Source organism: Carya illinoinensis, chromosome 6, assembly GCF_018687715.1.
Source record: "Carya illinoinensis cultivar Pawnee chromosome 6, C.illinoinensisPawnee_v1, whole genome shotgun sequence".
Lineage (NCBI taxonomy): Eukaryota > Viridiplantae > Streptophyta > Magnoliopsida > Fagales > Juglandaceae > Carya > Carya illinoinensis.
In genome coordinates, this window is record NC_056757.1 from 10,849,305 (window position 1) to 10,921,393 (window position 72,089).

The 72,089-nt window shown below is 36.3% G+C and overlaps 2 protein-coding genes across 5 annotated transcripts; one reads left to right on the top strand and one right to left on the bottom strand.

The window, feature by feature from the left end:
• Window positions 1-16,992: 16,992 nt before the first annotated feature.
• LOC122313295 (ankyrin repeat-containing protein At2g01680) lies at window positions 16,993-22,196 on the top strand. Its single transcript, XM_043128163.1, has 3 exons — window positions 16,993-17,647; window positions 18,217-18,626; window positions 21,101-22,196. The coding sequence occupies exons 1-3, from the start codon at window positions 17,338-17,340 to the stop codon at window positions 21,974-21,976; spliced, it is 1,596 nt and encodes a 531-aa protein (XP_042984097.1). The 5' UTR covers window positions 16,993-17,337; the 3' UTR covers window positions 21,977-22,196.
• A 6,492-nt stretch (window positions 22,197-28,688) lies between these two features.
• LOC122314505 (protein VAC14 homolog) lies at window positions 28,689-55,264 on the bottom strand. 4 transcript variants are annotated; one of them, XM_043130137.1, is made up of 20 exons: window positions 54,805-55,262; window positions 54,549-54,662; window positions 54,332-54,397; window positions 50,734-50,823; window positions 50,521-50,640; window positions 50,352-50,380; window positions 50,081-50,223; window positions 49,890-49,984; window positions 49,491-49,577; window positions 49,180-49,287; window positions 48,936-49,027; window positions 48,650-48,731; window positions 47,024-47,089; window positions 41,293-41,408; window positions 41,056-41,170; window positions 40,491-40,652; window positions 40,177-40,305; window positions 30,719-30,787; window positions 29,920-30,210; window positions 28,689-29,143 (listed from the first exon to the last, which is right to left on the bottom strand). In XM_043130137.1, the coding sequence occupies exons 1-20, from the start codon at window positions 54,892-54,894 to the stop codon at window positions 29,051-29,053; spliced, it is 2,157 nt and encodes a 718-aa protein (XP_042986071.1). In that variant the 5' UTR covers window positions 54,895-55,262; the 3' UTR covers window positions 28,689-29,050. The 4 variants fall into 4 exon arrangements, with proteins under 4 accessions (XP_042986071.1, XP_042986072.1, XP_042986070.1 ...); XM_043130138.1 differs by having other exon boundaries at window positions 41,050-41,170; window positions 50,521-50,583; window positions 54,805-55,261; XM_043130136.1 differs by having other exon boundaries at window positions 41,050-41,170; window positions 54,805-55,260.
• Between the last annotated feature and the right edge of the window lie 16,825 nt (window positions 55,265-72,089).

Consider the following 72,089-nt stretch of genomic DNA (forward strand, 5'->3'; position numbering starts at 1 on the left):
AACCGACTCATATATACTGCCTTAAGCCTTCTCAATGCATCCACCATGTTGTAACTGACTCATATATGTATGACTGCCTTAAGCCATCAAAATCGACTTAAGCCATAAACCGACTTGGTCCCCTATATATATGGGCATCATTCAATTTTATGTGTATCAAGTTTTCAATATTTGAATAACTTCTTAAAGATTTTCTCTTGTAACATCATTTACCGTTTAGTTTTATAATACATTATCAGCACGAGGTTTTGCCGATTTTGAAGCTAATAGTCTTTTACTTAAAGTAAGTTTTTCAATATATTATTTGTAATGCCTAAAATGAATATGAAGTATTACTTGATAAAACTTTGTATTTATTCTCATAATTTTATGAATTTATTTCTTATTTGCAAGATACACATACTTATTTCTATGATTAATAAATGTAAAAAATGTCAAATCTTACCAAATTAGATTTCATTGCTCTTGAAATTTCTGGTAAGAATTATTTATCTTGGATCCTTGATGCTGAGATTCATTTGAATGTAATGAATCGGGAGATACAATAAAAGAAGGAAATCACGCCTCCCTGCAGGACCATTTTAAGGTAATGATTTCCTTCACCACCATCTTCACGAAGAATTAAAAACTAAGTATCTTACGATAACAGATCCCCTTACTTTGTGGAATGATTTAAATGAGAGATATGAGTATCAGAAAACTATAATCCTTCCAAAAACTTATCATGATTGGTTGCACTTAAGGTTGCGAGATTTTAAGAGTGCTAGTGAGTATAACTCTGTATTCCTTAAAATCAGCTCAATATTAAAATTATGCTATGAGAAAGTCATTGATAATGACATGTTAGAAAAGACATATACTAATTTTCATGCCTCGAATCTGCTCCTGCATTAGCAGTATCGAGAGCAAAAGTTCAAAAATATTCTGAACTTATATCTTATCTTTTGATGGTTGAGTAAAATAATGAGTTTTTGTTAAAAAATCATCAATCACATCCTACTGGTTCAGGAATGGTATTTGATTTATATCATTCCTAGAAACGAATGATGCATCTTTTCAAAGAAACCAATAATATATACGTGGTAGGAAAAACTATAGAAATGGGAGTTCCAGAATCAACCACCCTAAAAGGGATAATAATATAAATACATTGTATCACCAGAAGTAGTCCAACTCAGAGAAGGGTAAAGGTTATCAGAAAAAATCGTCAAAGAAAGATGAAAATGGATGCCATAGATGTGGTACAACTGGACATTGGGCTTATACACGTTATACGACTAAACACTTGGTTGACTTATACCAAACTTCTATAAAAGGAAAAATAAAAAAGTTTGAAACAAATTTTACTTAATCATCAGATACTTTAGTTTCTATAGATGGAGAAGATATTACCCACCTTAATATTTCTGATTTCTTTGAGGATCCTAGTGGTAGAGTTAATCATTTGATTGGTGATGGAAGTGTTCCTTTCAATTAATGTATTTTTTTTATCTTATAGTAAAACTTTTTAATATTTTGCGATGTTTTGTAGTAGTGAAAGTTTTATATATTTTATAAAATTATGGGTCATACTGATAAACTTTTTATCTCTGAGATGAATAATAGAGATGTATGTCTGGCTGGCAGTGTTACAACTCGCACAATTCTTAAGGATAAAAAATATTTTTAAAATCTAACACTTAGTAAACCTATGTCCATACCATATTAGGTTCATTGAATCTAATTGAAAGCTCTGGAAGCGTTTATATTATGTTACCTAATGGCATCAAATTTTGTATTGATGATATTTTATTTTCTTTACAATCTAGAAGAAATTTATTAAGTCTTAAAAATATACGTCGTAATGGTTGTTATATTAAAATCACCAACGAAGGCAGTAAAAAGCATCTTCTCATTACCAAAATGATTGCGAGCCAGAAACCCATATTAGAAAAACTGTTTGCTCTCTATTCTAGATTGTATTATACAAAAATAAGAATAATTGAATCATATATAATAATGCACCAGAAGTGCATTAACTCTAAAGTATTTATGATTTGGCATATTCGTGCTCTACTTGTTTTCAAAGTAAATTGATTATCAAACCATCTTCCTCAAAGATTGTTGTTGAATCTCTATCATTTTTACAGAGGATTGATGGGGATATATGTGCGCCTATTCAACTATCAAGTGAACCATTTAGATACTTTATAATTTTAATTGATGCATCAAGTCGATGGTCACATGTTTGTCTACTTTCCGCTAAAAATATTGTATTTGCTAGACTTTTTACCAAATAATTAGATTACGAATACAATTTTCTGACTATCCAATTAAAACTATTCAATTGAATAATGCAGGTGAATTTACATCACAAGCTTTTGATAACTATTACATGTCAATAGGAATAGATGTTCAATATCATGTTGCCTATATACACACTCAAAATGGTTTAGCTGAATCATTAATTAAAAGATTTCAGCTAATCGCTAGACGTTTACTTATGAAATCAAAACTACATGTTTCTGTTTAGGGACATGCTATACTCCATGCAACATCCTTGATTTGAGTTAGACCATCAGCATATCACAAATATTCTCCATTACAGTTTGCATTTGGCCAACAACCAAATATTTCTCATCTTCATATTTTTAGATATACTATATATGTTCTAATTGCACCTCCTCAATGTACAAATATGGGTTCTCAACGTAGATTTAGGATATATGTTAGGTTTGATTCTCCATCTAATATTAGATACCTTGAGTTTTTTATAGGATATATATTTAAGGTATATTTTGAGAATTATCATTTTGATAAATCCATTTTTTTAACATTAGGTAACGAGAAGTTGGTTCTTGAAGCACGACAAGTTATTAATTGGAAAAATGAAGTTCTTTCCCAATTTGATCATCGTACAAATGAGCATAAACTAGATGATTAGAAGATTATCCATTTACAAAGTGTTGCAAATCAATTACCGGATGTATTTATTGACACTAAGGTGTGGTAAAATTACATATTCCTACTGTTAATGTTCAAGCAATGATTGAAGTCCCTAAGAACAAGTGGCCAAAACAGCATTAGGTGATTTTAAGATACGCCTAAAGCGTGGACGACCTATTAATACAAATGACAAAATTCTTAAGAAGAGAAAAATACAAAATGAATTTGGTGTTCCTAAAAAGCCCATATCCACAACACAGGTCACAAGAGCAAATGATGCTCTTGAAGAGACTAAATCTCCTGAAAAAGAACCTCCTGAAGAGATATTTCATGAAATATCTTCTCTTGTCGACAATATATTTTCATATAAGATGATCATTGATATTACCAGAAGTAATCAAAATAGTGAGCCAAGAACCATCGAATAATGTCGACGTAGAAGTGATTGGCCAAAATAGAAAGCAGCTATTGAAGCTGAGTTAAACTCGTTAGCAAAGTGAGAGGCCTTTGGACCTGTTGTACAAACACCAAAATGTGTAATGTCTATTGGATATAAGTGAGTGTTTATACGAAAACATAATGAGAGAAATGAAATTGTGTTGTACAAATCAGGATTGGTCGCACAAGGTTTCCTGCAGAAACCTGAGATTGATTACAAAAAAACATATTCTCTCGTTATGGATGCAATCACATTCAAATTTTTGATTAATTTGGTAGTTATAAAAAGGATTAGATATTCAGTTGATGGATGTGGTTACTGCATATTTATATGGATCATTGGATCATGACATACATATATATATATAAATCCCTAAAAGATATAAAATGTCTGAAGTATCAAATCTAAATATATCTAGAAATATGTACTCTATCAAGATTCAAAGATCTTTATATGGGTTAAAGCAATCTGGACACGTGTGGTATAATTGTCTCAGCGAATATCTATTGAAAAAATCATTTGAGAATAATCCAATATGCCCATGTGTTTTTACTATGAAATCAAAATTCAGATTTTCCATTATTGCAGTTTATGTCAATTATTTATATCTTGTTGGAACTCCTAAAGGGATTACAATAACTGCTACACATTTAAAGAATGAACGCAATTTTGTCTCGGCCTGCAGTTCGAGTATTTGCAAAATGAAATTCTTATTCATCAGTCAACAGTTACAAAGAAAGTCTTGAAGTACTTTTATATGGACAAAGCTTATCCCATATGTACTCCAATGGTTGTTCGATTACTTGATATGTAGAAAGATCTATTTCATCCTTGTGAAGACAATGAAAAAACTTTTGGTCTTGAAGTACCTTATCTCAGTATAATTAGACTTTTGATATATCTTGCAAATTTTACTCGGTCTTATATTGCATTTTCAGTTTAATTACTTACAAGATATAGCTCCACATCAACTCGAAGGCATTGGAATGGTATTAAACATGTCATTCTTACCTTCGAGGTATGATTGATAAAAGGTTATTTTATCAATATGGATCAAGTCTACAATTGGTTAGATATGTGGATGCATGTTATCTTTCATATCCACATAGAATTAGATCTCAAATTGAATATGTGTTTACATATGAAAATTTTGCTATATCTTGGAGATCTGTCAAAAAAATACTATTTGCCACTTCTTTAAATCACTCAGAGATTATTGCAATTTATGAGGCAAGTCGAAAATGTATTTAGTTGAAATCAGTGATTCAACATATTCAAGAAAAGTGTGATTTTTCGGTGATCAATGATAGCCCAACAATTTTATACGAAGATAATGTTGCTTGTATCACTCAAATCAGATGAGGATATATCAAATGTGACAGAACTAAACATATTTTACCTAAATTCTTTAATACCTATGAACTTTAGGAGAAATGTGAAATTGATGTCAAACAGATACGGTCAAGTGATAATTTGGCAGATTTATTCACTAAGGTATTACCGATTGCAATATTTAAGAAGATTGTGCAGAACATTGGAATGCGAAGATTTAAAAACCTATTATCATGCACTTTTCAAAGGGAGTAAATGTTTTGAAAACTTATGCTGATTGTACTCTTTTTCCTTCGCTAAAGTTTTGTCCCATTGGATTTTCCTTTACAAGGTTTTAACGAGATAATCATAAAGCACTTAGCAGTACACATGAATATTGTACTTTTTTCCTTTGCCATTAATTTTTTTCCACTGAATTTTTCATTGGTAAGGTTTTAATGAGACATATTCTTTATATATGGTCATCTAATGAGAAGTATTGTGACTAACTTATATATGTATGACCTCTTTAAGCCATCAAAACTGACTTAAGCCATAAATCGACTTAGTCCCCTATATATATGTGTGCATCATTCAATTGTATGTATATCAAGTTTTCAATGTTTGAATAATGTCTTAAATATTTTTTCTTATAATATCATTTTCCTTTTAATTTTATAACACACTACAGTTTTTATGTAAAACTTTCCTACAGAATGCCTCGTGGGCGATCACTTAAACTAACATAAAGTAACGCAAGTAAATTAAAGAAGTTCATTACAAGCTACTGAGGCCTAAGCCCATTGCACAAATTCAATTGTATTAAGTTACATTCCAGTCCAACTACCTTGCATGGAAGCCCAAGCATGTAGTCCATTTGTCCAAAGCAATGGAAACTATTACAAAGATCTATTATCGTTTACCCATCTCTAACTACTACTGACCCTGCCATTAGAGTTGCCTCCTCTGATCTATCGATCCATGTAACCATTTTATAATTTCCTTTAAAGAGTGTGGCTCATGTGTCTCTTTATGGGCATAGGTAAGCCCCACATACTGCCCATCATTTGTGAGTTCCAATTAGGGCTGTAAGTAATTTGATTCGGACAGGCAAAATTGACCAGATCGGATCAAATTATGAACTGGTTGGTCTCGATCCCAAAATATGTGGACCGATGATATTCAGTTCGATCTCGAAGGATACAAATTTTTGACCGAACCCTTATATATATTTTAAAAATATTTTTAATAATTTAATATATTATTTTTATATAATAATTATATAATTTAATAATGTAATTTTTATCTAATTTATTATCATTGACTATATAAAATAATATATGCTATATAATAATAAGTCTTAAATAATGTGATACTTTATGCAGTCATTATATGTAAATAGTTAATACATCATATATTTATATATACTCTACTATGTACACTTAATTAAAATAATTAGTTAATTTTTTTTTTTAAATATCTAAGTTACAAGCAAGCATGAATAATCTATATACAATGAAATTATTTGATATTCATTAATATTGGCTCGATTTGGGTATCGAGTGTGAGCGAACACTAGAGTTTGTGACTTGCTTGAGCCTACTGTCGCGCGAGACTTGAACGACATGGGTTGGATTTTGCTGGAGCTCACTATTGATTGCACCTTGAACGAACTCATGGTTTGAGCTTCACTCGAGCACTAGGTAGAGCGAACTCACGGTTTCTCGATTTTTTTGCTCCAAAACCAGTCTCCACCCTCAACAATTAATAATTACATATACTAAAGAGTAATATCTAAGTTAGTAAATAATAATTATCAACATCATAAATATAATTATAATAAAATAATTTTTTTAATAAATTAGTTACATAATCCACATTAAAAATTCACTAAATTTTAATTTAATAATTTAAATAATTTTTTTATTAATTTATTTAAAAAATGATGAAAAAAATAATAAAATAATTAGACAGGACCAAACAGACCAGTAGCTGGTCCGTATGGATGCTCGATCTGGTCCGCTAAAAATGATGGACCGTTCACTGGACCAGACCGGATCGATTTACACCTATATGTCACGGACTTAGAATTTCTTCACTCGACCCGTGCGGCCTTAGGAGGCTTTCTCTCCCACAAAGCTCCTAAGTAAGCCTTCTAAAGGACTCAAGACAATAGAGAACAAACTAGAGAGAGAAGATAGAAAGAGATGCTCTAGAGAACTTGTTTCTCTTATTGCTTGGTGATTTACACAAATGAGAGCCCCTCTATTTATAGGGAACTCTTGGTACAAAGAATGGTTAGGATTGTGACACTTGTCATCAATCCAAGGGTAAAGAACTTTCTAGATTCCTACTCTAGAATTGTCTATAACGCCCTTTCTAGAACACTACTCTAAATTGTCTATAACGCCCCTTCTAGATGACTCTACACAATTCCACAAGATTACAAAAGACTTGGAGGCTTCTAGAAGGTTAGGAAATTCTCTAAAAAACCCTAGGTGGTGACATTCTCCCCCACCAAGCTTCGCGACGTCCTCGACGCGGTGTCCTCATGGAACCTTCGGATGTGATCTTCAAATTGCCACAACGACTCCTTTGGTTCCCAAGTTGTCTCACTTTCGGGCAATCCCTTCCACTTGATCAAGTATTCTTGGCGTGGCATATGACTCTTTCGCCTGATGACACGGTCCGCCAAGACTTCTTCTACTTCTTTATCAAAAGTGGTAGTTATGCCCAAGGGTGCACGCTTAGACTCTCCTCGTGTTGGCTCTTCTTCATCACCATGGTAAGGCTTCAAGCAGCTGACATGGAAGACTGGATGAAGCTTGAACTTGGAGGGTAAGTCTAGCTTGTAGGAGACCTTCCCTACTTTCTTGATGATTGGGAATGGTCCCTCGTAACGTCGTACAAGTCCCTTGTGTAGCTTTCTTGTGAACTTGTGTTGGGTCGACAAGATCTTTACTAACACCAAGTCGCCTATACGATACTCTGCGTGCCTTCTCTTCTGATCAGCCCACTTCTTCATCTTCTTGGTTGCTTTGTCTAAGTAGGAACGGGTCACATCCAATTGTTCGTTCCAAGACTTAGCAACCTTGAAGGCTGTTAGACAATTCCCCGCGTAGCTTGTCTCCAATGACTGGGGAGTAAGTGGTTGCTGTCCCATTACAATCTCAAATGAGCTTTTGTTTGTGGATTCACTCCTTTGTAAATTGTAGGAGAATTGAGCGACATCCAATAACTTGGCCCAATCAGATTGGTTGGCACTTATAAAGTGCCTCAAGTATAACTCCAACAATGCATTCACCCTTTCAGTTTGTCCATCTGTCTGAGGGTGAAAGCTGGTAGAGAAATGTAGGGCAGACCCCATAAGCTTGAATAGTCCTGACCAGAACTTTCCTGTGAAGCGAGGGTCTCGATCACTGATGATGCTCCGTGGTAAGCCCCAATACTTCACCACATGCTTGAAGAATAATTTTGCAGTTTCTTCAGCTGAGCAATCTTTAGGAGCTGCGATGAAGGTGGCATACTTGAAGAATCGATCTACTACCACAATGAGGGTACCGCAACCCTCGGATTTAGGTAGAGCCACTATGAAATCCATGCTCACACTCTCCCATGGATGTGAAGGAATGGGTAATGGTTCTAGCAATCCTGCAGGACTCTGATTCTCCACCTTATCTTGTTGACACACAAGACAAGTTTTCACGAAGAGTTCCACCTCGTCTCTCAGTTGAGGCCAATAGTATGAAGCTTCCAGCAAAGCTCGAGTAAGTCGTTGGCCCGGGTGTCCAGCCCACAAGGAATCATGGCATTCCTTGATAAGGTTCCTCCGTAGGTTTCCACACTTTGGAACATAGATTCGCCGCCTGATGGTGTAGAGAAGACCGTCTTCTACCCAGAATCTCTTGGTTTTCCCTTCCTTAGCCATGTTCACCAAGTTCTTGGCTAAGGGATCATGCTCCATGCCTTCACGGATCACATCGAGTAGCTCCCCTTGAGCTTGAGTGATAGCAGCAAGTTCACCCTTCCTACTCAATGCATCAGCAACAAGGTTGGCCTTGCCCGGTTTGTACTCCAAGACAAAGTCAAATTCTGCCAAGAAGTCTTGCCACCTAGCTTGTTTTGGGCTTAATTTCTTCTGACTCTGGAAGTAACTAGTGGCAATGTTATCTGTCTTGACTACAAAATGAGAGCCAAGTAGATAGTGTCGCCACACTCTGAGGCAATGGATGATGGCCGTCATCTCCTTCTCTTGCACGGTGTATCGCCTCTCAATCTCATTGAGTTTGCGACTCTCATATGCAATAGGATGTCCTTCTTGCATGAGAACTCCCCCTATGGCAAAATCCGATGCATCTGATTGTACCTCAAAAGGCTTGGTACAATCTGGTAAGGCCATGACTGGTTTCTCTGTGATGGTTGTCTTCAGATCGTCGAAGGCTTCCTGACACCTTGATGACCACTCCCAGGCCCTGTTCTTCTTGAGCAAGTCGGTGAGGGGGGATGCTCTTGTGGAGTATCCCTTTATAAATCTCCTGTAATAGTTGACAAGCCCAAGGAAGGATCGGAGCTCGGTAACCTTAGTGGGAGGCTCCCACTTCTTGATTGCCTCAACCTTCCCCTCTTCCATGCTGAGTTTTCCACCTTGGATTTTGTGGCCAAGGAAATGGACTTCGTTTAGTGCAAATGAGCACTTCTCCTTCTTAATATAGAGTTGGTTTTCCCTTAAGACACGGAAAACAACCCTTAGATGTTCCACATGTTCCTCAAGGGTAGAACTATAGATGACAATATCATCTAGATAGACTACCACAAACCGATCAAGATAGGGATGGAAGATTTTGTTCATGAGCGTGCAGAAGGTAGCTGGAGCATTTGTGAGGCCAAAGGGCATCACTAGGAACTCGTATGCCCCATAGCGAGTTACACAAGTTGTTTTGGCTTCGTCCCCTTCCGCAATCCTTACTTGATAATATCCCGATCTTAGATCAAGCTTGGAGAAGTACTTTGCATGGCCTAGTTGATCAAATAAATCAGCAATCAAAGGAATAGGGTACTTGTTTTTTATGGTTACCTTGTTTAGAGCTCGGTAGTCGATGCACAGCCGCAACGACCCATCATGTTTCCTTTGGAACAACACAGGTGCCCCGTATGGTGCCTTTGAGGGTTGGATGAATCCGGCATCGAGTAGCTCCTTAAGTTGCCTCCTTAGTTCTTCAAGCTCTGGAGGTGACATGCGATAAGGGGCTTTGGCGGGTGGTTTGGCGCCGGGTTCCATCTCGATCTGATGATCCACCTCTCTCCTAGGTGGTAGTTGCTTGGGCAACTTTGGCGGCATGACATCCTCATAGTCTCTGAGGACCTTTTGGATCTCTTTGGGTGGAGGGGAGGAAATCTTCACTTCACCTTCCTCCATCGAAGCCAAATAAGACACCTCGCCCTTCTTCCATCCTTTCTTGAATTGCATGGCAGATAGAAGCTGGGTGGTGTTTGGCTTGGACACGGTGGGTATCATGCATGGACCCCCTTCCAAGATGCACACCGAGTTATAGTGGGGAAGAGACACCACATTGAACTGTCTCAAGAATTCCATCCCCAACACGATGTTGAAGTCATCCATAGGAGCGACCGAGAAATCCACCATACCTTTCCACGTGCCAAGTTGTAGCTCCACCCCGTGAGCTACGCCATCAAGGGGTTTGGCTTCAGAATTCACAGTCTTCAGCCATCCTTGACCCTTCTTAAGAGGAATCCCTAGCCGTGTGGTCTCTTCCTTCTTAATGAAGTTATGAGAAGCTCCTGAGTCGACCATGGCGTGACTCTTCTTCCCATTAACGAGCACCTCTACAAACATCAAAGATCCATCCTTGGTGGTTGGCTTCGTGCTTGCCTTGAGGGAGTTGAGAAGTTGTAGACACCCCAGGTGCGACTTCTCTTGAACTTCCTTTTCCTCCAACATAGCGTTGAGGGCCTTCCTCTTGGGACAATCTCTAGCCCAATGTGGGCCGTTACAAAGGAAACAAGCATCCTTTGGCTTCTTGTCCTTAGAGTAGTCCTTCTTACCCTCCTTTGATGTTGAAGGCTTGTCACCTCGGTCTTTATACTGTGGAGGCTTGAACCCCTTCGCTCCCCCACCCTTAGTGTGATTATCCTTTGAAGACTTGGATTTTGAAGAGTTGTCACTCTTATTATACTCAAATTCTTCTAAGGTTTCTGCCACGGTCAGGGCGGTGGAGATGTCGTTGACTCCACGACGCTTGAGTTCTTGAGCCACCCAAGATTTGAGACCGTCGATGAAGTTAAAGAGGAGATCTTCTTCACTCATGTTTGTAATTTGAAGCATGAGGGCAGAAAATTCCTCAACATAGTTGCGGATAGAAGAAGTGTGCTTCAACTCCTTCATTTTCTTCCGCGCATGGATAGCCACATTCTCGGGATAGAATTGCCTCTTGAGTTCACGCTTGAACTCTTCCCAAGAATCAATGGAGCAAGTACCCTTCTCTATCTCACTATGCTTACGACGCCACCAAGTACCAGCAAGATTAGTAAGATAGAGGGAAGCAGTACGTACCTTGACACACTCGTCTTGCATGTTCAAAGCTTCAAAGTAGCGCTCCATGTGCCACATGTAGTTGTCAAGTTCTTTGGCATCCCGCTTGCCATCGAACTCTTTTGGTTTGGGGGTATCCACCCTTGGTGTCGCCATCATCCCAGCTCCGACGACGCCCCCATTGGCCACTGCACGCTTGCATATAGCCCAATCCGCCTTGGTCTCCTCCAGACCGACGCGGTATTCCTCCATTTGCCCTTGGAGTTTTGTTAGCTCTCCCAAGACCCGGTCTTGGAAAGCAACGTTCTCAACACGTTGTGCTTCGATGGTAGGGTGGATGGTGCTTAGAATGGACTCCTTGAGCGATTCGGATTGTCCCTCCAATCCTAGCTCCTCCAAACCTTGCTCCATGATGTCAAGTCGGTCCCTGACATCCGCTACCGCCACCTCCATCCTGGTCACCGTGTTGTCGAGGCTGCTCACCTCCCTGTGAGACTGATCCCATTCCTCGATCTTGGCCAATATCTTGGCCATGGCCCTCTCGATCCCATCGAGACGAGACTCCATAGATGAGCTTGAGTCCTTCGACCTCTTGCTCTTTCTTGTCTCCTGGACCTCCATGGTGATCTCACTTGGATCTGCCATCCCAACCTGGATAGCTCTGATACCAACTGTCACGGACTTAGAATTTCTTCACTCGACCCGTGCGGCCTTAGGAGGCTTTCTCTCCCACAAAGCTCCTAAGTAAGCCTTCTAAAGGATTCAAGACAATAGAGAACAAACTAGAGAGAGAAGATAGAGAGAGATGCTCTAGAGAACTTGTTTCTCTTATTACTTGGTGATTTACACAAATGAGAGCCCCTCTATTTATAGGGAACTCTTGGTACAAAGAATGGTTAGGATTGTGACACTTGTCATCAATTCAAAGGTAAAGAACTTTCTAGATTCCTACTCTAGAATTGTCTATAACGCCCTTTCTAGAACACTACTCTAAATTGTTTATAACGCCCCTTCTAGATGACTCTACACAATTCCACAAGATTACAAAAGACTTGGAGGCTTCTAGAAAGTTAGGAAATTCTCTAAAAAACCCTAGGTGGTGACATATAGCTAGTTCTAACAACTCTTCAACCTTTGGAAAGGTTTAGCCCTCCCTAATCTTTGATTTGTTATTTATATGTTACTTTTCAATGTTTTTTTTTTTAACCTTATTTTTCAATGTTTCCATGGCGAGATCCTATTTTGACCAACGTACGTGGGGTGTGTGCGGCCGAGCTCCTCCGCCAAACTCCACATTACTTAGCGTTGTTCATGGCAATCCGATAATAGATCGTGGTAAAAAGTCAAACGATGATAATTACCGGACCATATGTCAAGAAATATGGGATTAGTGTTTTTTTAACCATTTCCCGATTTATTTTTCTTTATTTCTTTCCCTATATTAATCTATTTGGGTTATATCTCAGGATTTATCTCTCCTATTATTTGTCCTATCCATTCGTTTAATTTACTTATTTGTCCTTTCCAATACATACTATTGCTATTGGTTTTTCGCTCGTAGTAAGCAACAGCGATTGATGTGTCCCAACAACATCAATTCTACAAAAAGACGTAAAGGTAAATATGTGTTGATTCCATGCCCATCTACCCCAAGCGCAGCTAGCCACCCGGTGAACTTAGATGTCCCATTGTCAAGGATAGCTGCAGAAGCTTGGTCAAGAGTTGCAGCTTCGACCGCACATTCTCTATCAGAGCTAGCTGTTGGTCACACTTAGGGCTGTAAGTCGAACGGTCCGGACCGGAAAAACCGACCGGACCGGTCATTTTTGGACCGGACCGGACCGGACCGAATGAGTCCGATCCGGTCCCGGTCCAATTTTTAAGGGACCGAAGGTATTCGGTCCGGTCCCAGTCCGGGGGTTTTTCACCCCGGACCGGACCGAATAGATTAAAAAAAAAAATTATTATTTATATAATAGTTGTATATAATTAATTATATAATTATATATGGTATAAAAAAATATTAATAGTCTAATATAGATTGTAGTTATACTTATACTAATATAGTTATATAAATCACTATAGCTAATACTTCAAGGCTTCAACAATAGTTATAGTGACCTATACTAATAGTTTACTATTAATACTAATATACTATCATATGATTTATATAGTTATACTAATCATTATAATTAATACTATGTATAGCTATAGAGTATATTTATCGCTATAATTAATATAATTTAATTATTAATATACTTATATTTAATTAATATAATTATCACTATATTATAATTTATATAGTTATACTAATCATTATAGTTAATACTTATATAGTTATGCTAAAGCACTGATTCACCACAACTAATATCACTAATATATAGCTATATTAATGGTCTAATACTATTATAATTTATATAGTTATACTAATCATAATAAGTTAATAACTAAATCACTAGAAATATAACTATATATATTTAGTATGAATGTATTATTATATTCTTTAATATATAACTATAATATATAGTAGTAGTATATATTAATATATTATAAGAGTTATAGTATAAATATAATATATAAATTATAATATACTAAATCACTATAACAGTATAACTAATACTAATATATAGTTATACTAATAGTCTACTATTATATAGTTATACTAATAGTCTAATATTATATAGTTATACTAATCACTATAATTAAAACTAATATATAGCTATACAGTATACTTATATAGTTGTACTAATACTATTAGTATATTATATAGTCTAAGACTCAATTTTAATATAGTCTATATAGTTATAACTAATACTAATATTTATATTAATACTAATAATATAGAATACAGTTATACTAACTAACTGATTCAAGTTCAACATAACTAATATTACTAATATAATATAGTCAAATTGAATTACTAATAGTCTAATACTAATACAATTATATAGTTATACTAATTATAAATTCATAATAACTAAATCAATGTAAGTCTATAACTATATTATATATATTTAGTATCAATGTATTACTATATTCTTTAATATATAACTATTAACTATAATACATAGTACTAGTACAACCGATCAAAAAAAATATATAGTACTAGTATATATATTAATGTATTAACATATTATAAAAGTTATAGTATCAATTATAATATATCATATATTTGTAAATTTATAATAGTATTAGTATAGTTAACTTAATATGTAATATGTTAGCATTAAATCACTATAACTACATAGAATATTAGTAATAAGAGTATTACTATTATTTAATATAATATTACATATATTATCACTATCATTACATATATTTATTAGTTATAGTATTAGTACTAGTATAGTTATTAGTACTAATAGACTAATAGTATTAGTCATTAATATTGCATATAGTTACATATATTACTATTATTACTATTATTATTACATGATATAGTTACATATATAGTTATCACTATTACTAATAGTAGTAGTGTATTATTAATATATATAATAGTATACTATATGTATATATATTAAATATGTCACAATATAATTACATAAGTATTAAACAAAATGTCATTGAAAAAAAAAAAAAAAAAAACTCATAGGGTGGACCGAACGGACCGACCGGACCGGACCGGACCGAATGGGACCGGACCGGACCGGACCGTATGAAGTTCGGTCCGGTCCAGGGTTGGAAAACCCTGGACCGAATAGGTCCGGTCCGGTCCGTAAAACCTCTTCGGACCGGACCGGACTGGACCGAATTCACCCCTAGTCACACTTGTTGCTGGAGCCCTCCATTTTTGAGAATTGTGGTTGGTTGTTCCATGAAGTTTCTCCTATAAAAGAAGATTTGCATTATAATAGTGTGAAAAAATACAATAAAAGGATCATTTGAGATATAGAGAGGTAGTTTGTGAGTGTTTATAATTTTATATAAATATAATATAATTATTTATTTCTACTTTAATAGATATAAATAAATTGTCTAATCACTTAAATAATATCTCTATTTCGTGTGTGAGTGTGTTTGTGGGCGCACAACAATATTTACATAGTTGAAACTCAGTTTTGGGTTTTTACTTGACTCACTGCAAGTGATTATTGCCTATTTTCGACGTGAAATGATAGATCACCAAAAGATCGCAAACTAAATAAATAAATAAATATAAAATATAAAAATAAAAATAAAAAATTTTGCTGGCAAGAAATGCATCACAGGAGAACCATTGCCACTAACAGGTAAATTCCAGCAAATTATTCTGCGACGATAACAAAATCGCTGCAAAAAACTATATTCCCGTCCATTTATACTCCACTCTATCGCAAAATAATAGCCGAAATAGTGATAAAATAAACTTTTTACAGCGATTTTTGTGTTCATAAATAATATAGCTTCAGTCAAACAAAAGATATGAAAAAATGTAGTTGAGGTATTTACATTTTCCGATTGGTTTGATTAAGTTTGTTTTGTAACAATAATTATATATATATATATTTTTTATAAATAGAAATTTATTTAGTTTGGGCATACTTAATATAACTCATTGGTTAAAGATTCTTAAGGTTTGACTCAGCTTTCAACCTACATAAATGTTATTAATTGTAATAACTGGTTGTTTTATGATTTTACTATTCAGTCAAAGGATATTTTACTTTGTTGAGAATAGAGTAACCGTTAACAATATAGTTTGTTTGTATATATTTGAATTGTTATATGGTTAAATCATTAGTTAAAATTAGTTAATTTGGCCTTTAGACTTCACTTCTCCTCAAATAGAAAAACAAGTGGATTCAATTGGAGAAATTCACTTCTCCTCCTTTCTTCATTTTCTCGTTCAAGAAAAGCAATGACATGGTAAGGTAGATATAGAAACGGAAAAAATCTATCATCTAATTATCGGCAGAATCTAAAGAACTATCAAAAACTGTATGGGGTTGTGAGGGCCATGCACGCTCCTTGTGGCATATAAGACACACGGCTTGGGTTAAAAAAATGAGAGTCACGTTCTTGTCTCACGACTGTGCTTCTTATCTCATCTTATATATCGAATTAACTCTATATACGATAGTTCAAATTACGTAAACACCATTTAATCGTTTTAAAAATGAGTGATGTTTATTGTTAAAAAATTAATTTTTTTTTTCTATAAGTCTTATATTTTATTTATTTTTTTCAAAAGAATTACGTGACAATTACACAGTTTACGATTGTAAATATTTTTTCTATTCATCATTTTTGCATATTATACACTACATTTATTTTATTTTATTTTTAATTTAATTTAATTTCTTCTTTTAAATTGATGAAATTGTACTACTTATTATTCATATACTACATATTTAATAAGAGAAAAAAATAAAAAATAAAAAATTATATGTAATATGTAAGAATGATGAGTAGAATTTTTTATAAGATAATAAGGCATATGTATTTTTTGAGAGTGATACTCATTATCTATATACTACACATTATACTTAATTTTTAATTTTTTTTATTTAATTTTTATTAAACTAAAGAAAATTTTCTACTTATTATCTATTATCATCTACATCACATATTTGATCAAGAAAAAAATAAAAAAATAAATTATATATAATGTGGGATACAAATAAAATTTTTGTTTCTTTTGATTGCCGAATGACAGTTTATGTTGTAGTTGAGAAAAAGGTAGAACGAAAAATATGGTAAAAAAAAAAACCTACGTGGACTGGTGGACAAGAGCTGGCAGCTCCACGCTCCTCTTGAAGGAATTGAAGGTTTTTTCGGTGTTCTAGAAAGGAGGAAAAAGGTGTTTAGAGAGAGAGAGAGAGAGAGAGGGGGGGCTAACTTGTCCCCGCTGCTGCCCTTCGTCTTCAAAGGATTGAGGGATTTTTTTGGGTTTCTGAGAAGGGGAAAAAGGTGTTTAGAGAGAGAGAGAGAGAGAGAAACCGCATAAACTAAACTCATTTACCAGCGCCTGTGTCTCTCTTTCTCTGTCCGAAGACATTAAACAAAATTTACCAGTCTCTTCCCGTTGAATGATAAGCCACATATAATCCATTTTCATCTGTTTCTTTTCTATTCTTCCTTCCTTCAATGGAAAGTTAGAAGCTTTATCTAGTGTTTACTCTCTCACACGATGGACTCCAATTCTCTGCGCTTCATCACCCACCAGTCCTTCTTCTCTGCCGTACGTTCCGGTGACCTCGACTCCCTCAAACAGCTCTTGGATAAGCTGACCGGAGCCGAGCCCTCTGATGGGTCCACCGTCTCCGATCTAATGTCTTTGCAGAACGACGCAGGCGAGACCGCCCTGTACGTGGCCGCAGAGAATAATCTTCAGGAGCTGTTCATCTACTTGCTCAGATTCTCCGATCTCCAGACTCTAAAGATCAGGTCCAAGTCTGATATGGACGCCTTTCACGTCGCTGCTAAGCGGGGCCACTTGGGTATTGTTCTCAAACTGTGGCTATGCTTTAGCTTTCAATTCTTTTTCTTCTTGGTTTGTCTGTCATTATCGGATTTTGATTGGGTTTTGGGGGATTAGCTAAAGTTTTCCTTTTCTGTTCGGTGGTATGTGATATATAGATTATTGGGAAAATAAGCTGCTTTGGCTGCATGGATGGTAAGAGGAAGTGATTTAAGGTAGTTTGTTTGGTTGTTACTATTTCGTCGCTGACCGGAAGTACCAGCTTTCAAGGCTAGAATCAGTATAATTTTTTGCTTCACGAAGCAAGCAAAAGTGTTTTGAGCATCCTAACAAAGAGATGCCTAATTTTTGCTCGCTTCTGAGGCATATATTGTTGCTTATCGGTGCCATTAAGTTGTTAATTTCATGTAATCAGAATTTGGGAGATTAAAATCTGACATATCTGGGATCCGAAGCCTCTCTCTATTGGGTACTAGGTTTTACCCTTACTGTGCATTTGACATTTATTATAGTTTTGGAAGAATTTCCTTTACCCAACGAAGAAAGGACAACATTTTCTAGTATGATATTGGCCATCTTGTTCTTTAGGTATTGTGAAGGAACTTTTGGGCATTTGGCCTGAACTTTGTAACTCTTGCGACTCCACAAACACCAGCCCCCTTTATTCAGCTGCTGTTCAGGACCATTTGGATGTAGTGAATGCCATCATGGGCGCTGATTCCGGCTCAGTTAGGATAGTAAGGAAAAATGGGAAGACTGCATTGCACACGGCTGGCCGGTATGGCCTCCTTCGTATTGTGAAAGCACTTATAGAGCACGATCCTGGAATAATCAGAATCAAAGATAAGAAGGGCCAAACAGCCCTCCATATGGCCGTAAAAGGTCAGTGTCCTTCAGTTGTCGAAGAGATATTGCTTGCAGATTGCACTATACTGAATGAACATGACAAGAAGGGTAATACAGCTGTGCATATAGCCACAAGGAAAGGCCGTTCACAGGTATTCTTCTACTAGTCTTAAGTTAAATATGTTATCAAATTTGTTTTCTCATTTAATTCTGTGTGGAATAGTTGTTGCTGGGAACATAAGTTGGAATGGAACAGTTATTACTATTCATTAGTTTGGCTGTAAGCCTAGAACAGAACCCTGAATATGTCTTCCACTGTTTGGAACAATGGCAACACACTGGTGAATAGAATCTTGTTGCAATCTATTCCCTAAAACACCATCATAGTATAATTCTAGCTTACATTTTTTAAGGACTGTTAAATTTATACTTCAAACCCGCCAGCTAAGCTCCACATAACTACACTGCCACATTAGATACAAGTCAGATTCATAAAAAAACAACCAAAAAAAAAACAAAAAAACAAAACAAAACAAAAGGCAATCAAGAAAACTAAAACCAAAAATAATAAGAAACTAACAATTTAAATTACAAAAAACTCAAACAAAAACCAAACAAGAAAAATTGAAAAACAAAACTGGGCAAAAAAAAAAAAAAAAAACAGACAAAAAGTATCACTTTTAACCTATCAGGATGTCTTGATCACCTCTTTATGTGATGGTACATGGCCTTGTTAGTAATTTAAGATGAGGAAGGGGTTTTGGAAAAGCATAAAGTAATTGCTTCCTTAATGTTTGTGGCATTGCATGATGGCAGGCAAGGTATGAAAAACTGACGAGGCTTCAAGTCATAAGTGAAAAAATTACCTCTTACATTTGTTAGCATTTATCATTAACCATGAAAGTCGAATTAAACAATTAGATGTATCATTTGAAGACTTATTGGGTGGTTTTTACCATCTTTCTTATTAAATTTTGTTTTATTGGTAGACAAGATTTTATTGATCATAAGAGAAGGCAAGAGCCCAAGTATACGGGACATATATACATCATCTTTCTCATTAACTGTTTGCCTTTTGGCTATTGAAAACCTTATCAGGGGCTTCAGCCTTGACTATTGGGAACACTATATTTTATGGGTTAATTGGATTGATGAAATTAAAGAGTACAATAGCGGAGGGTGAGAATACCCAACAAACACTTCAAAAAAAAAAAAAAGCATTACAGTGCAAAAAATTAAAATAAATTGGGAAATGTCAGTTCAGAGTTTGGTGTCCCCCCTTAGGCTTTGGGTGGGGCTCGGCCTCCGAACTGTACATGAGATGAGTTTCTGTCTCATGCAGTTCGGGCTGATGACCGGGGAAAGTTTAGGAGATATGGGGAGACCCAAAAGCTGCCGCTCAAGGCGAGGATAAGCTTTCTGGAATCTAGCGATTTTGATCCAATAACTTCGCAACTCATGATCAAGAAAAAGCCATCATGAAGATGATTTCGTCGGCTGAAGGAAAATTCATCAGCACTAGGGTGTGCACTGCAACTGCTGTAGTTGGGACGATCATTGACGACCTTTTCTCACATTGTTGGTGGAGCATAAGAACGCAGCTCCCGAAAAAAGAACCATGAAGCTTCTGGCTAAAAGGAACATCAGGATCTGCTACACCCGGGTGCACACTGCCAGCAGTGTGCGTGGCCCATGAGCTGGTCAAAAGTCAGAAATTCTCAGTGGGGAGGTGGATCCGGACACGGGAGACTCTAGAGGGTGCATGTATGGTGGTAGCTAGCGGTTGGGCGTAGATCTAAGGCTAAAAGTCCCTGAAAAAAAAAGACAAGAATTAAATTTGAAAGAAATATAAAAACAACATAATTTGTCTGGAAAGACATATTGGCAGCCAGCTAGAAGCGATTGTTGTATAAAAGAGGCTGAAATCCTAGTAGGTCTGGCGGCCATGCAGTGGACGGAGGGAACAGCCAGTGATCATGGGCTGATGAAGAATGGGCGGTGCTTCCAATGATGGTGGTAGTGTGATGAGTTGGATTGAAGAGAAGGGAAAGAAACTAATGAAAATGGAGAAGAAAAACGAAGGAAGATGGAGGGATGAAAGAGAGGAGAGGACTGTTAGAGGGAGAGGAAGGGTGGAGGAAGGGAGAAGCCTTCCTTCAGTTGAGATTGTGGGTGGGGGGGCTTGGTAGTGGTAAGGATTTGAGGGGAGGGGGTTGGGGGAGAGCACAAGAACGGGACAAGCATTCGAACTATTGGGAACACAACTTTCTTGTTCTATGAATGATATAAATTGAAAAAATAGCAATTTAAAGGGTTTCATCCTTTAGATTTGCAAACTGGTAAGTATAATTAAACGTATACCAAATTGCTTGTCTTAATATGCTCTGATTTTTCACTTATAAAAAAAATATGCCCTAATTTCTTTATAACTAAATAATCTAAATATAATTCCACCACCATGTTTTACACTATAGTAAACTAGAAACTTGGACATAATATCCTCAAAGTTTTTTCTTGATCACATTTCATAAACTAAGCTTATGTTTAAAATCTGACGGCTTTACATTTCATTTTTGTTGTCTCTATGTTGGCTGTGGTACTGAATATTGTTTGCATTCTTTCTCAGATACTAAGCCTTTTGCTGAGCTTTACATCTGTTGATGTCAATGCTATTAACAATCAGCATGAGACTGCAATGGATTTGGCAGATAAACTGCAATATGGGGAATCAGCATTGGAAATTAAGGAATTCCTAGCTGAAGCCGGCGCCAAGCATGCCAGGCATGTTGGCCAAGTGGATGAAGCAATTGAACTCAAAAGGACTGTGAGTGATATAAAGCATGAGGTGCACTCACAACTCAAAGAAAATGAACAAACCAGGCGTCGGGTTTCTGGGATTGCCAAAGAATTAAAGAAACTTCACAGAGAAGCTGTTCAAAACACTACGAATTCGATCACAGTTGTTGCTGTTCTTTTTGCCTCAATAGCATTCTTGGCTATATTCAACTTGCCTGGTCAATATTTTAAGGACGGACCGGATGCAGGCAAGGCTAACATCGCTGGAACTGCTGCTTTCAGAGTGTTCTGCCTTTTGAATGCTACATCTCTCTTCATTTCTCTAGCCGTTGTTGTGGTTCAGATCACTTTGGTGGCCTGGGACACTAGGGCTCAGAAGCAGGTTGTGTCAGTAGTTAACAAGCTAATGTGGGCTGCCTGCGCCTGTACTTGTGGGGCTTTTCTGTCAATAGCATTTGTAGTTGTTGGAAAAGGAAGTTCATGGATGGCTATTACTATCACTCTTACGGGAGGACCAATTCTTGTGGGGACTCTTGCTAGTATGTGCTACTTTGTATTCCGACAACGCTTTGGTTTCTTCCGCAGCGACTCCCAGAGACGCATCAGAAGGGCAAGTGGGAGTAAGTCTTTCTCGTGGTCTCACTCTGCAAATATATCAGATCCTGATGACTATAACTCTGATATGGAGAAAATATATGCTCTGTAGACAATATATGCTCTGTAGACAGTCATAAGAACCCGAGTTAGCTCTGATGATGAATGGCTATCTGAATGTAAGTAGTTACTCTTGCATGTTAGCTATGCATGTAATTTGTAGTTTTGAAGGTTGTGCGAGGGAGAAAGTTGGTGCATAATGTATATTTACGAACATTTAAGTGTATCGTGCAAGTTGCAATCTATATGGGAGGTTAATTGTTTGCAACCAATTAATTGCTTGCCGATTGTTATAGGAACTATGAATCTAATGCTGTCATGGGTAAAATTGTGATGGTTTGGCTTGGTGGGTTGACAGTAGGGTAGTAAATCAGGAATGCTTCCACTTCAACTCAATCCTCATCTTCTCAGGCAACTAGTTTGTACAATGGTTTAGGTGGCTATGTTTAATATATCCTCAAACCAGCTTGAATTTTTCAATTTTCTAAGCACCTGGGAACTGGTTCAATTAAAACTGCCAGATCTCAGCAAACTAATGCCAAACCAGTGGAAAAGTGAAGTTAAATCAACATATAATGAGAAATAATATACATATTTATCCGGGGGTTGGACTAGTTCTATGTACAGATACGAAGTTGAAGAGAGTGGTTATAGAAAAAGGCTTACAAAAATTGGAATGACAAGGACTGATTCATCTAATAGGCCGATTCAAGCTGTTGAATTGCGTCTGTCGGTATTTGTAAAAAATCTAAATAAAACATGTACAATGCAATATGACTTCCTCCTAATTGCTTTATTGGAATTCAAGTTCTCATAACTGTTCTGTACACTCACAAATGAAATGTTCAATTTTATCATTTATCCTACCATAAAAATGATGGTATGAAGGAATATTCTCCTACCATAAAAAATAAAAAATAGAAAAAATGAAGGAATGAATATTCAGTTGGAAGACAATGCAAACGGTTGATGCGCATTTGCTCTGAAAATTCGTTGAATAACATCAATAAGAATACGATGAATCCAAACACAACGCAATTTATGTACGTGAGTTCAAACCGTCAAATGTACTTCATTTTTTACAAAGGGAGGTGTGGCTTTTTTCATAATAAATAAAAAGCTCATCAGAGTCAACTCATCTTAACATATCTCAAATCAATTATTAATGACTCACTATTTTTAACTTTTTATAAAAAAATTAAACATATCTCAACATATTTCGTATATTCAAACGCATCTCAATGGAACTTATAAAACACTACTATCATAGATCAAGTCAAATTATGTGAGATCACCTGAGTACCCAAACACGGTTAAATGCCTTAATGTGGCAATTCAATAAAAAGCATTTTTTTATAGGTAACGGTTAAATTATATTAATACAAATAGGCATAGCCCAAAGTATACACGGGATATACAACAGATAACAAGTATTTAGGAGGAAAAAATAGAAACAATAAAATCATGAAAATCGAGGTCATTGAAATCTACAACTTGGGCCCAAAGAAACAGAGTTCTAACAAACAGTAATCTGATCTCCTCCAATGAACGCTCCATGCCTTCAAACATCTGGTCATTTCATTCCTTCCTAATGCACCATAGAATACAAATAAAAATCATCTTCCACACACCTAAGATTTGTAGAATATCGTCGAGGTTCAACCAACATGCTAGAAACTCGACCACTGTAGTAGGCATAATCCGGGCTAGCTCTACCTGTTTGAATATGTCAATCCATAGCACTCTAACAATCTCGCAATATTGTAGAAGATGGTCCATAGTATCACCACTTTGTTTACACATATAACACCATTCCACCACTATCACCTCGTGTTTTTATAGGTTATCCATTGTCAAAATCTTTCCCAATGACACTGTCTATGCAAAAAACGCCACCCTAGGAGGGGCCTCATTTTTTCAAATTTTTTTCCATTGAAAGTGATTGTTCTGTAGTTGTGTGAGAGCCTTATAGAAAGAATGTACTGAAAAAATATACATTTTTAGGTAGGTATTCACCACAAAGTATTAACTGCTTGGTGCTTGGTCTCACAGACCATAAGAGTTGGAAAAAATCTACAAAGTTGCTGACTTCCCAATCTTGGGCCGCCCTAGTTAAGCTCGCATTCCACTAGAACAAATCACCATTTCTCTCCATGAGGTTCGCCACTAATACTTCTTTCTCACATGCAAGTATGAACATTGTAGGGAATGAGTCCCTGAGAGCTTATCTTTACACCATATTTCATACCTAAATTCAGTTCTTGAGCCATCTCCTATCACAATTCTAGTATGATGAACAAACACTCCCCACTCTCATCTAATATGCTTCCCCACGCCATAAACCCCACTAACCTCCCAATCACCGACTTTCATAAAGTTTCATGTTCCTTATTATAGAACCAAAACCATTTCCTAAGTAAAGTCTGATTGAACACCCTTAGATTTCTAATTTTCAAACCACCAAAAGAGATTGGGGAGCATATCTTGTCCCACTTGACCAAATGAAATTTAAATTCATCACCAAGTTCGCTCTAAAGGAAGTCACAATACAATTTCTCAATACAGTTGCCACACTTACAGGAATTGGGAATAAGGATAGAAATAAGTAGGTAGACTAGAGAGAGTGCTTTTAATTAGAGTAACTCTTACAACTTTTCGACAAATACAATCTGTTCAACCTTGCCAATCTTCATTCAATCTTCTCAATTACTGCATCTCAAATAGTTTTAGCCCTAGAAATGGCCCCCAAAGAAAGTTTAAGGTAATTCATCGGGAAAGAAGAGATCTTACAACCAAGGTGGTTAGCCAATAGCCGGAGAACCAACTCTGACTTGGATAAGTTTACTTTTAACCCAGACAAAGCCTCAAAGCAAAGTAGTAGTGCCCTTAGTGCCTGAATATGGTTTGGATCTATCTCACAAAAAATAAGAATATCATCAGTAAATCAACAAATGGGAGATGTGAAGAGTAACTTGATGTATGTCATCAACCAAAAAACCAGCCAAAAACCTATTGTCAACCATCGTTGAAATCATTCTGCTACATACCTCCATGACTATGACAAAAAGAAGTTGGAACAAGAGATCCCCTTGCCTTAGACCTTGGGAGTTATTAAAAAAACAACTAGACAGCCATTCACCAAACTGAGTACCACGTCATCGATATGCACCACATCTCCCCAAAATCACATCTCCCAACAAATACAACAAGAAATCCTAGTTAATATGATCATAAGCCTTCTCTATATCCAACTTGCACAAGAAACTTAGATTGCCCAACTTTAATATACTGTCTAAATATTTATTGGCAATGAAAACCGAGTCTAGAATTTGTCTTGTCCATACGAATGCATTTTGGGATTTCATAATGATCCTTCCTAAAACTCCTCCCAGTCGTTTGCAAGCTGATCTTATACACTCCATTCACCAGGCTAATGGACCAGTAATCCTTAGCCTCTAATGCCCTAATATTTTAGGGATAAGTGTAATAAAAGTGGTGTTGAGAATTTTCTCAAATTTTTCGAACCAAAAAGAATTCATAAAATACCTTCATTAAGTCCTCTTTCACCACTTCCCAACAAAATTGGGAGATGCCCATAGAAGTCTTTTAGCATCTTTCTCACCACTTCATGAACCTCAACCTCCTCAAATGACTTCTCCAACTAAATGACATTCTGCTGCTCAATGGACTCAAATGCTAGCCCATCAATCTTTGGCCTCCACCCCTCTAGCTCGGTAAGTAGTTGCTCAAAATAACCAGCAACATGTTCTTGGATCACCGGGATCTTCATGCAAACAACTTCATCAATATTCATCATCATTTCAATGGCATTAGTTCTTTTATGGGAAATTTGCCACTCTGAAAAAACTTAATGCTATGATTACCCTCTTTCAACTACAAAGTCCAAGATTTCTACCGTCAAGAAATCTCCTCCAATAGGGTAACCCACTCCTAGTTTTGAGACTATTTATATCCTCTAAGCAAGTTCCTCTAATGAAAGGGCCCATCCCTCCTTTGCCCTTTCTACCTCATGGAGCTCCTCCAATAGTGACTTCTTGGGGTTGCCTATATCATCAAAAGACTGCGCATTCTAAAGTTTTAAATCTTTTTTTAGAACTTTCAATTTACCTACAAGAATGAAACTGGGTTTACCTTGGAGCTGATAAGAAGACCAACATTGCCTAACCCGATCCCAAAGCCTTCAATTTTTAACAATATATTTTCAAATTTAAAGTATCTCTCCTTCCTAGAATTCCCCCACAATCTTAAAAAATAGAAAAATGATCAAAATATAAGCGAGACAGTCTTTTTTGACATACTTCCAAGTAATGAATTTACCATTTCAGGGAGACTAAAAATTTGTCAAATCTAAATCACATCTAGTTATTGGACTATGTGAATGCACCACCCATGAGAGGAAAGTCCAACCACAACTCATATACAATCTAAGAAACTCAACATTGTTAGCTACAACCTACTATCTACCAATCTTTCACTTGGGAATCTAACAATATTAAAGTTTCTGCTTATACATCAAGAAAGGTCCCAAAAGTTGTGTAACCTGACCAACTCTTCCCAAAGAAAGTTTCTACTGCTGTCCATGGTCGGCCCCTAAATTCTAGGAAAAGTCGATCTAAAGTTATCCTCCTGGTTTTGAAAAGAACAAACTATTGTGTATCCTGGATATACTCCATTTTTTCCACCACCCTTTTATCCCACATAACTAGTACTCCACATGATGCTCCAATGAAAGCAAGAAAAAACCAGTCAACATATGGACAGCTCCACAAACTTCTAATGATGCTTCTTGAAATATTTTTCATCTTGGTTTCCTACAAGTACAAAATATCTACCTTTTACTTTCGGAGCAAATTTTTTATCCTCAAATGCTTATTTATCTCATTAAGCCCCTGGACAATCCATGATATAATCTTAGGCTTCATGGAGAGAAATTCAACCCCCTTTTGGATCTTTCTCGACTTGAACTACCCTCGTAATTGATAGACCAAGTTAATCTCTTGAGCTCCCTTTTTTTTTTAACCAGATTTCTTGATCTGAATATTTACAACTTCAATGGCAGTTAACAAAGTCATAAATTTTCCTTTAAAACCTTCACACTCAATCCCTACACAACGCTGGATTTCCTGCACCTTATTCATAACCCAGTCCATGACAGTGTGTTGAGTGGTGGTAGAAACTTTAGCAGTATAGGCTCCCCATCCATCTCTACCCCTTCTTTTGATGCCCACTTCGAGGCTACCAACACCCCTCTCTCCTCCTCAGCAAGAGAAAATCTACATTCCTAGTCAGTAGTTTCACACATAGGGTCTGTCAGCTATAAGGCTCCTTCATTGAAGTTCCCAACACCTCCAGCCCTCGCTAGCTCTAATTCTCCTTCTTTTGTGCTACCGATTGGCCCTTTTTGTCCACTTTATGCTGAAGAAGAACTGGCCAACAATAAATGAGGTGGGTCACTAGTGTTTAGGACCATTGGCACCACAAACATGACCATTGGAGGAGATTCCACAAAAAGTTCCACCCTCCCCTCATCTCTACTCCCATAAAACCTGTCTATATTCTCCCTCTCCACTGCTGCCGGTGGTTCCTATGCCTAACGAGACCATTGGCAACATGTCCAATGCCATTGGTTGGTGCCTGGTTGGTGCCCGCCTGTCGATAGGCCTACATGGCTTGTGTCTCATCTCCTCCATATAGGGCTTGCCTGTCTCTTAGCATAAATTTGGCCCGCGAGCTGAGGTCCAAGTCCTTAACCGAAGCCCTACTTTGCCTTCCCTCTTAATTGGTCTCCCGCTTAAAGCCCAACGTAGTGGCCCATGCCACTTTGGTTCTCACTAATTAGCCTTTATGTATCTAGGCCTCCCATACCATTTCCTTCTGTATCCATGCCACCCTCCTGGTCCAAGCCCATCATCAAATTCTCTTCAACGCACTGTATAAGGCACTCCACTTTTTCTTGTAATGCGTCTAACTGGTTTTTAATTTTTAAAAGAATAGGATGCACACTTTTTTCTACCAGGCCGACAGAACACCTGCTACCACTATCTTGTCTCTATACGCCTCCTATACCAATAGCCCCACCAGCCCTTATTGGATCAACAACTCCGCTCAGACTTTCCAATGTATCTGACCTTCATCCAAGCCTGTTTTGCTCACGAAATGGCATCGATGCCCTCAATTGTTGGAGAACCTACATTTGGTTGGTTCATGGCCACCATCATTACGGGTGGTGACGTACATACATGTCCACCCTCTCTTCCAGCCTCCTATAACACCTCCTCCAAACCTCTATCTTCCTCCTGATGAGCAGAATAAAACTCTCTTATTCCACCATTCAAACAATCCTCTAATGCTTTGATAAACCAGAGTACCGTGGCCATCCCCAAGCTCATTCCTTTCACAACTCTCCAACTCTCATTAATGTGCAAATATCTTCCATCCCTTGTTACCTCAAAACTTTTTTATTACTATATTCGAAAAAGCCACCATTGTAACGTTGTGTATGGAGAGAAAAACCAAGTGTACAGAGAGTGTCGAGCAACCTTATTCAACTTTCCTTCAACCTTATTCACCTTTCCTTCATGAAATCTCAATACAAAGAATTCAATGAGAGAGAGAGGGAGAGAGAGAGACCCACATTCTTTCTCCACCACACAATTTATATGTGAAAACAAAAAAGTAGTGATAGGTGAAAGGTGAAAAATCAATAAACAAGTAGCACATGCACAGTTTTCTTAGAATTTGTATACATGAATTAGATGATTTTTTATTTTTATAAGATTGCTGTAACAGTCAGATATGAACGTCAAGAAACAAGTTGCATCTTCTAAAACAAATATCTCCCTCTAGCCCACGTGGTTTTCAATTAAAAAAAACAACAGAACCACATGGGCTATATTTTGCTTACAAAGTAACATGAATAGCTCAGGAAGACCCTAGCTTCTCTTACTTCGAAACCCTTTTCACCGTCCCAACTTCCATAAAGGAACAAACTACGATATACAATTTTACAAATTATACCAGATCAAATCTCAGCAACGGCCACACATGCTGAGACTGAGTGTACAACTAGCCTTGACCAGGGGCAGGAAGCAGCAAATCATGGTCGTCACTGCACTGGGCTTCTCCTTGATGATCTTGAAGGAGGCCCACTCATGTCCAACGCAGGAGGATGCTGAGGTTCCTCGGGTCTTTGAACCTCCTGCATACACAGCAAGCAACATTGTGAGCGTGGAAATATCAATAGCTACCTTAATGCAAATTGATAGTGAAAAGTTGAACAAGGAGAAAACTAAATAGGGATACTAGAAATAAAAGTACAGGTCTTGTGCAAGGTTTTGAGGTAGGCAACATGAAATTTAGCTTCTCTGTCAACCTAGCACTCCACAACCTTATCAGTCTAAAAAGGACAAACAAGTATCCACTCCTACCCATGATTTCATGTATTCTTCCTCCAACCCCTAGAACTCACGTTTTTGTGACTGTCATAATATCAGAAAGTGAGATTGTTTTTCTTTTTTTTTTTTTTGGCCCGGGGGGGGGGGGGGGGGGGGGGGGGGGATTGGCACCGGGTGTCCAGGAACAGCGTCCCGACTAATCCTAGGGGTGCACAGGTCCTCGGCAAGGAGTTTCTCGCAAGTGCACATTAAGTAATTCAAGGGGAAAATTCCCCCGTCTGTTGGCCCCTAGAAAGTGAGATTGCTTTTTGATAGAGCTGAATGCCTTTTTTTCCCCCTTTCCAGAGCAAAAGGCTTTAAAGAGGCTCTCTCTCCAGAGCTTTGTGAATTATTTCCATTTCTCACTATTTTTCTTGTTCTCTTTTTGCTCTAAGAATAAGAAACATGGCAAGGCACTGATTTTCACAATTGTCATTCAAATTTTTTTAATTAATTCACCTCAATTATTTTTAGCCAAAGCGTATTCAAATGTTTATCAAGCCCACTAATACTGATGATATAAAAGAGAAGATCGACAAACCCTTGATAATGAAATAGAACTGTTGCGTAATTGTGCCTGCACTTTTGTGTGAACACGATGCTGGTGCTGCATTTTCTCAAATTGTTGTAGCCTTGCAGCGAAGTTAATGCCATTATGTGAACTTGCACCATCCGGGATCCCATCCCCATCCTCAGTGATTTGTGATCCACTTGGCATGTGATGTAGAATTTGACCTATCCCTGATGATGTTCGCCTTAGTTGCTCACCGTTGAAGGAATATGAAGGTACAGCTTTTAAACGGGTTCGCAGTATCTTAAACGCAGCACTTTGCTGCATTCAAGTGTCAAATTCAAGGTAAGCTGTATGACTGACACAATTACAGCACAAACAACCCAGCAACTAAGCATTACGAGCAAGACCAATCTCCTTAGAATTTTGAACTGAGCATCATCCTGATTATAATTAGTTGAATTATCTACATTTGAAAATTCTTGTTTTCAGTCTTAAATTTGCAGCAATAGCTCAGAGTCGCCAGATTTTCCTATTCATCTCACAAATTACAACCGGATCATGTATCCTAATTCACAGTACTCCACATTCCAGTTCCCCAAAACTGGAGATCCCAATGAGATGTGTTTGTGCTTGTTCATCGTTTTAGAACAACAACGGGATATTTGGCTATGTTTGTATGCATTAAGTGCATACCCACTTACAACATATGTAGTGTAGCAGTGGATTTCTCTTGCAGGGAAATATTTTCTATTATAGGTATTGCCGGGAAATATTTTCACCATTATTAAAGAGCAATTTGGAAGTATTAACTCTTCTGGAAACATACCTGGGGAAGCAACATCAGAAGGCCATACAAGGCTTTTAACAACCATATATATCTTCCAGGTTCAAGAAGCTGCAAGAACCATAAACTGTGGGTCAAGGAAAAAATATGAAAAGAGTAACTTGGGGAAACAAATGCAGGAAACATGAAATATATTATCCATTTAATTAGAACATAAACTGATCCACCATTAAATGATTTGCACGAGAGAAACATTATACATTGAGGATGCAAAAACTCTCTTTTATCCAACACCAAATACATCGAAAAATGTATAAAAAATATCCATGCGTCACACAAATGTTCAACTAGAAAAATTCCCATATCAGCCAAGTGTGATTGTGCCTGTGCTTTAATATTGACTTCTCTGAAGAAAATACAAAAAGAGGTTGCCCATGCAAAACTTTTTCCCTTTTTTCCTTTTTCAAATTTTACATTAGGATAGTCACTACAGATTAGTTTAAAAAATTATCCTTAAAACCATGTGGAGAAATAATCCAAACAGGAATCCCCCTCCAACAGGGTAAAAAGAGAGATGCAAGACAAATCCTAAGATTCCCCAAGTCCTCCCTCTCCTACTGCCAGTCAGGAATAGAGTGAGTCGAATCCCGTATGTGTGCTAAGTGCTTCCCTTTCTATTAGCTAGGTATCTGGCTATGGACGCCTTTCCCTACATCAATAAACCTCTTATTTTGAGCAGGAGGATCCTTCTTTCATTTTGCATTTTCCATTGGACAAATAAAGTCAAGATGAATCCAAATGACAATAACTAGTACTGATTATTAGAAACCCAAGGGAATATGAGATGGATAAATGAAAAAAAAAAAAAAACTAAGATATTTGGGAATCTCTTTATCTCCTAGAAAGAAAGTTGCTTTCATTAAAATGCCAACTAAATGGTCCAGGTCCACATCAAGACAGGAGGTGCTACTCTCCAAGCATAAACAGCTTCCACTACCAAATTCCCAGCTACAAGAAGCCTGAAATCAATCATGGAGCAAGAGTAACCCAAGATGTATATAAATAAAGAACCATCATCGACAGCAGCTATTCCACCCAACAGTGATTGGGAAATGGTCTACTGTTTCCTCATCCTGGTTGCATGTATTTTGATAAGCAGCAGCAATTGAAAACAAAATTGTTCATATTCCAAGAAACTCTTCCACTTCTACACTTCGGAGGGAATGCTTACATGCCAAGTACAACTGGCTGTACTACTGCACTGCACCAAGTACAAGCTGCTTACCTTAGACTTGTCACTCCTACTTGGTTTCCATCAGATCATATATTCTCCAACTCAGCCACCATGAACATCATATAAGAGACAAAGGGCATCGACTTACCGTATTTCCCAGATGTGAACATACCAAACAATCCTCAAATTCCAATGCATCCCACTCCCTAACCAACGTATGGAGTTCACCACATACACGATAATGGAAATAAATCAGGGCATAATCCTCTACATCTCCCCATCAGATGTGTGCGCCTGCACCCACTGTAAAGGACTATACTCCACGAACACAAGCCAGTCTATTCCTAATTGCTTTACAAGCTTGTTCTCACCACATTTTGAAAGGAAAAACACATCAGTAGCCGTAAAAGATTTTCAGCATTTCTTGCCGGAAGTAACCTTTTCCCTTTTTTCAAAAGGTTTTCACTTTTCTTTTCTGTCTGTTTATTTCTCTCTTTCTATTATCATCTGTGTTCTCCGTGTAGCATGGGGGCATGATGTGGAGTTTATGGGTGGATGCCAAGTTGTTTGTGTTTTATGTTGAGGACCAGGGGTTTTTCAGAATCACTAAGACGGGCAAGCGATTGAAAAAGGTTATTTCTTTTAGAAATGGGCTGGCACTTGGTTGGTCAATACAGTGGAGGCATGCGTTTCAATGGGAGGTCAAAAGGAATTTCTCAAAACCATTTGAGAAGGCAACCGTAGCTTTTTAGTCCAGTGTCATGCAAACTCTTTTGGTCATTTCTTGTAGCTTGAGGTTTATGGAGGAGGTGGTAGACATAGTGTTATGGTTCTACATGAGAGAAATCAAGGTAGAGGGTGGGTTTGTTTTGCAAGAACACTTGGGGACTTCTATCACCTACCTTCCCCTGTTCTAGTGAATGGTAACAGAGGAGCAGAACTATCTATCGGTGGGCTAGCCAATAGGTGAAGGGAGCTACCCCAAGTTAGGAGGAAGTCATCTGGCCCCCCATGGTGTTGTATAAGGCTGCGCTGGTTAAGCCAGTGCCCTTATTGGCTTCTTAGGGTAATTGTCACCACCGTGGTGGTTCAGGGAGGAGTGGTGAGTCTTCTAGTACCGAGTCTGGTTTTCCAGTCACTCAGGCTGCACGTTCACTAGCAACGGCTAACGGAGTTCTCCTTCCCGAGGGTGATGCATATGAAAATCATGAGAAGAGTGTTCTATTGGCTATGAAAACTGAGTTGCTCGATGCGAAGGAGAAGATCAACCCTCTCCTTTTCATAGTGAATTTGGGTTTGGGATTACCTTTAGGCTCAGCCCTTCCTAACCCAAGCCTTTTGTTTTCTTCTGGGTTGTTTTCATTGGGCCTCCCTTCTAGGCCCACTGTCAACGGACTGAATAGTGGTTAGAAAGAAAAGGTTTTGTCAGGGGTTGGGGCTAAGACAAATACTCGGCCCGTGTGGTGGGCTAAAACTTCTCCCGGCTTATCTTCCCTTGAAAGAGGTATATCACCTTCTATAGGGCCCAATTTGTTGACGGGGAGGCCCACCATCTCCAGGTCCAACCTAGAACCAGCCGATCGGTAATTTCGATCATTTTCCCATTGTTATACCGCCGATTTTGTCATTGGTGAATGAGGTTCTAGAGAAGGTGTTGGGGGGTGCTTCTCCCTCAACTATTATAGACACAGCTACCCATTTTATGGTGTCGCCACCGTGCGAGGGTGGCAATAATATGCAGCAAGGGAATTTTCCTTCGAGTTCTAGGCTTTCAACTATATCGTAGATGTAGGAGACTGCAATTGTGCCTCTGGTTGACCTTACCCGCTGTAGGTCCTGCCCTTTCCCTGTTTTCTTCTCTTAGCAATAATTCTATTATCGCTGCTAGGCCCTTGTTTGTGGCTGCTCCTCTGGAGGATATCTCGGTATTGGGTTTTTTTTGCTCTGTTTTTCCGAAAGCTATGGCGGCCAATAGTGCTGACTTAGTGAACATTCAGCTAGTCCAAGGTGTAGAAGTTGTTGTCGAGAGTGGTCTAGGGGATTGTGGGGAGGAGTCGATGCCTTAGTGCACTTTGACTTAGTCTAAGGAGGATGGTTGCAACCTTCGATTGGTGTCTAGGGAGGATAAGGTAGACCCAATGAATTTAGGGACCTTGTCACCTTTGCCTGCAACGGGTGGATTACCTTTGGACTGGGTGATTCAGAAAGTGAAGGAAACTCAAGATTGTGTGGGGTATGTTGTACGAGGTTTGAGGAGCAATATAGGGCATTACTCATTGATATTGTGGAGGGTCGTATTCTCTCCTCTAAATCCGCTTCAAGAAAAGATAGAGAGCTTACACGTCTTACTTGAGGAGTGTATTGGAAATTATACAGTGGCTTGTTCTTTTAAGAATGTGGATGGTGGTTTTTTTTTTTTTTTTTGGGGGGGGGGGGGGGGGGGGGGGGGGGCGCGCTTTGGTTGGAGTGTACAACCAATGTGGAAAAAAAATAGGAAGGACTTATGGAATGAGCTTGTTGGTTTAGGCAGTTGGTGGAACTTATCTTGGTGTATTGGCAATGACTTTAATATCACTCGGTTCCCAAGTGAAAGATCGGGAGAAGCTTAGCAAAGTCTTGCTATGAATGAATTTTTTGAATTAATATTTGATATGGACTTGGTGGATCTACCTCGTCTATGGTACGCACACTTGGTCCAATAATCAAGCTTGGTCCTGCTTGAACAGATTTTTGGTGTCCACTCCTGGGAGGCTCACTGCTCTACATTGCTCCAAAAGAAATTATCTAGGGTCTGTTCAGACCATTTTCCTATTGTGCTGGATTGTGGGGGCATTCATGAGTAATAGATACTTTAAGTTTGAAAATATGTCTCTGAATGTTGAGGTCTTTGGGGAGAAGTTGAGATTGTGGTGGTCCTCGTATCTCTTGGAGGGCTCAACAAGTTTTATTTTGGCTCGGAAACTCAGCCTTGAAGAGGGATTTGAAGATGTGGAATGCAGATGTCTTTAGACATTGATTGTCAAAAGTGGTCCCTTTTTGAGGATTTACAAAGGGAGGTGAGCGCTCCTCTTTTTGTGTAGTTTTGCAGGAAGAAATCTCGTGAAGACAAAAATCGCAAGCCCTTTGATTGAAAGAAGGGGATAGATGTAATAAATTCTTCCATCGGGTGGTTAATTCTCATCATTGGAATAATGCTACTGAGATGCTTTAGGTTGATGGATAGGTTTGTCATGATGCCATTAAGAGCCATATTGTCTATTATCATGAAGGTCTTCTTATAGAGCAATTCCCTTGGAGGCCTAAACTAGATGGCTTGTCCTTCGAGGTTATCGATCAGTCGAGCTCTATTTGGTTGGAGGGACCTTTTGAGGCTGATGAGGTTTTTCAAGTGACTCGTGGATGGCTAAGGATAAAGCTTCGGGTCTGGATGGGTTTTATATGACTTTCTTTGATGATTGTTGGGAGGTTGTTTGAGAGGATATCATGATGATTTTTTCACAAACTTCACTCTTTTGGGAAGTTCAAAAGAAGCCTTAATGCAACTTTTATTGCTCTTATCCTAAGAGAGTTGGGGATGTGGAGGTGAAGGATTTTCAACCCATTAGTCTCATTAATGGGGTGTACAAGATACTTTCTAAAGTTCTTGCTAACAGCAGGAGTGCCTTATGGGTACTATAATATCAAAACCCTAGAATGATTTTGTAAGGAAGAAAACCTTTGGATTCAATTCTTATTGCTAATGAATGTCCACCTAGCCCTTTTCCATTACCGGCGAGCCTCTCAAACCTCGGATACATATTGTCTCAGCTACGAGCTCCATCGGAGTTCCCGTTCAGTCCGATCTGGTCCAGTCCGGTCCGGTCCAGGGGGTATTGCGGACCAGACCGGACCTATTCGGTCCAGGGTTTTCCCACCTTGGACCGGTCCGGTCCCGTCCCATTCGAGACAATCCGGTCCATTTGGTCCACCCTGACCTTTTTTTTTTCTTTTTTAATCCAATGGCATTTTGTTTAATACTTATGTAATTATATTGTGATATATTTAATATATATACAGATAGTATACTATTATATATATTAGTAATATGCTAATACTATTTAGTCTATTAGTATATAGTAAATTAGTAATAGTTATTAACTTATTTACTATAACTAATAATACACTAGTACTAATATTATAACTAATAATATACTAGTACTAATACTATAAATAATAACTAAATGTAATAATAGTAATATTATATGTAATACTATATTAAATAATAGTAATACTCTTATCACTAATACTCTATGTAGTTATGGTGATTTAATACTAACATATTACATATTAAGTTAACTATACTAATACTAATACTATTATAAATTTATACATATAAGATATATTATCATTTATACTATAACTTTTATAATATTTTAATATATTAATATATATACTAGTACTATATACTATAGTTAATAGTTATACATTAAAGAATATAATAATATATTGATACTAAATATATATAGTTATAGACTTATAATGATTTAGTTATTATGAATTTATGATTAGTATAACTATTAGTATTAGACTATTAGTAATTCAGTATAGCTATATTATATTAGTAATATTAGTTACGTTGAATCAGTTAGCTAGTATAACTATATTTTACATTATTAGTATTAATATGAATATTAGTATTAGTTATAGCTATATAGCCTATATTAGAATTGAGTCTTAGACTATATAATAAACTAATAGTATTAGTAAAACTGTATAAGTATATTGTATAACTATATATTAGTATTAATTATAGTGATTAGTATAACTATATAATAGTATTAATAGCATACTATTAGTATAGATATATATTAGTATTAGTTATACCGCTATAGTGATTTAGTATATTATAATTTCTATATTATATTTATACTATAACTCTTATAATATATTAATATATATTAGTACTATATATTATAATTATACATTAAAGAATATAATAATACATCCATACTAAATATAGATAGTTATATTTCTAGTGATTTAGTTATTAACTTATTATGATTAGTATAACTATATAAATTATAATAGTATTAGACCATTAATATAGCTATATATTCATAATATTAGTTATGGTGAATCAATGCTTTAGTATAACTATATAAGTATTAAGTTATTAACTATAGTGATTAGTATAACTATATAAATTATAGTGTAGTGATAATTATATCAATTAAATATAAGTATAGTGATAATTAAATTATATTAATTATAGTGATAAATATACTATATAGTTATACATAGTATTAATTATAGTGATTAGTATAACTATATAAATTATAAAATAGTATATTAGTATTAATAATAGACTATTAGTATAGGTCACTATAACTATTGTTGAAGTATTAGTTATAGTGATTTAGTATAACTATATTAGTATAACTACAGTCTATATTAGACTATTAGTATTTTTTTTTATAGCATATATAATTATATAATTAATTATATACAACTATTATATAAATAATATATATAAATAATAATTATTTTTTTAATTTCCATTTGGTCCGGTCCAGGATGAAAACCCCTGGACTGGGACCAGACCGAACTCATTCCCAAAAATGGCTAGTCCGGTCAGTTTATCTAGTCCGGACCGGCCGATTCTCAGCCCTACCGGAGTCATCATCTTCGACAGCCCATCGTCCGGGATTTAACCCACTGGTTCGCCTTCTCCCCTTGGTGAGTTCTGTGGGGTTGCCGATTGTTGTTTGAATGATGATGGCATATTGTTGCCCCCTTAAAAAGCTTCTTTTTTTGTATGGACAACATCGTTAGGGAATATTCTCACCTTAGATAATTTAAGGAAACGCACTTCATTGTATTGGATTGGTGCTACATGTGTAAGAAAAGTGGGGAGTCTGTGGATCATCTATTATTCCATTGTGATGTAGCCATGAGCTTATGGAACGATATCTTTGCAAGAGTGGGACTCATTTGGGCAATGCCAAGAAGGATGGTTGAATTTTTGGCGAGTTGGCAAGGAATCCAAGGTAATTCTCAAATTGCAGCTATGTGGAAGATGATATCGACCCATCTATGGTAGTGCATATGGATGGAGAGGAACGATCAGGAGCTTAAAACTTTACTGGCATAAACATACATGATTTTCTTGTATATTTAGACAGTCGTGCCTAGGTGTGGCTCTTGTATATGTCTTGTGTACTTGGCTTCACCTATTATCAATAAAATACTTATTTACTGATAAAAAAAAAATGTTTGGATAGTAAAATCCAAGTGTGAACACTTGGCATCCTATGCAAATTAGATATGGAGAAGGCATACAATCATGTTAACTAGGACTTCTTGTGTTAGGAGGTGTGGTTTTGGGCCAAGATGGATTTCATGGATTAAGCATTGTATTTCTACGGTCCATTTCTCGGTATTGGTGAATGGACCTCCAATAGGGTTTTTTAACAGTTCTAGGGAATTAAGACAAGAGGACCCTCTTCCCCTTCCTTTCTGGCATTGTTATGAATGCTATCAGTCGTATGTTGGGTGCAGCTGTTAATGGAGGTTTTCCTTCTAGCTTTTTAGTGGGAGGTGTTAATATTTCCCACATTCTCTTTGTTGATGATGCCTTACTTTTTTGTGAGCCGGATCATGGTCATATTCAAAATTTGAGGGCACTATTGCTTTGTTATGAAGCTGTCTTGGGACTAACGGTGAATCTATCGAAGTTTGAAATGGTTCTTGTGGGTTCAATGAATAATGTTTAGTGCTTGGCTTAACATTTTGGGTTGTAAGGTTCCTTCGCTTCCCTTGAAATATATTGGTCTTCCTTTGGGAGCTGCTTTCAAGGTGAAATCTATTTTGGAGGGTGTGTTAGAAAAAATTAATAGAAGATTGGCAGGATGGAAAAGAATTTATTTGTCAAAGGGTGGTAGAATCATTCTAATCAAAAGCACTTTATCTAACCTCCCTACATACTTTCTTTATTTCTGTTACATGCAAGTTTGGCCTCTCGTATTGAGAAAACCTTCCTCAATTTTCTTTGGGGAGGTATTGGGGAGGAAGACAAGTTCCATCTTGTTGGTTGGGATGAAGTTTGTTCTCCAGTACCTTGTGGTGGTTTGGGGGTGCGTAACTTGAGGACCTTCAATAAAGGAGAAGTGGTGATATCACCTAGAAGGAGAGGCTTTGTGGAGAGTAGTAGATTCAAAATACGCGAGTATTAAAAGGGACTATTGTTCTAATGAAGTCAAGGGGCATATGGTGTGGGGTTGTGGAAAAATATTGTTCCGGATCGAAGAGGTCTCCAACTTCTTCAGATTTGTGGTTGGGAAAGGCCATGGTGTTTATTTTTGGTATGGTGTTTGTTGTGGTGCAAGGGTTCATAAGTATGTTTTTCCCACTCTTTACCGGATTTCTAGTGACAAAGAGGCCATGGTGGCTGACTTGCTGGTGTGTTCCAATGGCTCTATCCATTGGAATGTCATTTTTTTAAGAGCAGCTCAAGATTAAGGCCCTTTCTGGATTTTCTAATGATCATTGCTTTCCTTGGAAGAGTATATGGAATTGTAAGGTTCCTCCTAAGATTGCTTTTTTTTATCTGGACTAAGTCCCTTGGGAGAATTCCCACCACTGACAATTCGAGGAAATGTGGTCTCATCATTATGGATTGGTGCTTCTTGTGTAAGAAAAAGGGGGAATTTGTGGATCATCTATCATGACATTGAGGTGGCTCGGTTTTTGTGGGATGAGAACCTTAACTGTACCGGGGTGGCATGGGTTATGCCTGGAAGACTTACGGATATTTTTAAGTGCTGGACAGGTATTAAGGGTAACGTTCACATTGCCACTAAGTGGAAAATGATCCCTCATTGTATTATATGCTGTTTGTGGATGAAGAGAAATAATAGGTGTTTTGAAGACCGGGAGCTTTCCTTGGAAGAGCTGAAAAGATTCTTTTTTAACACACTATTTTCTTGGGCTTCAGTCATTATTTGTAATGAAGACAGTTTTCATGGTTTGCTTGTACTCATCACTAGTTCTTAGTGATAATTAGGCATATTCTTTGTATACTCCCTGTGTACTTGGGCTATGCCTGTTTTTCTTAATCAAGTTTTACTTTTACCTGTAAAAAAAATAAATAAATAATCTCAGAAATATTGTTACTGGGATATATTTGGTTGAAGCTTCTACGAGAAAAGCCACCAATCAAGAAAGAATTTACAAAATCACAAGAACCAAGTAGTAAGGCAAATTAGAACTTTGTCTTTAACACGTGCACCTGTAATCTAAGGTAAGCAAAGATTGGAGTTTCCAGCAAGCGAATCAGCTTATCCAACTGGACCAAAAATTTGACATTGATATCTTCCTCCACCAGAGAATGAATCACAGCACTTGCATGCTGGTATGTCTGCCAAGCAAGATAAAACATGATCCTAAGTGAACATAAAAGGTTGGAGAAACAAGATCGATAAATGCTGCTAGAAACTCCAAAAAAGAGGAAAAAAGGGGGGAAGGTGACTGTGAGAGAGAGAGAGAGAGAGAGAGAGAGAGAGAGAGATGGAATGGTTCACCCAGAAATTTCAAACCACTCACCTGTGCTAATAAGCAAAGACTTATAATTGCCATGGGTGAATGACACCATGAAGCATATAGAGAAACAAACAAGTTTTTCCCAGCAGGATTCACCAGCGAGTCTTTTAAAAGATTCCGGAGCTCAGACAATTCGGAGGAAGTGAGTAAAATTAAATTCAAAGCCTGAAAAAAAAAAGCATATAAGTGTGAAATGGATAAACAAAATTCACCTTCTTAAGTAGTTAGAGATTTGATACAGCTGAAAAATTAAATAAAAAACATAAAAGAGGATTTAGTACAATTGAAAAATAACAATAGAGAATAAAAAGTTCAATTGAAAAGCACGGACCAATTTAAAGCAAACTACGGGGACTAATTTTGTATTTAAGCTTAAAAAGAAACAGAAAATAAAAATTTAAGAATATAAAATTTGGTTTATGACATCCTAGTTATTCAACACCATCTTAATTCTACATATAGGATGTTTGCTTTGATTAATTCAAAAAATTATAACAGAGCAAACATGCGTGTCCTTTGGTCACTCAAGGACTAAAAGGTTAATACAATTAATTGACAGAACCTGAACCATTATAGATGCAAAATCTAGGTCAGATTCTCCTTCGAGTATGGTTGAGAGCTCACGGTAGACCCTTTCAGCATCTAAAAGTACACAAAGCCGACGGATTATTAGAGCACCACGCCTGAGTAAAGAACAAACATGAATTAATTATAGGAGAAAGAAATAATACATTTAAGTTACTATTTATTACAAATCGGTAATACTAGACTTAAGAGAGCAAGAAAGAGATGGAAAGAAACTCACTTCTCCAGAAGAGAATTGTCCACTCGAAAATTATGTACGAGGAAAATAACGAGTTGGCGGAAGTGTGGAGGATCTTCTGCTATGCATGCATGAACCTCAAGAACAAGGAGCACAACCTGCAGAGATCCATCATTGCCAAACATTTAACAGATATAAACAATCAGATAATGCATTTTAGTTTTCCATACACAAATTTCTCCATATACTTCAACGAATTAATAGAGTGCAAACACAATAAAATATCGAAGTTCTCCTTCACATTTTAGTAATTAAACACATGCTTTCACAAAGATACATAGGATCTTAGAGATGTCAGTTGGAATGGAACAAGCATATACTTTGAATGTATTCCATCATTAATATTGAAGTTATCCGAATGCCTCTCTTCTAATTAATGAAGCACATACTTTCACTAAGACATTAACACTTGCCCAAGATGTGGCCACTTCACTACCCGAAAAATATCGAAGCTTGCTCAAATCCTTTGAACAAAACCATTGTTGTAGAAACTGTCTCATTCAAACTATACCTCCTTAATCATCTCCAGTTATCACAAAATCATCTACATAAATGACAAGAAGAAGATATCCTGCATCAATATGTGACTGAAATAATGAATGATCTGATTGACATCTCTCAAAAACAAATTCCAATACCGCCTCGGTGAAATTTCCAAACCACGCTATCAGAACTTGCTTGAGACCATAGAAAGCTTTTTTTTTTCCCTTTTTTTTATAAGTAAACTTATTAATATCAATAGGCGTAACTAAGTACACTGGATGCAAATAGGAGAAAACACCTAGCCCATAATAGTAAGCCTCTAATGAACTGTAAGCCTGTAATAGAGAACAACACCAAAGAGGGAGAAATTCGAAACCTATCCAATTTACACCAAGCCCAATGGGGACAAAATACGCCTCCCCAAAGTCACTGCAAATACCTCAACCCCTTGTTTCCCACATAACTAATACTTCACTCGAAACTCCCTTAGAAGCTAAATAGGACCATTCTACGTAATCCGAATGATCCTACTAGAACGAAGGAAGGCTTCATAATACAATTTGTCCTACCCTCCCTCTAGTCCTCCCTTGACTTGGACTACCTCCCTTAGCGTCGTACTTGATTGCCCAAGTAACGCTTTTACTCCCTACTCTCTTATATCTTGATTTTGTGTCAAGTGACCTGACTCAATTTCAGTGAGTGGTGCTGTGAATTGGTCATCAAATCCTCCGCGTGTAATCCCCATACACTACTATTATCTTGTTAACATTTTGCAAAACCCAATCTGATGATGACCCAGCTATATTGTTTATCGATGGAAGAGATATAAAGGGACACATCTTCCCCAGACTCTAACTCCCAACTATACACCAGGCCCATGAATGTTCCTCCTCGCAAGGCACCAATGACAAACCCACAATTTCCTCCACACCATCTCTTGCATACAAATCCCACACCTCCTCAACAGCTCCATTGTTGCTGTCACAAGATGCTTGAAGAGATACTAACAAACTGGTTCTCTCCGTCATGAGTGGCGAGGCCAATGTCACCATTGGAGGTTCTGGGTTTGCGACAAACCCATAAAATCCCTCAAGTCTCGGCTATACATCAAGTTCCTTCACCTCTGGCATGGGTGCCGTCGTTTCGTCGGAGTAAACATTGATTGGAGGTGCACCAACCCATGGTGATCCTTTTAGTGCCACTCCGACAGACCCTACACCTCCCTCAGACCTTGGCATTGCACCATTTTTCTTCAACTCTAGCGTGGGTGCCATTGTTTCTTTAGGGAGAACACTGACCAGTGGTGTAACACTAACCATCGGCCCTTTCTGTGTCACCAGTGGTGGAGGGCATCCATTTCAACTGTCTCTACGCTAATACCCGATATAGAACCTACTTCGAATATAGATGACCCGACTTTCCTTTTGACCCGCCACACTCCTAGATCTGGTTATAGGGATTGTGCCGAACCCACGTTTCTTTTTTCCTTTATCTGGTTTTAAAGGATTCGAGCTTATCTTGGGCTCCCTCTTATTTTTTTTCTACAAAGAATAGCGATGAAACGCCATGATATAGGCCTTACAACCCTGTTACTACCAGCCGAGGCCCGAAAGCAAGTCTATTTTCGTAGATAAAAAGGAAACCGCTGCGTTCAACTTGACAAGCTGGTTTTTCTACTCCTTTAATGTACTGTGCATCTCTCTTTAAACCATACTACCATTGGGAAAACCAATACCATCCCTTGTTCCATAAGAAATGGCTCTTACGCTTTCAGAGGAGTCGAACTAGGGGTAAAAACAAAAACCAATAAACCGGTAAACCAGACCGGACCGGATCAAACCAATGGGATTGGTCCAGTCCCGAGTTTGGTTCGGTCCGGTACCGGTTTTATTTTTATTAAAACTGGTCAAAATCGGCCTGGTTTCGATTTTTATTTTTCGAAAACCGGACCGGACCGGACCGATTTCTATATATATATTAATTTTTTATATTGTATATAATATTTATATATAATATATAACTATATATAAAATAGTTTTGTATTATATGATAAATTACTAATTAATATAATATTAAATTTTAAAATCTTATATCATTTTGTTTGTTATATTAATAGTTATACTAATATTATATAATGCATATTAATAGTTATACTAATACTATATCACTATTATCACTATATATTATAATATACTATAATATATCATTATAATATATCATTATAATATATCATCATAGTCTATAATACTATTATAATATATATTATAATATACTAAAATATATTATCACTATAGTATTATATACTATAATATACTATATTATATATATTATAATATATAATATAGTACATTAAAATCGGACTAAAAACAGGTAAAACCGGAATACCGGTTTAGGAGAGTAAATAGTGCGTGATCGGTTTTGAAAAATGCAAAACCGGAGCATATCTGTTCAGTCCTAAATTTTGTCAAGAACCAGACCGGTTACACCCCTAAGTCAAACCCATTTTGTTGGTTCTGTCCATGCGTGACCTGCAGGGGCTCCAGACCACTTTTACAATTCCCCATCTTGCCCCTAGAATCAAACTAAGTCACCAAAGCATGACCTGTATTCAAAGCTTCTGCGTATGATCGCCTCTCCACCGTGGTTGTGCTTCGGTCTTTTTGTTTCAACGCCAAACTGATGTTCTCATGACCATATGTAATCTTCTGGCTTTCCTTTCCCTCCATAACCCATCATCATGAATGGAGAAAAACAAAGCAACGGCTCTATGTAACTCAACAGCAAATTTCTCCCAACCCAAACTTTCATACCCTTCCTAAATGACTAGAACACCCCGCTAGCCTCCTCCATAGGTAATAGTTAGATATATACCATGTACGTTGGAGCATCGTTGAGCCATGAAGGCTCTGTTTCCTTCACGCAAGTGTTTTATGAATTCCAATTTTCTCTCCACCTGCTTCCACCGTAGCCACCAGCCACCCTATACCAATATAGACCCCCAAACCCTTCTGCTCTTCTCCATAATTTTTATTGAGGATCTCCACGTTTCTGGTGAAAACTCAAAAGCCTTCAATTCCACCCAAAATGGCACAAATTGACCCATAATAATCTTCAAACCTTCGATTTCAAATGCAAAGGCTTCCAAAGCTCCATTTCTCTGCGTTCCATCAAAATTGTATTTGATTGGACATGAACTATATAAATAGCTCTTTTTATTGAACATGAACTCAAAAGCTTTTCTTTTTTTTTTTTTCTTTTCCTTTTAAAGCTTACAAACAGATCCCTGATACTCCCCACCCCTAAGCAAGAAACCCAAGTGGTTGTTCCATATAAACTTCCTCAAGAAATTTAAGTGGTTGCTCCAATTAAAACAAAACAATGAGCATTAGCCAACTCATATTGTTGTGCATCAATGGTATACAAAAATAACATGTGATATTGGATTTCCACCATTTCCATATGGTAGAAGACCAATGTTTACAAGGATATAAGGGAAATTTAACAGATTGCCAATGAATGCTCTTTATTTCAGGAAGATTTCACCAAAGAACTCAAGCCCCTATTCAATTACTACCACATTCAGCCTCTCAATTTCTTGTGCCTCTGCTGAATTTAGATTCCTTTTAGGATGTCTTCATGCATCCTTACTCGACTGTGTTTAATAGAAATCTAAACAATTGAGCCATAATATTTGAAATTTTCTTCTTTCACTCTATTTTTCAACAAATGATGATGATGTGGATGCATCCCCAGCTTCTCCCCTAAATGGAGGAAGATTTCCAAGCCTATTGTAAGATTTTTAATTTTCTGCAGAGGGGGTACAAAATTGGTGGATAGGTTTTTTCCCGTGGTTTTGATATATCATTGACATTAGATTCTTCATTTTTTAGGCATCTTTGAACAGCCAAGATGGCTGGAAACATATAATTGACCCAATTATACAAGCCACTTCCTTGCAATAATCCTTATCAACTGTGAGCTCCATAATGAACAGATGTATTTCTCTCGACTGTAGTCATCCCTCTTATTGAGGATGTCCTTTATAACTTTCAGCGTCAATTATATTTTTCTTACACTCACTTTGTACATGTTCATAGTTGGTTGGTCTGCTTTTGAGGCCAAAGAAGGATCACAGTTACAGGTTTTATGGGACATATACCACCACTCTGTCAGATACGCAGTCATCATCCTAAGCATTGTTAACACCTTTGACAGTTTTGACATCTTGGAGCCCAACGATAAGTGGAAGAAGATATAAATCGGAATTCTAATTTTCCCAGGGCATCAATGCAGCATTTTAGGATATATAACTTAGTAGATTGTTATCAAAGGGGTTGGCTCAAGTGGGAAATACGTCGGGCTTGGGGGTATGCTCTTAAGGTTCAAATCTCCTTGGGTGCAAACAATCTCTAGGGGCTGTTGGACTGGGAGATTTTCTCCTTAAATTACACGAGTTGCACTTGCGGGAAACTCCTTGTCAGAGGCTTGTGCACCCCCGGGATTAGTCGGGACACTGTTCTTGGACACCCGATGCCAATTAAAAAAAAAAAAAAACATTGTTACCAAAAGAAAAAAGATGAGCTCAGAGAAGTACCCCTCCTATGGCCCTCCTATTGGAAAGGAAAGGAAGAGTTGGATTGGCTAACTCCCGCACCAAAGGTTTCTGGTAATATTCAGAAGATGATTTGGGAGGATTCTACCATAAAGAATCTAAGGTGGACATAAAAGTCCACATGGGGAAACATATTTTAAAGAATTGAGTTCTTTATTGGGTGTTTGGTGCTTGGGGATCAATAACTTTTAGGTATGTTATCAAATTACTTGGTAGATCAAGTTAATGGTGGTGTTAAGATCTGTTCACTTCACTAATTAATAGTAGAGTTGTAACATTTGCTAAAAAATGTTACTTATCAAAAAACAAATTGCTAAAAGATGTTCCCATAGTGCATTTCACCATGTGAGCTGTTCAACTTAATTCCATCATAAAAAGGAAAAGTATCTGCTCTCCTATATAAACTCATTAGATGCTTTTACTCTTGCATTTTACAAGATGAAAATCAAACGCTTAATCAAATAGGTTATTAGACTACCCAAGAAGTTTATTTACGCATACAATTTGATCTGTGTTGGTTGTTCTTAGTCTCTACACAATTCCCGCACATGGCACAGGTCCACAATTAATGATGAAACAGTAAGGGATGAAAATGTGCAAGCAGGAAAACAGGATTACCTCATCAGAAGGATCTGACAGCACTTTCAGAAGGGTGTCAAATATGTCATCAAGGGAACTTAAGACCTGTTTCGCATAGAAAATAAATTAGAATGTTATTGACCTCAAAAAAAGAAAGGGAAAAGTTAACCGCAATCAGAAATTCAGTGCAAAACAACCAGCGAGAATAAATGAGAGAGTATCAATTGATAAAAGTGGGCTTATTACAAACTTTCACCTCTTCCTGGTTTGGTACACCACTTAGTTTGCTATATTTTCTCAGTAATATTAATTAAAGATGGTAATAAATGAAATACCATGTAACCAGGTTAGGTTACACGTGCCTTTTTCAAGTATGGCTTAGCCAGAGACCATGTTGGTGTACATATTTCATGTCTTTTTTCACTTCTTGGCACTACATATTTCATGGCACGTATACAACTTAATTCTCAGTCACATATTCCAATAGCTGTATTGAGCTAAGCCAAATGCCTGCACCAACAGTTGCAAATGAGCTGAGAGAAAAACCTGTCTATCCAAACACACCTCAATAAGAATACAGGAGCTTCACTTCAGCATAAGCCATTAAAATATAAGTTCAAGCTTGGCTCAACAAAACCAAGCTCAGAAGCTACAAAACTAGCTCAAGCATGTAACCCCAAAGAAGTTGCGGGCAACAAACTTTTTAGGAAACAAGCACACTTCGAAGCCCCGCCTCAAAATTAAAAGCTGAAACGCAATAAATTAACCAGCAATCATTGTCAAGACCATCTGGCAGGCCCTCATTTCCATCAGAACCTAAGTTGCAAAGGTGGATAAGGCAATTTACGGACAGTTCACTTGCATTAATTGCTTTCTTTTCCAATATGGGATGAATTGGCATGAAGTAAAGCATTGCCATATTATAGCTAATTGATGAAGCTCCCAGATTTACATTTGATAGATATAATCATTATAAGCCTCTTTCCCTCATTTGACACAGCCTAATGTTCACCTACAACAAGCCAGCTCGCAAGCTCGACTTCTTTTTCATAACAAGTCTTAGTGTGGCTTGGGCTTAATTGGTTTAATAGGCATACAGGACTTTGCAATCGGTGCCCTTTTAAGGAAAATTTCTAGAATATCCTCCAAACTGCCATTAATAACATATAATGAAGAGCGTCACCATATGCATGCATAAATGTGCTAGATTAAGAGAAGTGATTTACACCATGTAATGGTTGAAAATTCATATCCCACTCCCTAGTTTAAAAAGAAAATTGGCAATAAATGTGACAGAAATAAAGCACAGTTAAAATGCAGTAGCAACTTATTTGGTCCCCTATCATCAAATACCCAACAAGGAATCAACCAAACTGGGAGTCCGATGTATAACTAACAGACTCCCCAATAAAATTGTCAATCAGAACCAGATCAAATAAGAAGGAGCTAAGGCAGACAACCAAACAAACAAAAAGGCACAGAGGCAATAGATTTAGATCACTTCAAATCCCAACAAACATTTCAAGGAGTAAATTGTGATTAAACACGAATTGAAAAAACATTCAATCAGTACATCACTTGAACAGAGTACAACCATAAACATTATGTCAAGACAGGAAAACATGAACGCAGCCTCATATATATTATCCATAGTTGTGCAGTTACCTCCATGCGATGTCTCTTTAGGAGGGTTGAAATCCAGTGCAGTGCTTCGATTCGAGTAGCCTCCCATTCACCAGATAATTGCCTGATCAGTCAAAATCGCCAGTAATCACCATCAAATCATTGTGTATACTAGCCCTTTCCAGGGTAACATCATAATCAAGTCAAACAAGAAACTCTTGTGAGCACTTCTCTTTAGCTCTGCCTGAGGAGACATGCTATATATACCCATAAAAGTACAGATTTCTAGTTACATTTCAAGCCCAGTTTTTGGTTTTAAAAACCACACCTCCTTGCAATAGTGAGGATTGCTCCTACATCGAATCCTTCAGCTGGATCAGCCTTGATTGAGCGAAGCTCTTCATTGGTTTCACGAGCAACCTTATGAAAATATAGTGTAATTAGTGGAACAGGGAAAACAATGATTTTGTCACAAAAACTAGATAGCATCACTGCAAAATTTAAGAATAAAATAAAGCACAAAACCTTCCCCTTAAAAGTAAAGTAAAAAGTGAAAGCTCAAGACAACCTACCACTCTAATTTTCTCTTCTTTATCAGATATGCAGGGCAAAATGGCTCCAAGAATATCAGCATAATAAGGAATAAGCTGGTCCCCGCCAAGTTTTACAAACTCATTTATCTGAACAGTCAAGAATTATGTAATTGTTATCAATATCAAAGAGATTACATTAAAGAGTGTAATTGTCTGTAAATCTAGAAAAGGTGCCGATATTTAATCTCCAATCAGATAGAAAACTATATATCAGAGACTAAAAATAGCAGTGTATTCTCTCTATGGCAAGTAGCAGAATTCTCTCTTTATGGTGGTTCTAGATAACTCACCCATGTGATAGCTGTTAACCGAGTAAATTCATCCTGAGAAGCTGCTCTCTGTACCAGTATTTCTGCCATGCGGCCATAATCTACAGACTTCAAGAGTAGCACTGCTCGAGTCAGAAAATTTTTTTTGCTTGGTAAACAAGAATTTCATTAATGAGAATAATAGGCAAAGCCCAAGTACACAGGACTTGAGTCAGAAAGTTATGAAAGAACAAAACTATGTTGTTTCTACGTAAAAATATTTGGCACTGATGCATAATAAAGCAATTCTTTGTTCGATTCCTAATTCAAAGGGCAAAAATCTTATGAAAAAAACCGTATCAGATGAAAATAAATAGCGGGCCCAAGAAGTTTAGATACCATATACATCAAAAGTTGGGATTATGTTAACAGAAGCCTTACTGGAGAGTTCTTGATCTCTTGAAGAAACTCTGAAAGAGCTGAATCAGCTTGTTGCCGTATTTCATGGCTAGAATCACTTAACATATTAAACAAACCTGAGATTTATCAAAGATGCGGTAAGTTCATACGCATTGAAAGAAAAGAGCAGACATAAAAGAAGATCAATCAGCTCCAAATAATGGGACAATTACCATCAAGAAAATCAGGAAGGAAACCCAGCATGTCGATATCTGGAACACTGTCCAATACCGTGATCCATCCTACTAAAAATTGCCGGACATAAGGATTTAGAACATTCATCCGTTCCCTTAGCAGGGGTATAAATTCTTCAATGCTGAGGAAAAAGAATATAAGTGGTTGTGAAAATTAAAACAGTCACAACAGTTGGCAAACTTGTCTTATAATCGCTTGAATCTTAAAAAATACGAGTTAATTGTCTTAAACAGGAATAAGATGGCACACCTGAATTGATCACTTTCAGTAACAATGTCCTGTTTCATTAGAGTAAAATCTGAGAATTGATTTAACATGTAGGAAAGACTATTTTCATAAACTACGGGGATAACCCAATGATATGTTCTTTTCTTGTACAAGTGTTGGAGAATGGGAGGATCCTGGAATAATTGGTTACCTTCACAAGCCGATCCAAAAGATGAGCAGCACTTTGTACGTTGGCATCTGAGTCTGCCGAGAGCTTACACAATGCATCAAAAATCTTATTAAAGAATATGATGAAATCCCCTCTTACAACCTGTGCATCAGGGCATCAGCAAAAGATAATGTATAAAGCCCACCACACATTCAAAAAACCAATCAGTAAAAAATTCTGTGAATCCACCCTCACCTTTGCGATATTATATAGAGCTTCACAAGCATAATAACGAACTCTGCTATCTTGGTCAGAAAAAGAAGCAAGCACAGGTGGCACAATTTGCTGGCAAAATGGATCACAAGCAAAAACATAATTAAGGAAATTATAAGAATGCATTAGGGAAGATGACGGAAGAATTACATGTTCAACGAATTGCAATGTAACCGAGTTATATCCTTAAAAACTCTAGCGCCAATACAACAATCAGCAAAAGATTGGTCGTCCTCTTCAGTATTTCAATGGTACAAACTTCCCCATGATTATGCAGCAAGAAAGTCTTGATTCTAATTAGCAAATTATGTAAGTTGAAATGTATGTAAACACTTGTGAGTGTTACAAACCATTCCATAGAGTATCATTATCTATAGCATGCCAAGACAAACTTTTGGGTCCTTGTTTTTCTTTTCTTTTCTTTTCTTTTTTTCTTTTTTTTGATAAGTACAAACTTTTGGATCCTTTATCTTTCTTAATCAAGACCCCTGCACAACTAACGTCATTCCAACATTCAAAGCATGAATTATAAGAACCACAAGTTTTAAGTAGCTGCGAGTGCAGCCTTTCATGTAACACTCTATTCTACTAGTACGAACGATAAAAACGTTCAAAGCCTTCTGTTGAGAAGCTCCTGGATTTTCTTTTCAGATCAGCTTCAGGAATAGAATTCAACTCCTTTCTGGGTACAGGTCAAGCGGAAAAAGTATTTCATCCTTCTAGTTCCAGAACTCTAGCTCAAGCAGATCATAACTAAAACATCTCTGACTAGTGCCATAAGCCAGCTCAAGCAGTTCAGCAATAGAAGTTTTACCCGGAAAAGCGGTCTATACAACTTTAGTTAATGGAAGGGATTTTGTAGTGTGAGTAGCATTTAGGGTTTAGGGAATTCTGCATATCATGTTTCTTTTTTATCTTTTCTTTATTCCTTTCCTTTTGGCCCTTGTAAGGCATCAACTCTCTATCCGTCAAATATGTAACAAACACATGTAAACATCAAAATAGACACCATGATTGAAGAAATAAAGTGTTTTTGGCACTTTGCTATCATCCTAAATGTTATATTGATGTAGCAGCAATATTGACTCGTACGAAAAGGAAGAGTGTGCTCACAAGTCAACTCGGTGTTAAATCAGCAACATCAATGAAAGGCCTGCATTAGTAAATTCTTTATCGGTATCAGCCTACCAAGGCAGATGCGCGCTATCTTTGCACACAAGTAACAAAATCATTGCCAAAAGAAAAATAAGAATAGGGAACATGAGGATCTCCAACAGTTATAAACTAAATTAAGGGAGGTGGTGGTCGGCAAGGATCCTCGATGATTCCAAAAGGAAGACGAGGTAGAGGATGGTTTGGTTCTTGTGAGAAAGTATCTTCTCCAGCTTCTAAGGGTGGATTAGGAATTAGGAACCTAATTTTATTTAGTTGTGCACTCTTCAGATATCAGAATGGGAAAGGGCCCTGTGGAGGTCAGTTGTAGATTCTAAACACGAACACTTGTGGGGTGAATGATGTTCTAATGAATTTCAAGGACCTTATTGGGTGGGACCTTGAAAGAACATTAGAAAATGATTGGGAATGTTCCATAACCAAACTACATTCAAAGTGACAGACAGAGCCAGGATTAGATTCTGGCATAATTTGTGATGTGGTCATAGGGCTCTTAAGGAATCTATCCCAAATGTGTAGTGTTAGTCATGTTAAGGATGCTTCAGTAGTGGAACATTTGGAGATTTGTAGGGATCTCACTCAAGTTTTATTAGACCAGCTCATGATTAGAAGATGGATGCCTTCACTGCATTCTTTACTTTGTCATATTCCACTAGTTTGAAAAGTGATGAAAAGCTTCTTTGGGCCCCTTCCAAGAAAGGGAATTTCAATGTTCATTCATTCTTTAATGTCCTTATTCTCCATGGCAACAATCCCTTTCCTTGGAAGAGGATCTGGCAAACTAAGGTCCTTCAAGAGATGTGTTTTTTGTTACAGGGCTCTCTATGAAATATAATACACCATAGAAAATCTAAGGAAGTAGCATATTGTTGTAATTGATAGGTGCTGCATGTGTAACAGGAGTGGGGAGATCCAAGGATCACCTTTTAATGCATTGTGATATGGCAAGTGCTATTGGAGTGCTTTTTCAGCCAGGTTGACTTAGCTTGGGTCATGCCCAAAAAATAGTGGACCTTTTCGACTCATGGAGAAAAGTAGGTTGTAGTCCATAAATTACAGCAATATAGAAAATGGTTCCCACTTGCCTCATATGATGAATTTGATGGAATTGGGAAAATAATTATAAACGCTTTAATAATCACGAACATAAAATTACAAGACCTTAAGATTTTCTTTTCTTGTCTTTTTCTTTTTCCTTTTTTTTTTTTTTTTTCTTGATAGGTAACAAAAAGTATAATAAACCAAGTAATTAGGCATGGCTGAAGTATACAGTGAGTATACAAGAGAAGAGCTTAAGATTTTCTTCTTCAACACTCTTCTCCTTTGGACAGATTCTATAGACTTCAATTAGCTGAATTTACATGATTTTCTTGTATCATTTTTGCTTTCTATATAGGTGCTTTCATTCTTTCTTGAATACATTTAGTGTACCTGAAATATACTTTTCTTTTTTACTTACCAAAAAAGTTAAGGGTGCGTGAGATTCTGAGTACAAGAATGAATCCAACTCTTTGATGAATTGAGAAGGGAATCCAACTTTATAAAAAGATTAAAAACAAGATAAAAAACTAAAAGCAAGGGCAACTTACTAAAAATATCATCCTAACAGGAACTCCAATACTTCTGAGCAGGTGAGAGAAAGAGAGAGAGCTCAAATATCTCACTCCTCCCAACCACAAAATAGGAAAATTCAATAACAAAGTGCTAAAGATTTTCACCATAGCTAGCAAAATCTAAAAACTAACATACCCCATATGATCTAACAGAAATAACGAATCTATATAAAAAGTAACATTGTGCTATGGCGTTTTTAAGAGCCAGTGGAGTTGAACTATAAGTTAAAATGACCATGACAATCAATGAGATAATAGTAATTGATAAAGCATGCTAACAACTGCAAAACACCTAAAGCCTCTAAGAGTAAGTTGTAAAGAGGGGTTTCCATGCCCCTTATAATTACAATTAAAAATGGAATAAAAGCAAGCCCTTTTCACTATCTATCATAGATACTTTTTGTCCTCGCACACCTTGACTAGCACATGCCATACACAACCAACGTCAAAACCTGTACTCTATGTTGAATGATGAGGCACCTGACTATGGGGGCTCATAAGGTACTTTATAATTCATTGCCAGCATAACCATTTTGTAATACCGTAAGCAATATCACAATAGATCCAGGTATCATTTCCACCTATTGCACACATTGTAATTAATTTATCCCCAGGTCAAGAAGTCAGTGTTCCAGTCATCCATGCTTAGCCCAACATGTCCATGCCTATCACTGGATTAGATAACCAACACTTCAACTTACATCCTGTTTAATTCATAGAACACACTGCTACAGGAAGCCTATACGTTTCTAGTGAGATTCCACTCATTCAAAAATTTGTCTCCAACTCCTTACCTCGAGATGTTGAGCTGCTTCGCTGGTCAACCCAACTGTCGCAGCAGCTAATCCTATCAATCCTCCCTGCATCAAACAAAAAAATGCAACCAATTTCACATATAAAAAATCCAAACTCCACAAATCTAAGTGCAAACCAAATAGCGTTTAAAGTTTAAACACACAAATTCCACACAGCTTCACCAATTCAATTATTACTCCTAATTCATTGAGATACCTTCCGGTGATTCGCTTGTGGCGAATATGTAAATTCGGAGGCCAACAAATTGATCACCGCCGAAATCTTGTCGTGATCCCCAGCCGCCGCGAGCTGCTTCACAATTCCCTCAACCTATACCCACATAACACAGACACGTATTATACGCATATGCAAGTCCTCCAAGATCCAGTAAAAACCACCCAAAACCCTAGAGAAATTACCAAAGTGGAGAGAAAAGGGTAGAGGGTCTGAGAGAGAGAAAGAATTGGGGTACCTCAAGAGCGGCATTCTTGCGCTTCTCGTAGAGCTTGTCGGAGAGATTGCGAAGCACGGAGGCGGGAATCACAGAGAACACGTCGGCCATAGCAAACCCGTCCGATAGAACTATGCCCCCCTCCTCCAAGAAATCCAAGAATTTCAAAGTCGTTTACGGATCTTCTCCTGCTCGAATCGGAACATTTCTCTCTCAAGGGTCCTTAAAAGTTTTTCCTTATCCCAAGGATCCCGGAATCAACGAAACTGATAATGGAATCGGAATTGTAAGTTTGGGTTTTGACCCAAATTTGAGAATTCAGATCTTAAACAAAAATAAATTAAAATTCCCGCAGATTCCTTCTTCTATTTTTCCTTCCGACTTTTCCTTTTTTTGGTCTGTAAAATGAGTGACTCTGTGTCACAGTTTCTTCTCTCGGCCTCGCAGTCGCCGCGACACAGTAATGTGAAGGTGCTAAAGTAGAGGTTGCGGGACGTCGAAACAGAGGCGGTGCATGCGTGTTATTAAAACGTCCCCGTTTTACTTATGTCTCATTTGGATTAACCGTCCGTTTGATTCCAAACTCATATCATCTATTATAATTAGAGATCTAATCGGTCCGATTCGGTTCAATTTTGAACAAAATCTAAGACCAAATCGATAGACACCGGTTTTACATTTTTCAAAACCGATTACGCATCAATTTTCCTCCTAAACCAGTATTACGGTTTAACCGGTTTCCGGTCCGGTTTGATCCGATTTTTCAATTTTAATAAAATAAAAATTTGTCATAAAAATTCTGTTTAAAAAAAACTGATTTAAAAAATTCTATTTTATTAAAAATCTATTACCATTTACAAAAATCTGTTTTACAAAAAAAATCTACTATGTAAAAAAATTATGCTATAAAAAATCTGCTAAGTAAAAAAATTCTGATATAAAAAATCTACTTTATAAAAAAAATCAGTTAAATAAACAAAATTCTATCATATAAAAAATTGTTATAAAACAAAAACTAAAATAAGAAATCTAATGTAAAAAAAAAATCTACTATAATCCTATATTAGATTATTAGTATTAGTATATATATATATATATTAGTATTAGTTATAGCTATATAATATATTAGACAATATAATAGTATTAATATTAGACTATTAGTATAGTTATATATTAATATTAATTTTGATGATTTAGTATAACTATATTAGTAAGAGTATAACTATAGTCTATATTAGAATATTAGTATTAGTATATATGTGATTATTTTTTATGTGATTAAAAATTATATATAATATAAAACATATTATATATAATATTAATATATAAATAGTACCGGTCCAGTCCGATTCGATCGGGTCCAAAACTAATCGGAACCGAAACCGGACCGATTCTAGCCAGTTTTTGGACAGATTCCGGTCGGTTTTTCATTTATAGAAACTGGTTCTAGACCGAACCAGTCCAAAACCGACACAACCGGTCAGGTCCGTTTCGGTCCGAGCCGATTTTCCGGTTTGCTGAGTTTTTTTTACACCCTTAATTATAATTTTTTCAAATTTTAATATAAAATATAATAAATAATTTAATTTTTTTCAAATTCTAGAATAATAATATTATTAAAAAATAATATTTTAATCATATTTTATTCAACTTTTAACTTTTATCTCAACTCAACTCAGTTCAGCTCAACATCCAAACGCAATTTAAGCTTAAGGTTGGTCTGAAAGATGAAATAAAATGGTTTTAGATGAAATATAAAAGTTGAATAAAATATTATTATAATATTATTTTTTAATATTATTATTATTTTAGATTTGAAAAGGTTAAATTGTTTATTATATTTTATGTATAAACTTTGAAAAAATATAATAATGAGATAAGATGAGATGAGATTAAACACTTTGCAAATCCAAATAGTATTTTAGTTTTGATATAGGAACGTTTCATCTTATCTTACATCATCTCATCTCATTTTCCCAATTTTTTTTAAATTCATATATAAAATATAATAAACAATTCAATTTTTTTAAATTTTAAATAAATAATAATATCAAAAAATAATATTCTAACAAAATTTTATTCAACTTTTATCTCCTCATCTCATCTCAATTTATTATCCAAACCTCACATTATTTTTTATGTGAAATTACGGAATTTATTCAAATTGCAATCACCTCAACTTTATTAGTTTCGACCATTGTTCTCCAATTATTAAAAAGCTGCAGTGTAAAAACAAAAAGTGACCAATTAATACAATTTTTTTCATGAAGGGTATTTGTGTCAACTTTTTAGCGGCTAGAGAGGATTGTTTGAAAATTAATAGTTCAGGGCAACGATTATAAATTGGGCAGTAAATTGGGGAAGTAATATGGTGAGACCTTATTCTCGTTCTCCCCTAAAAGGCAGTGTCTGGATGTTGAGGTGAACAGATAATAGAATTTGAGGTGAACAGAGAGGATACCTTAGTCCGCTTCGATTTTTACTTTTTCGTTTGAATATATGGCAACCACTTCCTCTGTGTCACTCATCCCAAATGACTCTTCTGTAAATCCATATCACTTCTAAAATGGAGATTCACCTGATATCGTTCTCGTATCTCAAGTCCTCACAGGAGACGATTATAATACTTGGTGTCAATCAATGTATATGACTTTAAAAGCTAAGAACAAAATTGGGTTTATTAATGGAGTAATAAACAGCATGATGATGCAGACCCGATGTATGAAGCATAGGAAAGCTACAATAATATGGACTTATCATGGGTCTTGAATTTTGTGTCAAAGGATATTAATGGAACCATTGTATATGCAAGAACAACAAAGGATATGCGAATCAACTTTCTCAAGGAAATGGCCCAAGAATTTTTTTAACTCTAAAAAAGTTGCACGTGTAGACCCTTCAATAATTGTAATTGTGGAGATATGCCTGGTTTCTTAGAGTATCAACAAACACGACACATTATTCAATTTCTCATGAGTCTAAATGAAGTGTTTTCTCATATTAAAAGATAAATATTGCTGATGGACCCTTTACCACCTATAACTAAAGAGTATTATTTAGTTATTCAGAAGAAAAACAAAGGGAAGTTGGGTCCATTGAACAATCATAAAAAATTCTGATTCTTTCCCAATAGCAAATTAATATATCTTTAAGATTCATCTCATTTTTGTACTTTGCCAAGCCTGTATTTGAGGACTTCTTGTTTTAGATTTAATATTTAAAATCAAACACCATATATTTTACCTCTATTTTCATGTACATTGCCATCCAGTTTTCATACAAAGCTTTAATGTGAACATTTCATTTACTTTCACATCATATGTTATAGCACGTATCTGATTGTCACACAATTGCTTAAATTCCTAAAAACGTCTACTACCACTAAACAAATAAATATGTGCTACTCACTGGAATTATTGTCAACATGGCTACAAATTTAAACCTGAGAGTGAAGTATATATGTAGCATCTAGTAGGCTCATTGGTGCATCAAAAAATTACACTTGGCTAATATCAACATTTGAGAGCTTATGTCTACCTGCAAAATATAGAAATTCAAACAATTATTGATGTGCTTGAAGTAATTATTGATGTCTACTTGCAAATTACAAAGATTCTAACAAAAACTAAACTTATGACAGTCATTGCATGTACAAACAAAACAAACGTTAATCCCTACAACAAAGTATGGCTTTACATTTCCTACGTACCTGTCTCATCCTCTGCAAGCCCATCCACATGCTCAAGTAATCAATACAATGTTTCTGATTTCCTTTCATATTCTAAATTGTCATCTTCTCATCTTGTTTTTAGTGTTTCAATTTCATGTCATGAAAAACCAAAATTTTATCACCAAGCTGTAAATCACTCTCATTGAAGAGATACCATGTTTGCAAAACTTACTACGCTAGAATCCAATCAAACCTGGACACTCACAAATCTTTCTCCCAACAAAACTCCTATTGGTTGTAAGTGGGCCTATAAAATCAAAATAAATTCCAATGGTTCTACTGAAAGATATAAGGTAAGATTAGTTGCCAAGGGGTTCACTCAAAGGGAAGGTCTTGATTTTTTTGAAACTTTCTCTCCAATGGCAAAATGGTAATAGTGAGATGTTTTTAGTCGTTGGCTACAATACACAATTGGTATTTAATCCATTTAGATGTCAACAATGCCTTCTTGTCTGGAGATTTAGAAAAGAATGTATATATGAAAGTGCCACCTGGTTATCTTAGCAAGGGGACACAAGATTGTGTAAGCTACAAAAATTACTCTATGGCCTGAAGCAGGCCTCTCAACAATGGAACTCTAAATTTACTTTAGCACCACCTCAGCTGGTATATGTGATAATATACTCCATGCAAGTACTAATATGGCAGCAGTTGAGTGTATCAAGTGATCTCTAAATGATCATTTTAAATTAAAAGATCTAGGACTTGGAAATTATTTTCTTGGAATGGAGATTGCTAGATCAAAAGGAGGTATATCCGTCTATCAAAGGAAATATGCTTTAGAGCTTTTAACTGATGCTGGTTTACTTGGATCCAAACATATAAAATTTTCAATGGATCCTCATTGCAAAATTGTTAGAAAAAATGGTGATTTACTCAAAGATGCCTCTCGTTATAGAAGACTCATAGAAAGACTATTGTATCTTACAAAGACTATTGTATCTTACTAACACAAGACCTTATATAACCTTTGCAGAGCATCATTTAAGTCATTTTCTTGATACTCCTCAAATAACACACATGTAGGCAGCTCTCAGAACTTTAAAATACATTAAAAATGCACCTAGCCACAACATTTTTCTCTCAACATATTCTCCCATTAATATCAAGGCTTTTGCTGACTCTAACTGAGCAAGTTGTCCAGATAGTAGAAGTGTTATTTCTAGATATTGCATATTTCTTGGTGAATCGCTGATTTCTTGGAAATCTAAGAAGCAGAAAACCATTTTCAGATCATCTATTGAGGCAGAATATCGTTCAATAACTTGTATTGTGTGTGAAATAGTTTGGATAATTTCCTTACTTTCTGATCCCAATCAAACACATTCTCAACCTTCATTACTTTTTTGGTCATAATTAAGTTTCCCTGCACATTGCAGCTAATTTAGTGTTTCATGAGAGGATAAAACACATCGATTGGATGTATTTCAATGTTAGCTTTAGCTCTGTTTAGTAACTTTTCCCACCTCTATAGTCGTGTATATAAACAAAGGATTGGATGTATTTCAAGTTCAAGTTGAATACAAAAAAGTTTTTACACTCAAGATTTCATTTCTTTATTCTCTCGAGTTCTATTTGTTTCAATAGAAGAAAGATGGTTATGCAATCAATCCTTCAAATCCTGCCTCCTCCTTATCCTCCTCTCCCCTTGAAACTCTCTCAACCTGAGGCCCCTACCTCCTCAATAGTCCCGTTGGAGGAAGGGAGAAGCTTTGCTTTTTCTCCAAACTTGTCATACTTCTCCTAATTTCTCATCTTTTTCTTTAGGCCCATTCATTTTCCCATCCCACTTGATTTCCTCCTTGTCTACATTTTCCTTCCTTCCATGGGTTTTTTTCTCCTTTTTCTGTAAATTTTTTCATATTGCTTCCAATCCTTAAACGCTGGATTTACAACCATCCGGCCACTAATATTCTACATGCATCCTGCCAACAACAGTGCCAATTCTATATGATTATTTGTGTACTATCCCACTCCAACATACACCAACATACACCAACATACACGTGCTTGCGATCCTAAGCCTATTTTGATTTTTTTTTTTTTTTTAACAAATATAAATAAAGCGACATACAATATTACAAATGAGCGTCTATAAAACAAAGAGTAATAGTACTCAACCTCTCAAATCTCTATACATAACTTTTTTTTTAATTTTTTTAAGTTTATTATTTTTAAATTAATTGAATTTTTTTATTCATTATCTATATATTAAATATTTGATAAAAGAAAAAATAATAAAAATTAAAAAAAGTGTATTGCGTGAAGATTGTGTAGTTCTTCTTCTTCTTCTTCAATTTTTTTTTTTTTTTTTTTTAATCCTTAAGCTAAAAGACGCAACCTTTATTACAAATTCATGCATATTTGTATTTACGCTACGGGGAATTAGAGGAAGTAAACAATCATTATGCCCTGCAAGAAGATCCCTAACGTCTCCAGCACCATCTATTATATTCTAGCATATTGTTGGAGATTTATGAAAATGAAAATAAAAAATATTTAAATATATAAATAAATTAAATTAAATATGAAGAAGAAAAAAGAAAAATAATAAAATATTATTATTATGGAGAGTATAATATCTAATTCAATGTGGAGTTTAAGTTTTAAATAATTAATTAAAAATTAAAAGTGACGTGTTAGTCCAACTTCAAGCTTTGAATAGCTAATCCAATATTAATACTCTTAGAAATGGTGAAAGCACAAAAGACGGGGTGCCACAAAGACAGGTGTGAAGTTTATATTAAGTTTATATATTTAGAAATAATATTTTTTTTTCCCGAAAATTTCATACTTGTTAAATATAATGAAATCTTCAAACTTTTACCCTCATTTATAATGGATGGATATATTCTTAAGGCCCAAGGAGTTGGGATTTAGCATTGAACGAGTTAGATTGCGTTTAGATTATGTTAAGTTAAATTGAGATGAAAGTTAAAAGTTGAATAAAATATTATTATCATATTATTTTTTAATATTATTATTTTAAAATTTAAAAAAGTTAAATTATTTATTATATTTTGTATTAGAATGTGAGAAAATTGTAATGATTAAATGAGATGAATTGATATGAGCTTAAGATCCAAAATAGCTTTTAACTATAAGAAGAAAATCTGATTTAACAAGATTGAGAAGAAATCATAATTTAAAATCTCAATTGATAATTTAAAATGAAACTTAAAAAAGTGTGGATGCACCAATTAAAATCTTCTCTTATTTTTGTCTCTAGTAATATAACTACCCTTATCCAATATCTCTCATATCTATCCGTGGAAGTTAGAGAAAGAGTAATACTATATATAATTATGGAGTATGTAAGTTGTGTAGTTATTTTAAAAAAGAGTGAGATTTGCTATTAAAAAATTAATTTTTTTATGTAATCTCTTATTTATTTATTTTTTTAAAATTAATTAGACAACTCTTACGTCCTCACAGGTTATCATTTATCTTTTTAAAAACGACATCACCATAATGCAACTTGTCTAGTAGAAAAATTTTGACTTTTGGGTCAAAAAAGAGTTTGACCACATGCAGGTGAAGCAGCCTGCTGCTTCTTCTTCTTCTTCTGCTTCCTTTTTTTTTTATAATAAAAAAATTGACAAAATACAATTATATGAGAAATGATTTCTCGTTAAACGGAGAATAGATTAATTTTAGGATAATTTTGGAGATGGAAATTATATTTATAATTATAGAAATTATAAGTTTTGTGCACTTATTTTGAAAAAAAAAAAAAATAAGCATGTGATTCACATTAAAAAAATTCTTTTTTTAATAATGAACCTTACTTTTATTTTTTTAAATACGCGAAACTTGCATATCTTAATATTATATATAACATTACTTTTTAGAAATACTCCAAAAACATGAATTGAAGGCCCATTTCTATACAGGGAAATACTATTTCTACTGAAATGGTATACGAATGTGTCAAAAACTTTCTTTTTTTTATTTTAACTTAGTGATTAAGGAAAATTTTTTAAGTAGTGTTGTGATTTTTCTTTTATTTTTTTAAAACGTTTATGATGATTAAAAAATATATAAAAAAATAAAATAAATAAAGTGTATGCCTTAGGATACATTTTTTTATCGATGTTTTCGGTGACTCTAGCACCACTCTTAGTAAAGTGATTGCCGTTGAACTCTTGTCCCACATTATAGGTCGAAGGAGCATTAAGTTGCTAACTAAAAGTGGAAACAAGAAAAAGATTTGGTAGTTTCACGGGCTACCCAAAAGTTAGAAAAGTGGTTAGAGAATGCATATGATCACAAGAGTTTTGCGAAATACAAGTTTGTATATTATAATATACTATTTGTAATAAAAATAATGTTAAATGTAGTTATAAATTGTGTAAGTATTATATATTATTTTTAAAAAAGAGTGATGTACAGTATATACCCTTAAAAAAATTAAGTTTTCTTATACGTCTCATATTTATTTATTTATTTTTAAATATATGACGTTTAAATATTTTATGACTGTAAATATCTTTTTCTTATAACAAATAAAACCTCGTCAACTTTAAAATATGTTCAAAACACTACTTATTTTTAATGATAGCTGATGCGGCTTTCACTCCCACATCGAGAGTAATTTTATTTTATAGTTATTTTTCATTTCGAAGGGTTTTCTTTTTCATTTTGAAGTTGATTTCGGTTTATTATTATTATTATTATTATTTATAATATGTTAACGATCTAGCATGCTAATTATAACCCTTTTTTGTTGGTTATGTATTTGTGATGTGTCATTGTATAGTTAGTTTTTGATGTGACAAGTGAGTACCATGCTAGCCATAAAAATTAACAGATATTGGACAAAGTAATCCCTTCGAAATTCAAAATATACAATAAGTATATTTTTTTAAAAACAAATAGAGTAATGTTAAACATAATTTTAAAATATGTAAATCTTGTAGTCTCTTAAAAAAATGTAACCCATCATTTAAAAAAATATTTTTTTCATATGAATTTTAAACTTACCTATTTTTTAAAATAAGTGTGCAAAATTTGCATACCTTAAATTGCCTACCAAAGTAAAAGTGGAAGGGAAGGCTGATCACATTGCTCGATCGAGAATGGATTAAATGTATATTTAGAATTGCGGTGAAAAATATAATTTATAATTTTAGGATTATAGCTTATAACTTAAATAATATGTTCTACTATTAAAAAGTTATTTACTGTTTGGTAATCATATGTTTAAAATATTTTTAGACATATTACGTTTGTTTGGAAACGAATTTAAAAAGTGTTTTTCGAGGTAAAAATGACGATTATTTGAATATTTCAAGATTATATCCATATCCTTAAAATTTTAAAAGTTATAATTATCTTAAAGTTGTATAGGTATTTTTATCCATTAACAATTTGTTTAAAATTCGAATTACGTTCCACATTATCTGGAAAAGCACGTCTGAGAAAAAATATCAAAATAATACTTTTCCTCAAACATACTTTTTAACTCATTTGAGATTAAAATATTTTAATATATAACATCCAAAAACATAATTTTTTTTATTAAAAAAATTTTAAGACTATTTAAATACTTTTTAAAACTCTTAATACAATTCCAAACATGCCCTAAGTGTAGCTTGGTAGGTCAAATAACCCTTTGTGTGCATAGGATTTTAGGCAACGAAAGGCCCACGTTCTTAGGTGGGGGCCATTGTCCCATTCTCCAAGATTTTTTTTTTTCAAATAAAAATTTTATGTGCAGTTATTTTTATACATTTCATTAATGTGATTGATTGAGTATTAAAAAAATTAATATAGCCAATCATATCAGTAGAATATATAGAAAATATACAAAAATAATTATATATAGCATTATTCTTTTTCAAAATCCTATAAAGATATGAAATGTTTTCAAAATATCTCTTAAATTCCAGCTTTGACTCAAATAAATTATCTCATCTAATCTCATTTCATTGTAAGTTTTTTCCTTATTCAATTTGATTTTTTCGCAATTAATCCTGCACAATTATTTCGTTCCTCTGGGTACACGCTATTTCAAAATAATCTAAATAAATAAATTATTTAATATAAGAGTCACGCTAGTGTAAAATTCATCTTTTATTTTTATTCTATTTTTTATTATTTAAAAATATTTTAAAAAATAAAAAATATATTAATATATTAAAAATCACTTCTTTAATTATTAAATAAAAAAAAATTCACTAAACAATCAAATAGAGCTATCAACAACTAGCGGTATAGTAACTTTTCTCTTAATATAAAAGTCTAAAACTTAAAAAATATATTATCTTTTCTTATTACCGGGTAGCGGCTACCAAAAGTAAAAGTTTTCATGTAACATCACATTTTCTATTCCAATGCTATACTCAATGACTTTTACTCACATATTTTTATTTATTTATTTTCTTCCTTATAACTTTCTAACTATTCCAAATTATAGTTTTTATTGGATTATTCCTATATTGTTACCATCCCCATTCACCCATTTGCATTTATAAATGTGCATTTTTCGTATATAATTTTATAATTATTAACTTTTATATAATTACGTACAAAAAAAGCAGCTCCCTAGCCGCCTAAAGATGGCCGACCTCTCAGACATCACACAAAATCTTACATTATACAAAGGTATCGAGATTGTAACCAATGTCATTGGTACTACTTTTATCTGTCTGAGATATGATGTCAGATTTCTGCAGTGGGCGTTGAAACAGTTCTATTCAACAAAATTGGTATTGGTCTAGATCATTGTTTAACTATTGTCAAGTTAAAATTTAGTTAGAATATTATATTTTGACCATAATATGAATTTTTAACTAAATTAATCTATATTAGACTAGCTATTCTTAAATTTAAAAAATAATATAATATTATTTATTTTAATAATATTACCAAAACAGTCCACTATAACCAAAACAGTCCACTATTACTAAAACAATCCACAAATTAGAAATACAGCAGGGGTGACAATATGTTATACGACCCGTTAACTCAACACGAATACGACATGATAATAGCGGGTTAGGATTTAGTCTTAATGGGTTCGGATCAAAACGGGTTGACACGTTAAGACACGATTGCTTAACGGGTTTGTTGAGGATACTTAGCCGTCCATTACGGTTTACCATATGTATCATATTTGACCCTTGATTATCGGCTAACATCTTGTATCCGTTTACTGCTACTTTCCTTTTACTTTGTAATCTATTTTGATCTTCTTTGATTTGTAAGTGATTATAAATAGAAAACTCTCACCACCTTTTACGTGTGGTGGTTTCTGCAATTATTCTCATGGTATCACGAGCCCCTCCGGTTTAGCAACCCCAATCCCTTCTTCTCCATGGCTTCCGAATCCTCTTCTCATCTCCTTCCTTTCAACACTCTAATCCATATGATCACCATCAAGCTTTCTTCCTCCAATTATCTTCTCTGGAAAAGCCAACTTCTCCCTCTCCTTGAGAGTCAAGACTTGCTGGGCTACGTTGATGGAACTCTAGTTTCACCACCTCGTTTTGAACCAGAAAACTCTACCACACTCAGTCCCAAATATTTGGCGTGGAAAGCAACCGATCAACGGCTTCTTTGTCTCCTGCTCTCCTCTCTCACCGAGGAAGCCATTGCTGTCGTCGTTGGTCTCTCCACTGCCCGTGATGTTTGGCTCGCGTTGGAGACTACGTTCAGCCATCATTCGAAAGCACGTGAACTGAAACTCAAGGATGACTTGCAACTGATGAAACGCGGCACCAAACCTGTTGCTGAGTATGCCCGTACCTTCAAAACAATCTGTGATCAGCTTCATGCCATTGGCAGACCCGTCGAGGACACTGACAAAGTGCACTGGTTCCTTCGTGGACTCGACACCGACTTCTCAAGTTTTTCTACTGCTCAAATGTCTCTCACCCCTCTCCCCTGTTTTGCAGATTTAGTCTCTAAAGCCGAAAGCTTTGAGTTGTTCCAGCGCTCCCTTGAGTCTTCTGACTCCACTCCTACGGCATTCACAGCCACTAATCGTGGCCGCACCCATGGCAACAACGCTGCCTCCCGTAGCAACCAGCGAGGTCGGTCTCATTCCCACGGCAATAACTCTTCCAAGCGAGGACGAACCCACTCTGGTCAGGGTCGTCGACCACCTCGCTGTCAAATATGTCGCACGGAGGGCCATTATGCTGACCGCTGCAACCAACGGTATGCTCGGACTGATTCTGCTGCTCACCTTGCCGAAGCTTTCAACACGTCCTGTTCTATTGCTGGACCCGAGGCTGCTGATTGGTTTTTTGGACACTGGGGCTTCGGCCCATATGACCACCGATTCATCTGTTTTGGATCAGTCCAAAAATTACACGGGTAAGGACTCTGTGATCGTAGGAAACGGTGCCTCTCTACCCATTACCCACACTGGTACTCTTTCTCCGGTTCCAAATATTCACTTATTAGATGTCTTGGTTGTCCCTCATCTCACTAAAAATCTTCTTTCAATTAGTAAATTAACGTCTGATTTTCCTTTCTCCGTTACATTCACTAATAATCTTTTTACTATCCAGAATCGTCAAACAAGAAGGGTAGTGGCGACCGGTAAAAGGGATGGAGGGCTATATGTGCTGGAGCGCGGCAACTCTGCCTTTATTTCAGTCCTTAAAAATAAATCTCTACGTGCTTCATATGATTTATGGCATGCTCGTCTGGGTCATGTGAATTATTCTGTTATTTCTTTTTTAAATAAAAAAGGACATCTTTCTCTTACGTCTTTATTGCCTTCTCCATCACTATGTAGTACCTGTCAACTTGCGAAAAATCATCGATTGCCTTATTCCCGGAATGAACATAGGTCGTCTCATGTGTTAGATCTTATTCATTGTGATCTTTGGGGTCCTTCTCCCGTCAAGTCCAATTCGGGTTTTCTTTACTATGTTATTTTTATTGATGATTATTCCCGATTCACTTGGCTTTACCCTTTAAAATTTAAATCTGATTTCTTTGATATTTTTCTTCAATTTCAAAAATTTGTGGAAAACCAACATTCTGCTCGTATCAAGGTTTTTCAAAGCGATGGAGGTGCCGAATTTACTAGCACTTGCTTCAAAGATCACTTACGTACTTCTGGCATCCATCATCAATTCTCTTGTCCATATACACCTGCTCAAAATGGCCGTGCTGAGAGAAAACATCGTCATGTGACTGAGACTGGCTTGGCCCTTCTCTTCCACTCCCATCTTTCTCCTCGTTTCTGGGTTGACGCTTTCAGCACTGCAGCTTATATCATCAACCGGTTGCCCACTCCACTTCTTGGAGGTAAGTCACCCTTTGAACTTCTATACGGCTACTCTCCGCATTATGACAATTTTCATCCTTTTGGTTGTCGTGTTTATCCTTGCTTGCGTGATTATATGCCTAACAAACTTTCTCCCCGCAGCATTCCTTGCATTTTCTTGGGTTATAGTCCCTCTCATAAAGGGTTTCGTTGTCTCGATCCCACCACCACTAGGCTTTACATCACCCGCCACGCTCAATTTGATGAAACTCACTTTCCTGCTGTCCCTAGCTCCCAGGCCCAACCCCTTTCCTCTCTTCATATTTCAAATTTCTTGGAACCGCGTCTTTACCACATTGATCCATCCCCCCCTACCCCTCCTTCACCGCACATTCCTCGGTCCAGCTCCTCTCCGTGTGATATTTGTTCTGACCTTGTGGATGAGTCTGTGCAGGTTGATACTTCTCTTGCAGGTTCCTCTTTGCCACCCTCGGCTTCTGATCCACCCGCTATTGCACCTGCTGCTCCTTCCTCTTCTTCCTTGGGCTCTCATCCTATGATCACACGAGCCAAAGCTGGTATTTTCAAGACTCGTCATCCAGCAAATTTTGGTGTTTTGGGCTCATCTGGACTTCTTTCTGCTCTTCTTGCATCCACTGAGCCAAAAGGATTCAAATCTGCTGCTAAGAATCCTGCTTGGCTTGCTGCCATGGATGAGGAAGTTCGCGCTTTACAACAAAATGGCACTTGGGTTTTGGTTCCTCGCCCTGCCAACACAAACATCGTGGGCTCTAAATGGGTGTTTCGCACTAAATATTTGCCAGATGGATCCGTCGAGCGTCTCAAGGCTCGTCTTGTTGCCAAAGGTTATACTCAGGTTCCTGGTCTCGACTACACTGACACTTTCAGTCCGGTTGTCAAAGCTACTACTGTCTGTGTTGTGCTTTCTCTTGCTGTCACCAATAAATGGCCCCTTCGGCAACTTGATGTCAAGAATGCTTTTCTCAATGGCACTCTTACTGAACATGTTCATATGGAACAACCTCCTGGGTATATTGATCCTCGCTTTCCCACTCATGTCTGTCTATTAAAGAAAGCCCTCTATGGCTTAAAGCAAGCTCCTCGCGCCTGGTTTCAGCGTTTCAGCTCATTTCTTCTCACACTTGGTTTTTCTTGCAGTCGCGCTGACACGTCACTTTTTGTCTTTCATCAGCAGTCTAACCTTATTTATTTACTTCTTTATGTTGATGACATTATTGTTACTGGCAACAACCCATCTCTTCTTGACAGCTTTACTCGCAAGCTTCATTCTGAGTTTGCTACCAAGGATTTGGGCTCTCTCAGTTACTTTCTTGGTCTTGAAGCTTCACCCACTCTTGATGGTCTCTTTCTCAGCCAGTTAAAATATGCTCGAGATATTCTTACTCGTGCTCAGTTGCTCGATAGCAAACCAGTCCACACCCCCATGGTTGTTTCTCAACACCTGACTGTTGATGGTTCTCCTTTCTCTGATCCTACTCTCTATCGATCTCTTGTTGGCGCCCTTCAGTACTTGACCATTACGCGTCCAGATATTGCCCATGCTGTCAATTCTGTCAGTCAATTTTTGCATGCCCCTACTGCAGATCATTTTCTTGCTGTCAAGCGTATTCTTCGCTATGTTAAGGGCACACTCCACTTTGGCCTTACCTTTCGTCCATCCACTGTTCCTAGTGCGCTAGTGGCTTATTCGGATGCTGACTGGGCTGGCTGTCCCGATACTCGTCGTTCCACATCCGGCTACTCTATTTATCTTGGTAACAATCTCGTTTCTTGGAGTGCCAAGAAGCAACCTACTGTCTCACGCTCCAGCTGTGAATCTGAGTATCGTGCTCTTGCCATGACTGCCGCTGAACTTCTTTGGCTTACGCATCTTCTGCATGACCTCAAGGTCTCCATTCCACAGCAGCCCTTGCTCTTATGTGACAACAAAAGTGCTATTTTTTTGAGCTCCAATCCCATTTCTCACAAGCGGGCCAAGCATGTTGAATTAGATTATCATTTCCTTCGGGAACTTGTTGTCGCTGGCAAACTTCGCACACAGTATGTGCCCTCCCATCTCCAGGTTGCTGACATCTTCACCAAAAGTGTTTCTCGACCTCTCTTTGAATTTTTCAGATCCAAGCTTCACGTTTGTTCCAATCCGACGCTTAGCTTGCGGGGGGGTGTTGAGGATACTTAGCCGTCCATTACGGTTTACCATATGTATCATATTTGACCCTTGATTATCGGCTAACATCTTGTATCCGTTTACTGCTACTTTCCTTTTACTTTGTAATCTATTTTGATCTTCTTTGATTTGTAAGTGATTATAAATAGAAAACTCTCACCACCTTTTACGTGTGGTAGTTTCTGCAATTATTCTCAGGGTTGATAACGGGTCAACCCGTTATAACACGTTAAGAAAATTAAAGTTACAATTATACCTTTCTATCCAAAAGTAAAATTGTTAGAATTTTAATTTCGATATTTTTATTGTTTATATTGTAATTTTGGACTTGTAATTAGTTTTATAATTTTTATAGATATTGTGATTTTAACATTAATAGAAAATTATATTAAATTTAATCAAGTCAAACTGGTTAATTTCAGGCATATTCAACCCATTTACATAAACAGTTTGAAACGGGTCATATTGTTTCATGTCAACTTATTTAGTAATATTCACTAATGGGTCAAAACGGGTTGACACGACACGTTATGTTAACGGGTTGGGTTAGGGTTTGAGATTTTGACACGATAAACTTAATGGGTCGGGTTAGGGTTTATCTATATAGTATAATATATATGCTTTGACACGACAAAAATACGACCTGTTAACACGATTTGACACCCCTAAAATACAGTCCACTAATATGCCCCAAAAAAGTGCAAAAATTACCAAAATAGTCCATTATTACCAAAACAGTCACAATCCTACCAAAGCAAGTTAGAAATTATCAAAATAGTCCATTAATCAATAGATTAATTTAGTTGCTACCCAGCCACATGTTTATCCAGCCTACATGTGTCTGGGCAGCCACTAATAATCTAAAAAAAAAAATTCACTACCAACATTAGACACCTCCATAAGGTATTGAAGAAGATGTAGATGTACCTCCAGTATCCTTTCTCCATTCCTAAAAAATTTTCCGTTGAATATAGCTAAAATATTCTTGTTGTCTGGCATTCAAGCCACTTAGATCTGGCAACATCATATTTGCCTCGAATTTCGTCTTTTTTAGTTCAAATGCTGCCGATCTTTCTAGTTCTGCCTTCAGGGTCGCATTTCTACGCTTTTCCATAGTCGTCGCTCTACTCTCGGTCATTTTAGCTAAGGCAATCTTGATCTCACTATCATTTCCTTCCATGGACTTCCGCTTCCTTTCCCTTTCTTTCTCAGCTTTTTTGTCTGGAGGTCTCTCAGCAAGAACCTTTATGTCCTCCTCAGCATGGTCAACATCAATAACACCGAACACTTTTTCAGATGACCTTCTCTTCTTACCAAGGGTAGAGATGTGTTGTTGCCATTTTGGTTGATGTCTCAAAAGACACCAACAATGCTCCATTGTGAAATTACTCCCTACCATTTCTTTGTACAACACCTTCGCTTTCTCAATCTACAAAAGTGAAAGAAATATTTGTTAGTTTATAAGTCCATTACAAATTAAATGAAAATAGGTTTTAGGGTACATACCTTGTCTTGCTCCGTTGCACCACTCGGGTGCAATGACTCTACTTGTGCTATATATGCACAAAATTTATTTGTCAATTTTTGAATCGTGGACCATTGATTCATCAAAGAGCCCTCAGAATGGTTGGCAATGTTTGGTTTTATATATTCATGATAAAATGTGGTAATTCTTTCCCACATTTGAGTATACTTTTGATCAGTACCCCTTATCTCATCGATGCTAATATTGAATCAAGCTGAGACGAGGAGGTTATCCTCTTCAACAGTGAAAGACGCATCTCATTGAACTTTTTTTTAAGGATGCTTCTTTTCACCGTCATTTGGAGTTGATTGGACAACATTATCATGTTGCGTTGGGGTGCTATTATAACCTCCTCCTCCACTTTGTAATAGAGTGGTGAAAAAGAGGTCATCATCAAAATGTGTGTTCATCCTTAAAAAATATTAAATTTTCAAGGAGTCAGACAAGTTGTCCAATAGTCAAGTCCAATATAAAATTCTTAGCATCATATTGTTGAGAATTATAAAGCATCTCAACATCATATTGCAGTATCTCAATCCATATATCATTTATCTCAACATCATTTTGCAGAAACCAAAAGAGAACAGCCCAGGCGAAACCCAAAGGAGAATTAAAT

Bases quoted from the DNA above. Each gene is read 5' to 3' on its own strand.
- LOC122314505 (XM_043130136.1), bottom strand. From the start codon at position 54,894: ATGGCCGACGTGTTCTCTGTGATTCCCGCCTCCGTGCTTCGCAATCTC. The intron at 50,381-50,520 runs GTAACCAATTAT...CTAATGAAACAG, and splicing joins TTTTGGATCGGCTTGTGAAG to GACATTGTTACTGAAAGTGA. The intron at 49,288-49,490 runs GTGAGTTATCTA...TTGACTGTTCAG, and splicing joins GGTTAACAGCTATCACATGG to ATAAATGAGTTTGTAAAACT.
- LOC122313295 (XM_043128163.1), top strand. From the start codon at position 17,338: ATGGACTCCAATTCTCTGCGCTTCATCACCCACCAGTCCTTCTTCTCT. The intron at 17,648-18,216 runs GTATTGTTCTCA...CTTGTTCTTTAG, and splicing joins TGCTAAGCGGGGCCACTTGG to GTATTGTGAAGGAACTTTTG. The intron at 18,627-21,100 runs GTATTCTTCTAC...ATTCTTTCTCAG, and splicing joins CAAGGAAAGGCCGTTCACAG to ATACTAAGCCTTTTGCTGAG.